The 60,948-nt window shown below is 42.9% G+C and overlaps 1 protein-coding gene across 1 annotated transcript; it reads right to left on the bottom strand.

Moving 5' to 3' along the window:
• Positions 1 to 31,150: 31,150 nt before the first annotated feature.
• Positions 31,151 to 55,142, bottom strand: LOC117255085 (uncharacterized; the record flags this gene model as incomplete). The annotated part of the gene is made up of 7 exons (XM_078166275.1): positions 31,151 to 31,693; positions 35,018 to 35,163; positions 35,261 to 35,325; positions 35,626 to 35,936; positions 36,030 to 36,181; positions 37,316 to 37,380; positions 55,131 to 55,142. Coding segments are annotated over 7 exons (852 nt in total), but the record flags the coding sequence as incomplete, so codon positions are not given.
• Between the last annotated feature and the right edge of the window lie 5,806 nt (positions 55,143 to 60,948).

Consider the following 60,948-nt stretch of genomic DNA (forward strand, 5'->3'; position numbering starts at 1 on the left):
GTTGTCTCTGTTGTTGCCAAGGTCTCAGTGACAGGTGCTGAAGTTGCAGTGCTTTGTGGTGAACTTGTGATTGTTGGCAAAGTTGAAGTGGCTGGTAATGAGCTTGACCCCACTGCTGAGGAAGTTTCTGAAAGTGGGAATGAAGTGGTGCTGACTGTTGGCAAACTTTCAGTAAGGGTTACCTGACTTGAAGAAAGTGGGGCTGAAGTTTGAGTTATTGGAGATGAAGTGACTGGTGATGAAGATGTCTTGAGTGACTCTGAAGTTGTCACCAGTGGTGTTGAAGATGATTTTACTTGTGTCACACTTGTGCTGCCAGGTGTCAAAGTTGCAAGCGTGGAAGTGGTTTGATGCGGAGACGAAGTCTCACTGACTAACGCTGATGTAGTCGGTTGCACTGAAGTTGTCTCTGTTGTTGCCAAGGTCTCAGTGACAGGTGCTGAAGTTGCAGTGCTTTGTGGTGAACTTGTGATTGTTGGCAAAGTTGAAGTGGCTGGTAATGAGCTTGACCCCACTGCTGAGGAAGTTTCTGAAAGTGGGAATGAAGTGGTGCTGACTGTTGGCAAACTTTCAGTAAGGGTTACCTGACTTGAAGAAAGTGGGGCTGAAGTTTGAGTTATTGGAGATGAAGTGACTGGTGATGAAGATGTCTTGAGTGACTCTGAAGTTGTCACCAGTGGTGTTGAAGATGATTTTACTTGTGTCACACTTGTGCTGCCAGGTGTCAAAGTTGCAAGCGTGGAAGTGGTTTGATGCGGAGACGAAGTCTCACTGACTAACGCTGATGTAGTCGGTTGCACTGAAGTTGTCTCTGTTGTTGCCAAGGTCTCAGTGACAGGTGCTGAAGTTGCAGTGCTTTGTGGTGAACTTGTGATTGTTGGCAAAGTTGAAGTGGCTGGTAATGAGCTTGACCCCACTGCTGAGGAAGTTTCTGAAAGTGGGAATGAAGTGGTGCTGACTGTTGGCAAACTTTCAGTAAGGGTTACCTGACTTGAAGAAAGTGGGGCTGAAGTTTGAGTTATTGGAGATGAAGTGACTGGTGATGAAGATGTCTTGAGTGACTCTGAAGTTGTCACCAGTGGTGTTGAAGATGATTTTACTTGTGTCACACTTGTGCTGCCAGGTGTCAAAGTTGCAAGCGTGGAAGTGGTTTGATGCGGAGACGAAGTCTCACTGACTAACGCTGATGTAGTCGGTTGCACTGAAGTTGTCTCTGTTGTTGCCAAGGTCTCAGTGACAGGTGCTGAAGTTGCAGTGCTTTGTGGTGAACTTGTGATTGTTGGCAAAGTTGAAGTGGCTGGTAATGAGCTTGACCCCACTGCTGAGGAAGTTTCTGAAAGTGGGAATGAAGTGGTGCTGACTGTTGGCAAACTTTCACTTTGGGTTACCTGACTTGAAGAAAGTGGGGCTGAAGTTTGAGTTATTGGAGATGAAGTGACTGGTGATGAAGATGTCTTGAGTGACTCTGAAGTTGTCACCAGTGGTGTTGAAGATGATTTTACTTGTGTCACACTTGTGCTGCCAGGTGTCAAAGTTGCAAGCGTGGAAGTGGTTTGATGCGGAGACGAAGTCTCACTGACTAACGCTGATGTAGTCGGTTGCACTGAAGTTGTCTCTGTTGTTGCCAAGGTCTCAGTGACAGGTGCTGAAGTTGCAGTGCTTTGTGGTGAACTTGTGATTGTTGGCAAAGTTGAAGTGGCTGGTAATGAGCTTGACCCCACTGCTGAGGAAGTTTCTGAAAGTGGGAATGAAGTGGTGCTGACTGTTGGCAAACTTTCAGTAAGGGTTACCTGACTTGAAGAAAGTGGGGTTGAAGTTTGAGTTATTGGAGATGAAGTGACTGGTGATGAAGATGTCTTGAGTGACTCTGAAGTTGCTACCAGTGGTGTTGAAGATGATTTTACTTGTGTCACACTTGTGCTGCCAGGTGTCAAAGTTGCAAGCGTGGAAGTGGTTTGATGCGGAGACGAAGTCTCACTGACTAACGCTGATGTAGTCGGTTGCACTGAAGTTGTCTCTGTTGTTGCCAAGGTCTCAGTGACAGATGCTGAAGTTGCAGTGCTTTGTGGTGAACTTGTGATTGTTGGCACAGTTGAAGTGGCTGGTAATGAGCTTGACCCCACTGCTGAGGAAGTTTCTGAAAGTGGGAATGAAGTGGTGCTGACTGTTGGCAAACTTTCACTTTGGGTTACCTGACTTGAAGAAAGTGGGGCTGAAGTTTGAGTTATTGGAGATGAAGTGACTGGTGATGAAGATGTCTTGAGTGACTCTGAAGTTGTCACCAGTGGTGTTGAAGATGATTTTACTTGTGTCACACTTGTGCTGCCAGGTGTCAAAGTTGCAAGCGTGGAAGTGGTTTGATGCGGAGACGAAGTCTCACTGACTAACGCTGATGTAGTCGGTTGCACTGAAGTTGTCTCTGTTGTTGCCAAGGTCTCAGTGACAGGTGCTGAAGTTGCAGTGCTTTGTGGTGAACTTGTGATTGTTGGCAAAGTTGAAGTGGCTGGTAATGAGCTTGACCCCACTGCTGAGGAAGTTTCTGAAAGTGGGAATGAAGTGGTGCTGACTGTTGGCAAACTTTCAGTAAGGGTTACCTGACTTGAAGAAAGTGGGGCTGAAGTTTGAGTTATTGGAGATGAAGTGACTGGTGATGAAGATTTCTTGAGTGACTCTGAAGTTGCTACCAGTGGTGTTGAAGATGATTTTACTTGTGTCACACTTGTGCTGCCAGGTGTCAAAGTTGCAAGCGTGGAAGTGGTTTGATGCGGAGACGAAGTCTCACTGACTAACGCTGATGTAGTCGGTTGCACTGAAGTTGTCTCTGTTGTTGCCAAGGTCTCAGTGACAGGTGCTGAAGTTGCAGTGCTTTGTGGTGAACTTGTGATTGTTGGCACAGTTGAAGTGGCTGGTAATGAGCTTGACCCCACTGCTGAGGAAGTTTCTGAAAGTGGGAATGAAGTGGTGCTGACTGTTGGCAAACTTTCACTTTGGGTTACCTGACTTGAAGAAAGTGGGGCTGAAGTTTGAGTTATTGGAGATGAAGTGACTGGTGACGAAGATGTCTTGAGTGACTCTGAAGTTGTCACCAGTGGTGTTGAAGATGATTTTACTTGTGTCACACTTGTGCTGTCAGGTGTCAAAGTTGCAAGCGTGGAAGTGGTTTGATGCGGAGTCTCACTGACTAACGCTGATGTAGTCGGTTGCACTGAAGTTGTCTCTGTTGTTGCCAAGGTCTCAGTGACAGGTGCTGAAGTTGCAGTGCTTTGTGGTGAACTTGTGATTGTTGGCAAAGTTGAAGTGGCTGGTAATGAGCTTGACCCCACTGCTGAGGAAGTTTCTGAAAGTGGGAATGAAGTGGTGCTGACTGTTGGCAAACTTTCACTTTGGGTCACCTGACTTGAAGAAAGTGGGGCTGAAGTTTGAGTTATTGGAGATGAAGTGACTGGTGACGAAGATGTCTTGAGTGACTCTGAAGTTGTCACCAGTGGTGTTGAAGATGATTTTACTTGTGTCACACTTGTGCTGTCAGGTGTCAAAGTTGCAAGCATGGAAGTGGTTTGATGCGGAGTCTCACTGACTAACGCTGATGTAGTCGGTTGCACTGAAGTTGTCTCTGTTGTTGCCAAGGTCTCAGTGACAGGTGCTGAAGTTGCAGTGCTTTGTGGTGAACTTGTGATTGTTGGCAAAGTTGAAGTGGCTGGTAATGAGCTTGACCCCACTGCTGAGGAAGTTTCTGAAAGTGGGAATGAAGTGGTGCTGACTGTTGGCAAACTTTCACTTTGGGTCACCTGACTTGAAGAAAATGGGGCTGAAGTTTGAGTTATTGGAGATGAAGTGACTGGTGATGAAGATGTCTTGAGTGACTCTGAAGTTGTCACCAGTGGTGTTGAAGATGATTTTACTTGTGTCACACTTGTGCTGCCAGGTGTCAAAGTTGCAAGCGTGGAAGTGGTTTGATGCGGAGACGAAGTCTCACTGACTAACGCTGATGTAGTCGGTTGCACTGAAGTTGTCTCTGTTGTTGCCAAGGTCTCAGTGACAGGTGCTGAAGTTGCAGTGCTTTGTGGTGAACTTGTGATTGTTGGCAAAGTTGAAGTGGCTGGTAATGAGCTTGACCCCACTGCTGAGGAAGTTTCTGAAAGTGGGAATGAAGTGGTGCTGACTGTTGGCAAACTTTCAGTAAGGGTTACCTGACTTGAAGAAAGTGGGGCTGAAGTTTGAGTTATTGGAGATGAAGTGACTGGTGATGAAGATGTCTTGAGTGACTCTGAAGTTGTCACCAGTGGTGTTGAAGATGATTTTACTTGTGTCACACTTGTGCTGCCAGGTGTCAAAGTTGCAAGCGTGGAAGTGGTTTGATGCGGAGACGAAGTCTCACTGACTAACGCTGATGTAGTCGGTTGCACTGAAGTTGTCTCTGTTGTTGCCAAGGTCTCAGTGACAGGTGCTGAAGTTGCAGTGCTTTGTGGTGAACTTGTGATTGTTGGCAAAGTTGAAGTGGCTGGTAATGAGCTTGACCCCACTGCTGAGGAAGTTTCTGAAAGTGGGAATGAAGTGGTGCTGACTGTTGGCAAACTTTCAGTAAGGGTTACCTGACTTGAAGAAAGTGGGGCTGAAGTTTGAGTTATTGGAGATGAAGTGACTGGTGATGAAGATGTCTTGAGTGACTCTGAAGTTGTCACCAGTGGTGTTGAAGATGATTTTACTTGTGTCACACTTGTGCTGCCAGGTGTCAAAGTTGCAAGCGTGGAAGTGGTTTGATGCGGAGACGAAGTCTCACTGACTAACGCTGATGTAGTCGGTTGCACTGAAGTTGTCTCTGTTGTTGCCAAGGTCTCAGTGACAGGTGCTGAAGTTGCAGTGCTTTGTGGTGAACTTGTGATTGTTGGCAAAGTTGAAGTGGCTGGTAATGAGCTTGACCCCACTGCTGAGGAAGTTTCTGAAAGTGGGAATGAAGTGGTGCTGACTGTTGGCAAACTTTCACTTTGGGTTACCTGACTTGAAGAAAGTGGGGCTGAAGTTTGAGTTATTGGAGATGAAGTGACTGGTGATGAAGATGTCTTGAGTGACTCTGAAGTTGTCACCAGTGGTGTTGAAGATGATTTTACTTGTGTCACACTTGTGCTGCCAGGTGTCAAAGTTGCAAGCGTGGAAGTGGTTTGATGCGGAGACGAAGTCTCACTGACTAACGCTGATGTAGTCGGTTGCACTGAAGTTGTCTCTGTTGTTGCCAAGGTCTCAGTGACAGGTGCTGAAGTTGCAGTGCTTTGTGGTGAACTTGTGATTGTTGGCAAAGTTGAAGTGGCTGGTAATGAGCTTGACCCCACTGCTGAGGAAGTTTCTGAAAGTGGGAATGAAGTGGTGCTGACTGTTGGCAAACTTTCAGTAAGGGTTACCTGACTTGAAGAAAGTGGGGTTGAAGTTTGAGTTATTGGAGATGAAGTGACTGGTGATGAAGATGTCTTGAGTGACTCTGAAGTTGCTACCAGTGGTGTTGAAGATGATTTTACTTGTGTCACACTTGTGCTGCCAGGTGTCAAAGTTGCAAGCGTGGAAGTGGTTTGATGCGGAGACGAAGTCTCACTGACTAACGCTGATGTAGTCGGTTGCACTGAAGTTGTCTCTGTTGTTGCCAAGGTCTCAGTGACAGGTGCTGAAGTTGCAGTGCTTTGTGGTGAACTTGTGATTGTTGGCACAGTTGAAGTGGCTGGTAATGAGCTTGACCCCACTGCTGAGGAAGTTTCTGAAAGTGGGAATGAAGTGGTGCTGACTGTTGGCAAACTTTCACTTTGGGTTACCTGACTTGAAGAAAGTGGGGCTGAAGTTTGAGTTATTGGAGATGAAGTGACTGGTGATGAAGATGTCTTGAGTGACTCTGAAGTTGTCACCAGTGGTGTTGAAGATGATTTCACTTGTGTCACACTTGTGCTGCCAGGTGTCAAAGTTGCAAGCGTGGAAGTGGTTTGATGCGGAGACGAAGTCTCACTGACTAACGCTGATGTAGTCGGTTGCACTGAAGTTGTCTCTGTTGTTGCCAAGGTCTCAGTGACAGGTGCTGAAGTTGCAGTGCTTTGTGGTGAACTTGTGATTGTTGGCAAAGTTGAAGTGGCTGGTAATGAGCTTGACCCCACTGCTGAGGAAGTTTCTGAAAGTGGGAATGAAGTGGTGCTGACTGTTGGCAAACTTTCACTTTGGGTTACCTGACTTGAAGAAAGTGGGGCTGAAGTTTGAGTTATTGGAGATGAAGTGACTGGTGATGAAGATGTCTTGAGTGACTCTGAAGTTGTCACCAGTGGTGTTGAAGATGATTTTACTTGTGTCACACTTGTGCTGCCAGGTGTCAAAGTTGCAAGCGTGGAAGTGGTTTGATGCGGAGACGAAGTCTCACTGACTAACGCTGATGTAGTCGGTTGCACTGAAGTTGTCTCTGTTGTTGCCAAGGTCTCAGTGACAGGTGCTGAAGTTGCAGTGCTTTGTGGTGAACTTGTGATTGTTGGCAAAGTTGAAGTGGCTGGTAATGAGCTTGACCCCACTGCTGAGGAAGTTTCTGAAAGTGGGAATGAAGTGGTGCTGACTGTTGGCAAACTTTCAGTAAGGGTTACCTGACTTGAAGAAAGTGGGGCTGAAGTTTGAGTTATTGGAGATGAAGTGACTGGTGATGAAGATGTCTTGAGTGACTCTGAAGTTGTCACCAGTGGTGTTGAAGATGATTTTACTTGTGTCACACTTGTGCTGCCAGGTGTCAAAGTTGCAAGCGTGGAAGTGGTTTGATGCGGAGACGAAGTCTCACTGACTAACGCTGATGTAGTCGGTTGCACTGAAGTTGTCTCTGTTGTTGCCAAGGTCTCAGTGACAGGTGCTGAAGTTGCAGTGCTTTGTGGTGAACTTGTGATTGTTGGCAAAGTTGAAGTGGCTGGTAATGAGCTTGACCCCACTGCTGAGGAAGTTTCTGAAAGTGGGAATGAAGTGGTGCTGACTGTTGGCAAACTTTCAGTAAGGGTTACCTGACTTGAAGAAAGTGGGGCTGAAGTTTGAGTTATTGGAGATGAAGTGACTGGTGATGAAGATGTCTTGAGTGACTCTGAAGTTGTCACCAGTGGTGTTGAAGATGATTTTACTTGTGTCACACTTGTGCTGCCAGGTGTCAAAGTTGCAAGCGTGGAAGTGGTTTGATGCGGAGACGAAGTCTCACTGACTAACGCTGATGTAGTCGGTTGCACTGAAGTTGTCTCTGTTGTTGCCAAGGTCTCAGTGACAGGTGCTGAAGTTGCAGTGCTTTGTGGTGAACTTGTGATTGTTGGCAAAGTTGAAGTGGCTGGTAATGAGCTTGACCCCACTGCTGAGGAAGTTTCTGAAAGTGGGAATGAAGTGGTGCTGACTGTTGGCAAACTTTCAGTAAGGGTTACCTGACTTGAAGAAAGTGGGGCTGAAGTTTGAGTTATTGGAGATGAAGTGACTGGTGATGAAGATGTCTTGAGTGACTCTGAAGTTGTCACCAGTGGTGTTGAAGATGATTTTACTTGTGTCACACTTGTGCTGCCAGGTGTCAAAGTTGCAAGCGTGGAAGTGGTTTGATGCGGAGACGAAGTCTCACTGACTAACGCTGATGTAGTCGGTTGCACTGAAGTTGTCTCTGTTGTTGCCAAGGTCTCAGTGACAGGTGCTGAAGTTGCAGTGCTTTGTGGTGAACTTGTGATTGTTGGCAAAGTTGAAGTGGCTGGTAATGAGCTTGACCCCACTGCTGAGGAAGTTTCTGAAAGTGGGAATGAAGTGGTGCTGACTGTTGGCAAACTTTCACTTTGGGTTACCTGACTTGAAGAAAGTGGGGCTGAAGTTTGAGTTATTGGAGATGAAGTGACTGGTGATGAAGATGTCTTGAGTGACTCTGAAGTTGTCACCAGTGGTGTTGAAGATGATTTTACTTGTGTCACACTTGTGCTGCCAGGTGTCAAAGTTGCAAGCGTGGAAGTGGTTTGATGCGGAGACGAAGTCTCACTGACTAACGCTGATGTAGTCGGTTGCACTGAAGTTGTCTCTGTTGTTGCCAAGGTCTCAGTGACAGGTGCTGAAGTTGCAGTGCTTTGTGGTGAACTTGTGATTGTTGGCACAGTTGAAGTGGCTGGTAATGAGCTTGACCCCACTGCTGAGGAAGTTTCTGAAAGTGGGAATGAAGTGGTGCTGACTGTTGGCAAACTTTCACTTTGGGTTACCTGACTTGAAGAAAGTGGGGCTGAAGTTTGAGTTATTGGAGATGAAGTGACTGGTGATGAAGATGTCTTGAGTGACTCTGAAGTTGTCACCAGTGGTGTTGAAGATGATTTCACTTGTGTCACACTTGTGCTGCCAGGTGTCAAAGTTGCAAGCGTGGAAGTGGTTTGATGCGGAGACGAAGTCTCACTGACTAACGCTGATGTAGTCGGTTGCACTGAAGTTGTCTCTGTTGTTGCCAAGGTCTCAGTGACAGGTGCTGAAGTTGCAGTGCTTTGTGGTGAACTTGTGATTGTTGGCACAGTTGAAGTGGCTGGTAATGAGCTTGACCCCACTGCTGAGGAAGTTTCTGAAAGTGGGAATGAAGTGGTGCTGACTGTTGGCAAACTTTCACTTTGGGTTACCTGACTTGAAGAAAGTGGGGCTGAAGTTTGAGTTATTGGAGATGAAGTGACTGGTGATGAAGATGTCTTGAGTGACTCTGAAGTTGTCACCAGTGGTGTTGAAGATGATTTCACTTGTGTCACACTTGTGCTGCCAGGTGTCAAAGTTGCAAGCGTGGAAGTGGTTTGATGCGGAGACGAAGTCTCACTGACTAACGCTGATGTAGTCGGTTGCACTGAAGTTGTCTCTGTTGTTGCCAAGGTCTCAGTGACAGGTGCTGAAGTTGCAGTGCTTTGTGGTGAACTTGTGATTGTTGGCAAAGTTGAAGTGGCTGGTAATGAGCTTGACCCCACTGCTGAGGAAGTTTCTGAAAGTGGGAATGAAGTGGTGCTGACTGTTGGCAAACTTTCACTTTGGGTTACCTGACTTGAAGAAAGTGGGGCTGAAGTTTGAGTTATTGGAGATGAAGTGACTGGTGATGAAGATGTCTTGAGTGACTCTGAAGTTGTCACCAGTGGTGTTGAAGATGATTTTACTTGTGTCACACTTGTGCTGCCAGGTGTCAAAGTTGCAAGCGTGGAAGTGGTTTGATGCGGAGACGAAGTCTCACTGACTAACGCTGATGTAGTCGGTTGCACTGAAGTTGTCTCTGTTGTTGCCAAGGTCTCAGTGACAGGTGCTGAAGTTGCAGTGCTTTGTGGTGAACTTGTGATTGTTGGCAAAGTTGAAGTGGCTGGTAATGAGCTTGACCCCACTGCTGAGGAAGTTTCTGAAAGTGGGAATGAAGTGGTGCTGACTGTTGGCAAACTTTCACTTTGGGTCACCTGACTTGAAGAAAGTGGGGCTGAAGTTTGAGTTATTGGAGATGAAGTGACTGGTGATGAAGATGTCTTGAGTGACTCTGAAGTTGCTACCAGTGGTGTTGAAGATGATTTTACTTGTGTCACACTTGTGCTGCCAGGTGTCAAAGTTGCAAGCGTGGAAGTGGTTTGATGCGGAGACGAAGTCTCACTGACTAACGCTGATGTAGTCGGTTGCACTGAAGTTGTCTCTGTTGTTGCCAAGGTCTCAGTGACAGGTGCTGAAGTTGCAGTGCTTTGTGGTGAACTTGTGATTGTTGGCAAAGTTGAAGTGGCTGGTAATGAGCTTGACCCCACTGCTGAGGAAGTTTCTGAAAGTGGGAATGAAGTGGTGCTGACTGTTGGCAAACTTTCACTTTGGGTCACCTGACTTGAAGAAAATGGGGCTGAAGTTTGAGTTATTGGAGATGAAGTGACTGGTGATGAAGATGTCTTGAGTGACTCTGAAGTTGTCACCAGTGGTGTTGAAGATGATTTTACTTGTGTCACACTTGTGCTGCCAGGTGTCAAAGTTGCAAGCGTGGAAGTGGTTTGATGCGGAGACGAAGTCTCACTGACTAACGCTGATGTAGTCGGTTGCACTGAAGTTGTCTCTGTTGTTGCCAAGGTCTCAGTGACAGGTGCTGAAGTTGCAGTGCTTTGTGGTGAACTTGTGATTGTTGGCAAAGTTGAAGTGGCTGGTAATGAGCTTGACCCCACTGCTGAGGAAGTTTCTGAAAGTGGGAATGAAGTGGTGCTGACTGTTGGCAAACTTTCAGTAAGGGTTACCTGACTTGAAGAAAGTGGGGCTGAAGTTTGAGTTATTGGAGATGAAGTGACTGGTGATGAAGATGTCTTGAGTGACTCTGAAGTTGTCACCAGTGGTGTTGAAGATGATTTTACTTGTGTCACACTTGTGCTGCCAGGTGTCAAAGTTGCAAGCGTGGAAGTGGTTTGATGCGGAGACGAAGTCTCACTGACTAACGCTGATGTAGTCGGTTGCACTGAAGTTGTCTCTGTTGTTGCCAAGGTCTCAGTGACAGGTGCTGAAGTTGCAGTGCTTTGTGGTGAACTTGTGATTGTTGGCAAAGTTGAAGTGGCTGGTAATGAGCTTGACCCCACTGCTGAGGAAGTTTCTGAAAGTGGGAATGAAGTGGTGCTGACTGTTGGCAAACTTTCACTTTGGGTTACCTGACTTGAAGAAAGTGGGGCTGAAGTTTGAGTTATTGGAGATGAAGTGACTGGTGATGAAGATGTCTTGAGTGACTCTGAAGTTGTCACCAGTGGTGTTGAAGATGATTTTACTTGTGTCACACTTGTGCTGCCAGGTGTCAAAGTTGCAAGCGTGGAAGTGGTTTGATGCGGAGACGAAGTCTCACTGACTAACGCTGATGTAGTCGGTTGCACTGAAGTTGTCTCTGTTGTTGCCAAGGTCTCAGTGACAGGTGCTGAAGTTGCAGTGCTTTGTGGTGAACTTGTGATTGTTGGCAAAGTTGAAGTGGCTGGTAATGAGCTTGACCCCACTGCTGAGGAAGTTTCTGAAAGTGGGAATGAAGTGGTGCTGACTGTTGGCAAACTTTCAGTAAGGGTTACCTGACTTGAAGAAAGTGGGGTTGAAGTTTGAGTTATTGGAGATGAAGTGACTGGTGATGAAGATGTCTTGAGTGACTCTGAAGTTGCTACCAGTGGTGTTGAAGATGATTTTACTTGTGTCACACTTGTGCTGCCAGGTGTCAAAGTTGCAAGCGTGGAAGTGGTTTGATGCGGAGACGAAGTCTCACTGACTAACGCTGATGTAGTCGGTTGCACTGAAGTTGTCTCTGTTGTTGCCAAGGTCTCAGTGACAGGTGCTGAAGTTGCAGTGCTTTGTGGTGAACTTGTGATTGTTGGCACAGTTGAAGTGGCTGGTAATGAGCTTGACCCCACTGCTGAGGAAGTTTCTGAAAGTGGGAATGAAGTGGTGCTGACTGTTGGCAAACTTTCACTTTGGGTTACCTGACTTGAAGAAAGTGGGGCTGAAGTTTGAGTTATTGGAGATGAAGTGACTGGTGATGAAGATGTCTTGAGTGACTCTGAAGTTGTCACCAGTGGTGTTGAAGATGACTTTACTTGTGTCACACTTGTGCTGCCAGGTGTCAAAGTTGCAAGCGTGGAAGTGGTTTGATGCGGAGACGAAGTCTCACTGACTAACGCTGATGTAGTCGGTTGCACTGAAGTTGTCTCTGTTGTTGCCAAGGTCTCAGTGACAGGTGCTGAAGTTGCAGTGCTTTGTGGTGAACTTGTGATTGTTGGCAAAGTTGAAGTGGCTGGTAATGAGCTTGACCCCACTGCTGAGGAAGTTTCTGAAAGTGGGAATGAAGTGGTGCTGACTGTTGGCAAACTTTCACTTTGGGTCACCTGACTTGAAGAAAATGGGGCTGAAGTTTGAGTTATTGGAGATGAAGTGACTGGTGATGAAGATGTCTTGAGTGACTCTGAAGTTGTCACCAGTGGTGTTGAAGATGATTTCACTTGTGTCACACTTGTGCTGCCAGGTGTCAAAGTTGCAAGCGTGGAAGTGGTTTGATGCGGAGACGAAGTCTCACTGACTAACGCTGATGTAGTCGGTTGCACTGAAGTTGTCTCTGTTGTTGCCAAGGTCTCAGTGACAGGTGCTGAAGTTGCAGTGCTTTGTGGTGAACTTGTGATTGTTGGCAAAGTTGAAGTGGCTGGTAATGAGCTTGACCCCACTGCTGAGGAAGTTTCTGAAAGTGGGAATGAAGTGGTGCTGACTGTTGGCAAACTTTCACTTTGGGTTACCTGACTTGAAGAAAGTGGGGCTGAAGTTTGAGTTATTGGAGATGAAGTGACTGGTGATGAAGATGTCTTGAGTGACTTTGAAGTTGTCACCAGTGGTGTTGAAGATGATTTTACTTGTGTCACACTTGTGCTGCCAGGTGTCAAAGTTGCAAGCGTGGAAGTGGTTTGATGCGGAGACGAAGTCTCACTGACTAACGCTGATGTAGTCGGTTGCACTGAAGTTGTCTCTGTTGTTGCCAAGGTCTCAGTGACAGGTGCTGAAGTTGCAGTGCTTTGTGGTGAACTTGTGATTGTTGGCAAAGTTGAAGTGGCTGGTAATGAGCTTGACCCCACTGCTGAGGAAGTTTCTGAAAGTGGGAATGAAGTGGTGCTGACTGTTGGCAAACTTTCAGTAAGGGTTACCTGACTTGAAGAAAGTGGGGCTGAAGTTTGAGTTATTGGAGATGAAGTGACTGGTGATGAAGATGTCTTGAGTGACTCTGAAGTTGCTACCAGTGGTGTTGAAGATGATTTTACTTGTGTCACACTTGTGCTGCCAGGTGTCAAAGTTGCAAGCGTGGAAGTGGTTTGATGCGGAGACGAAGTCTCACTGACTAACGCTGATGTAGTCGGTTGCACTGAAGTTGTCTCTGTTGTTGCCAAGGTCTCAGTGACAGGTGCTGAAGTTGCAGTGCTTTGTGGTGAACTTGTGATTGTTGGCAAAGTTGAAGTGGCTGGTAATGAGCTTGACCCCACTGCTGAGGAAGTTTCTGAAAGTGGGAATGAAGTGGTGCTGACTGTTGGCAAACTTTCACTTTGGGTCACCTGACTTGAAGAAAATGGGGCTGAAGTTTGAGTAATTGGAGATGAAGTGACTGGTGATGAAGATGTCTTGAGTGACTCTGAAGTTGTCACCAGTGGTGTTGAAGATGATTTTACTTGTGTCACACTTGTGCTGCCAGGTGTCAAAGTTGCAAGCGTGGAAGTGGTTTGATGCGGAGTCTCACTGACTAACGCTGATGTAGTCGGTTGCACTGAAGTTGTCTCTGTTGTTGCCAAGGTCTCAGTGACAGGTGCTGAAGTTGCAGTGCTTTGTGGTGAACTTGTGATTGTTGGCAAAGTTGAAGTGGCTGGTAATGAGCTTGACCCCACTGCTGAGGAAGTTTCTGAAAGTGGGAATGAAGTGGTGCTGACTGTTGGCAAACTTTCACTTTGGGTCACCTGACTTGAAGAAAGTGGGGCTGAAGTTTGAGTTATTGGAGATGAAGTGACTGGTGATGAAGATGTCTTGAGTGACTCTGAAGTTGTCACCAGTGGTGTTGAAGATGATTTTACTTGTGTCACACTTGTGCTGCCAGGTGTCAAAGTTGCAAGCGTGGAAGTGGTTTGATGCGGAGACGAAGTCTCACTGACTAACGCTGATGTAGTCGGTTGCACTGAAGTTGTCTCTGTTGTTGCCAAGGTCTCAGTGACAGGTGCTGAAGTTGCAGTGCTTTGTGGTGAACTTGTGATTGTTGGCACAGTTGAAGTGGCTGGTAATGAGCTTGACCCCACTGCTGAGGAAGTTTCTGAAAGTGGGAATGAAGTGGTGCTGACTGTTGGCAAACTTTCACTTTGGGTTACCTGACTTGAAGAAAGTGGGGCTGAAGTTTGAGTTATTGGAGATGAAGTGACTGGTGATGAAGATGTCTTGAGTGACTCTGAAGTTGTCACCAGTGGTGTTGAAGATGATTTTACTTGTGTCACACTTGTGCTGCCAGGTGTCAAAGTTGCAAGCGTGGAAGTGGTTTGATGCGGAGACGAAGTCTCACTGACTAACGCTGATGTAGTCGGTTGCACTGAAGTTGTCTCTGTTGTTGCCAAGGTCTCAGTGACAGGTGCTGAAGTTGCAGTGCTTTGTGGTGAACTTGTGATTGTTGGCAAAGTTGAAGTGGCTGGTAATGAGCTTGACCCCACTGCTGAGGAAGTTTCTGAAAGTGGGAATGAAGTGGTGCTGACTGTTGGCAAACTTTCAGTAAGGGTTACCTGACTTGAAGAAAGTGGGGCTGAAGTTTGAGTTATTGGAGATGAAGTGACTGGTGATGAAGATGTCTTGAGTGACTCTGAAGTTGTCACCAGTGGTGTTGAAGATGATTTTACTTGTGTCACACTTGTGCTGCCAGGTGTCAAAGTTGCAAGCGTGGAAGTGGTTTGATGCGGAGACGAAGTCTCACTGACTAACGCTGATGTAGTCGGTTGCACTGAAGTTGTCTCTGTTGTTGCCAAGGTCTCAGTGACAGGTGCTGAAGTTGCAGTGCTTTGTGGTGAACTTGTGATTGTTGGCAAAGTTGAAGTGGCTGGTAATGAGCTTGACCCCACTGCTGAGGAAGTTTCTGAAAGTGGGAATGAAGTGGTGCTGACTGTTGGCAAACTTTCAGTAAGGGTTACCTGACTTGAAGAAAGTGGGGTTGAAGTTTGAGTTATTGGAGATGAAGTGACTGGTGATGAAGATGTCTTGAGTGACTCTGAAGTTGCTACCAGTGGTGTTGAAGATGATTTTACTTGTGTCACACTTGTGCTGCCAGGTGTCAAAGTTGCAAGCGTGGAAGTGGTTTGATGCGGAGACGAAGTCTCACTGACTAACGCTGATGTAGTCGGTTGCACTGAAGTTGTCTCTGTTGTTGCCAAGGTCTCAGTGACAGGTGCTGAAGTTGCAGTGCTTTGTGGTGAACTTGTGATTGTTGGCACAGTTGAAGTGGCTGGTAATGAGCTTGACCCCACTGCTGAGGAAGTTTCTGAAAGTGGGAATGAAGTGGTGCTGACTGTTGGCAAACTTTCACTTTGGGTTACCTGACTTGAAGAAAGTGGGGCTGAAGTTTGAGTTATTGGAGATGAAGTGACTGGTGATGAAGATGTCTTGAGTGACTCTGAAGTTGCTACCAGTGGTGTTGAAGATGATTTTACTTGTGTCACACTTGTGCTGCCAGGTGTCAAAGTTGCAAGCGTGGAAGTGGTTTGATGCGGAGACGAAGTCTCACTGACTAACGCTGATGTAGTCGGTTGCACTGAAGTTGTCTCTGTTGTTGCCAAGGTCTCAGTGACAGGTGCTGAAGTTGCAGTGCTTTGTGGTGAACTTGTGATTGTTGGCAAAGTTGAAGTGGCTGGTAATGAGCTTGACCCCACTGCTGAGGAAGTTTCTGAAAGTGGGAATGAAGTGGTGCTGACTGTTGGCAAACTTTCACTTTGGGTCACCTGACTTGAAGAAAATGGGGCTGAAGTTTGAGTAATTGGAGATGAAGTGACTGGTGATGAAGATGTCTTGAGTGACTCTGAAGTTGTCACCAGTGGTGTTGAAGATGATTTTACTTGTGTCACACTTGTGCTGCCAGGTGTCAAAGTTGCAAGCGTGGAAGTGGTTTGATGCGGAGTCTCACTGACTAACGCTGATGTAGTCGGTTGCACTGAAGTTGTCTCTGTTGTTGCCAAGGTCTCAGTGACAGGTGCTGAAGTTGCAGTGCTTTGTGGTGAACTTGTGATTGTTGGCAAAGTTGAAGTGGCTGGTAATGAGCTTGACCCCACTGCTGAGGAAGTTTCTGAAAGTGGGAATGAAGTGGTGCTGACTGTTGGCAAACTTTCACTTTGGGTCACCTGACTTGAAGAAAATGGGGCTGAAGTTTGAGTTATTGGAGATGAAGTGACTGGTGATGAAGATGTCTTGAGTGACTCTGAAGTTGTCACCAGTGGTGTTGAAGATGATTTTACTTGTGTCACACTTGTGCTGCCAGGTGTCAAAGTTGCAAGCGTGGAAGTGGTTTGATGCGGAGACGAAGTCTCACTGACTAACGCTGATGTAGTCGGTTGCACTGAAGTTGTCTCTGTTGTTGCCAAGGTCTCAGTGACAGGTGCTGAAGTTGCAGTGCTTTGTGGTGAACTTGTGATTGTTGGCACAGTTGAAGTGGCTGGTAATGAGCTTGACCCCACTGCTGAGGAAGTTTCTGAAAGTGGGAATGAAGTGGTGCTGACTGTTGGCAAACTTTCACTTTGGGTCACCTGACTTGAAGAAAATGGGGCTGAAGTTTGAGTAATTGGAGATGAAGTGACTGGTGATGAAGATGTCTTGAGTGACTCTGAAGTTGTCACCAGTGGTGTTGAAGATGATTTTACTTGTGTCACACTTGTGCTGCCAGGTGTCAAAGTTGCAAGCGTGGAAGTGGTTTGATGCGGAGTCTCACTGACTAACGCTGATGTAGTCGGTTGCACTGAAGTTGTCTCTGTTGTTGCCAAGGTCTCAGTGACAGGTGCTGAAGTTGCAGTGCTTTGTGGTGAACTTGTGATTGTTGGCAAAGTTGAAGTGGCTGGTAATGAGCTTGACCCCACTGCTGAGGAAGTTTCTGAAAGTGGGAATGAAGTGGTGCTGACTGTTGGCAAACTTTCACTTTGGGTCACCTGACTTGAAGAAAATGGGGCTGAAGTTTGAGTTATTGGAGATGAAGTGACTGGTGATGAAGATGTCTTGAGTGACTCTGAAGTTGTCACCAGTGGTGTTGAAGATGATTTTACTTGTGTCACACTTGTGCTGCCAGGTGTCAAAGTTGCAAGCGTGGAAGTGGTTTGATGCGGAGACGAAGTCTCACTGACTAACGCTGATGTAGTCGGTTGCACTGAAGTTGTCTCTGTTGTTGCCAAGGTCTCAGTGACAGGTGCTGAAGTTGCAGTGCTTTGTGGTGAACTTGTGATTGTTGGCACAGTTGAAGTGGCTGGTAATGAGCTTGACCCCACTGCTGAGGAAGTTTCTGAAAGTGGGAATGAAGTGGTGCTGACTGTTGGCAAACTTTCACTTTGGGTTACCTGACTTGAAGAAAGTGGGGCTGAAGTTTGAGTTATTGGAGATGAAGTGACTGGTGATGAAGATGTCTTGAGTGACTCTGAAGTTGTCACCAGTGGTGTTGAAGATGATTTTACTTGTGTCACACTTGTGCTGCCAGGTGTCAAAGTTGCAAGCGTGGAAGTGGTTTGATGCGGAGACGAAGTCTCACTGACTAACGCTGATGTAGTCGGTTGCACTGAAGTTGTCTCTGTTGTTGCCAAGGTCTCAGTGACAGGTGCTGAAGTTGCAGTGCTTTGTGGTGAACTTGTGATTGTTGGCAAAGTTGAAGTGGCTGGTAATGAGCTTGACCCCACTGCTGAGGAAGTTTCTGAAAGTGGGAATGAAGTGGTGCTGACTGTTGGCAAACTTTCACTTTGGGTTACCTGACTTGAAGAAAGTGGGGCTGAAGTTTGAGTTATTGGAGATGAAGTGACTGGTGATGAAGATGTCTTGAGTGACTCTGAAGTTGTCACCAGTGGTGTTGAAGATGATTTTACTTGTGTCACACTTGTGCTGCCAGGTGTCAAAGTTGCAAGCGTGGAAGTGGTTTGATGCGGAGACGAAGTCTCACTGACTAACGCTGATGTAGTCGGTTGCACTGAAGTTGTCTCTGTTGTTGCCAAGGTCTCAGTGACAGGTGCTGAAGTTGCAGTGCTTTGTGGTGAACTTGTGATTGTTGGCAAAGTTGAAGTGGCTGGTAATGAGCTTGACCCCACTGCTGAGGAAGTTTCTGAAAGTGGGAATGAAGTGGTGCTGACTGTTGGCAAACTTTCAGTAAGGGTTACCTGACTTGAAGAAAGTGGGGTTGAAGTTTGAGTTATTGGAGATGAAGTGACTGGTGATGAAGATGTCTTGAGTGACTCTGAAGTTGCTACCAGTGGTGTTGAAGATGATTTTACTTGTGTCACACTTGTGCTGCCAGGTGTCAAAGTTGCAAGCGTGGAAGTGGTTTGATGCGGAGACGAAGTCTCACTGACTAACGCTGATGTAGTCGGTTGCACTGAAGTTGTCTCTGTTGTTGCCAAGGTCTCAGTGACAGGTGCTGAAGTTGCAGTGCTTTGTGGTGAACTTGTGATTGTTGGCAAAGTTGAAGTGGCTGGTAATGAGCTTGACCCCACTGCTGAGGAAGTTTCTGAAAGTGGGAATGAAGTGGTGCTGACTGTTGGCAAACTTTCACTTTGGGTTACCTGACTTGAAGAAAGTGGGGCTGAAGTTTGAGTTATTGGAGATGAAGTGACTGGTGATGAAGATGTCTTGAGTGACTCTGAAGTTGTCACCAGTGGTGTTGAAGATGATTTTACTTGTGTCACACTTGTGCTGCCAGGTGTCAAAGTTGCAAGCGTGGAAGTGGTTTGATGCGGAGTCTCACTGACTAACGCTGATGTAGTCGGTTGCACTGAAGTTGTCTCTGTTGTTGCCAAGGTCTCAGTGACAGGTGCTGAAGTTGCAGTGCTTTGTGGTGAACTTGTGATTGTTGGCAAAGTTGAAGTGGCTGGTAATGAGCTTGACCCCACTGCTGAGGAAGTTTCTGAAAGTGGGAATGAAGTGGTGCTGACTGTTGGCAAACTTTCACTTTGGGTCACCTGACTTGAAGAAAATGGGGCTGAAGTTTGAGTTATTGGAGATGAAGTGACTGGTGATGAAGATGTCTTGAGTGACTCTGAAGTTGTCACCAGTGGTGTTGAAGATGATTTTACTTGTGTCACACTTGTGCTGCCAGGTGTCAAAGTTGCAAGCGTGGAAGTGGTTTGATGCGGAGACGAAGTCTCACTGACTAACGCTGATGTAGTCGGTTGCACTGAAGTTGTCTCTGTTGTTGCCAAGGTCTCAGTGACAGGTGCTGAAGTTGCAGTGCTTTGTGGTGAACTTGTGATTGTTGGCACAGTTGAAGTGGCTGGTAATGAGCTTGACCCCACTGCTGAGGAAGTTTCTGAAAGTGGGAATGAAGTGGTGCTGACTGTTGGCAAACTTTCACTTTGGGTTACCTGACTTGAAGAAAGTGGGGCTGAAGTTTGAGTTATTGGAGATGAAGTGACTGGTGATGAAGATGTCTTGAGTGACTCTGAAGTTGTCACCAGTGGTGTTGAAGATGATTTTACTTGTGTCACACTTGTGCTGCCAGGTGTCAAAGTTGCAAGCGTGGAAGTGGTTTGATGCGGAGACGAAGTCTCACTGACTAACGCTGATGTAGTCGGTTGCACTGAAGTTGTCTCTGTTGTTGCCAAGGTCTCAGTGACAGGTGCTGAAGTTGCAGTGCTTTGTGGTGAACTTGTGATTGTTGGCAAAGTTGAAGTGGCTGGTAATGAGCTTGACCCCACTGCTGAGGAAGTTTCTGAAAGTGGGAATGAAGTGGTGCTGACTGTTGGCAAACTTTCACTTTGGGTTACCTGACTTGAAGAAAGTGGGGCTGAAGTTTGAGTTATTGGAGATGAAGTGACTGGTGATGAAGATGTCTTGAGTGACTCTGAAGTTGTCACCAGTGGTGTTGAAGATGATTTTACTTGTGTCACACTTGTGCTGCCAGGTGTCAAAGTTGCAAGCGTGGAAGTGGTTTGATGCGGAGACGAAGTCTCACTGACTAACGCTGATGTAGTCGGTTGCACTGAAGTTGTCTCTGTTGTTGCCAAGGTCTCAGTGACAGGTGCTGAAGTTGCAGTGCTTTGTGGTGAACTTGTGATTGTTGGCAAAGTTGAAGTGGCTGGTAATGAGCTTGACCCCACTGCTGAGGAAGTTTCTGAAAGTGGGAATGAAGTGGTGCTGACTGTTGGCAAACTTTCAGTAAGGGTTACCTGACTTGAAGAAAGTGGGGTTGAAGTTTGAGTTATTGGAGATGAAGTGACTGGTGATGAAGATGTCTTGAGTGACTCTGAAGTTGCTACCAGTGGTGTTGAAGATGATTTTACTTGTGTCACACTTGTGCTGCCAGGTGTCAAAGTTGCAAGCGTGGAAGTGGTTTGATGCGGAGACGAAGTCTCACTGACTAACGCTGATGTAGTCGGTTGCACTGAAGTTGTCTCTGTTGTTGCCAAGGTCTCAGTGACAGGTGCTGAAGTTGCAGTGCTTTGTGGTGAACTTGTGATTGTTGGCAAAGTTGAAGTGGCTGGTAATGAGCTTGACCCCACTGCTGAGGAAGTTTCTGAAAGTGGGAATGAAGTGGTGCTGACTGTTGGCAAACTTTCACTTTGGGTTACCTGACTTGAAGAAAGTGGGGCTGAAGTTTGAGTTATTGGAGATGAAGTGACTGGTGATGAAGATGTCTTGAGTGACTCTGAAGTTGTCACCAGTGGTGTTGAAGATGATTTTACTTGTGTCACACTTGTGCTGCCAGGTGTCAAAGTTGCAAGCGTGGAAGTGGTTTGATGCGGAGACGAAGTCTCACTGACTAACGCTGATGTAGTCGGTTGCACTGAAGTTGTCTCTGTTGTTGCCAAGGTCTCAGTGACAGGTGCTGAAGTTGCAGTGCTTTGTGGTGAACTTGTGATTGTTGGCACAGTTGAAGTGGCTGGTAATGAGCTTGACCCCACTGCTGAGGAAGTTTCTGAAAGTGGGAATGAAGTGGTGCTGACTGTTGGCAAACTTTCACTTTGGGTTACCTGACTTGAAGAAAGTGGGGCTGAAGTTTGAGTTATTGGAGATGAAGTGACTGGTGATGAAGATGTCTTGAGTGACTCTGAAGTTGTCACCAGTGGTGTTGAAGATGATTTTACTTGTGTCACACTTGTGCTGCCAGGTGTCAAAGTTGCAAGCGTGGAAGTGGTTTGATGCGGAGACGAAGTCTCACTGACTAACGCTGATGTAGTCGGTTGCACTGAAGTTGTCTCTGTTGTTGCCAAGGTCTCAGTGACAGGTGCTGAAGTTGCAGTGCTTTGTGGTGAACTTGTGATTGTTGGCAAAGTTGAAGTGGCTGGTAATGAGCTTGACCCCACTGCTGAGGAAGTTTCTGAAAGTGGGAATGAAGTGGTGCTGACTGTTGGCAAACTTTCACTTTGGGTTACCTGACTTGAAGAAAGTGGGGCTGAAGTTTGAGTTATTGGAGATGAAGTGACTGGTGATGAAGATGTCTTGAGTGACTCTGAAGTTGTCACCAGTGGTGTTGAAGATGATTTTACTTGTGTCACACTTGTGCTGCCAGGTGTCAAAGTTGCAAGCGTGGAAGTGGTTTGATGCGGAGACGAAGTCTCACTGACTAACGCTGATGTAGTCGGTTGCACTGAAGTTGTCTCTGTTGTTGCCAAGGTCTCAGTGACAGGTGCTGAAGTTGCAGTGCTTTGTGGTGAACTTGTGATTGTTGGCAAAGTTGAAGTGGCTGGTAATGAGCTTGACCCCACTGCTGAGGAAGTTTCTGAAAGTGGGAATGAAGTGGTGCTGACTGTTGGCAAACTTTCACTTTGGGTTACCTGACTTGAAGAAAGTGGGGCTGAAGTTTGAGTTATTGGAGATGAAGTGACTGGTGATGAAGATGTCTTGAGTGACTCTGAAGTTGTCACCAGTGGTGTTGAAGATGACTTTACTTGTGTCACACTTGTGCTGCCAGGTGTCAAAGTTGCAAGCGTGGAAGTGGTTTGATGCGGAGACGAAGTCTCACTGACTAACGCTGATGTAGTCGGTTGCACTGAAGTTGTCTCTGTTGTTGCCAAGGTCTCAGTGACAGGTGCTGAAGTTGCAGTGCTTTGTGGTGAACTTGTGATTGTTGGCAAAGTTGAAGTGGCTGGTAATGAGCTTGACCCCACTGCTGAGGAAGTTTCTGAAAGTGGGAATGAAGTGGTGCTGACTGTTGGCAAACTTTCAGTAAGGGTTACCTGACTTGAAGAAAGTGGGGTTGAAGTTTGAGTTATTGGAGATGAAGTGACTGGTGATGAAGATGTCTTGAGTGACTCTGAAGTTGCTACCAGTGGTGTTGAAGATGATTTTACTTGTGTCACACTTGTGCTGCCAGGTGTCAAAGTTGCAAGCGTGGAAGTGGTTTGATGTGGAGACGAAGTCTCACTGACTAACGCTGATGTAGTCGGTTGCACTGAAGTTGTCTCTGTTGTTGCCAAGGTCTCAGTACTTACTGGTGACAAATCTGCAGTTAGGGTTACCTGACTTGAAGAAAGTGGAGATGAAGTTTGAGTTACTCCCTTTTGAGAGCCAGGCAGTTGCAATGAAGTTGAGGTTCCAAATGACTTTGGTGATTGGGTAGATGTTGTAGGTGATGAAACCCCTATTGTTGTGATGTTTGATTGTGATGATTTTCCATTTGGTGGTGCAGAGGTTATATTATCTGATGAAGATGATTCAGAATATTGGTTAAAGGGGTTGTATTGGATATTGAGGTTGTATGTGTTAGCAGTACTGCATAGTTATGACATGACAGTTACTTTTTGAATTATTGTTTCTTTCAGTGCAAAAGTCGTTACCTGAAAGTGATGGTGTGTCATCATGTGGCTTTTTTTGAGGTTGTACTGACTCAAGTTGAGTTTGATTGAAGTTTTAAAGATTTTATTGATCCCTGAAAGACTACTGGAAAACCTTGAAAACTCTGATGTAGCTACTCCTTTGTATGGTGTATTAACAACTTCATAATGCCCCAGCAACTTGTCAGCATACTATGTAATCAACATTAAAATTTGTCATTACAACCTGGCAACTGCCTAGCAAACCTAGAAAACCACTGACATCACAGAGTCACTTACTTATTTTACATCACTGAATCTTCCTAACAACCACAACATCACCTCCCATCACATTATCTCCATCCTACAATCATTGCACCAACTACTCTATGCAGATACACATTGAAGAAAACTATTGCTTCGCACCTGTTTGTCCTGCTTTCCTCAGGCAGACGTTGCAAGTCCATCAGAACCAGGACAAACAAGCTCAGAGACAGCTTCTTTCCACAAGCTATCACTACACTGAACACACACACACACTAACACATGAATGTTTCCTATTTAACTCATAACTATTTTTTAATCTACCAAACACAGGAAATGCAATTTCTATGATTAAAATAAGTAATTAAAACCATTAAATTATCTGTCATATACTGTCATATTGCCCTGTGGTGTTACTATATATGATATATGTTTGTCACTACATATCTTATCAACAACAATATTAACCAAACAACAGTTATCTGTAAAATTACGGAATATCATGTCCTGAAACTAAAATAATTTTAGATCTTGCCTGTTAGGGCTTCAGTATTTATTACCTGTTGTTGTGCTAGTTGTGTTTTGTGCTGTAACTGATGTTGACTCCAACAGTCCTGCAAAATACCAAAAAGTTATTTTTGTAAGTACTGAATATTACAGTTCTACACCTTCTCCCTCCTTCTCCTCTCTCCTCAACACCCTCAAAAGCATACACTTAAACAAATACCTGCAAACAGGAGAATGAATATCAGAGGTTCCATGTCCTCTGTATCTTTTCCCTGTGAAAGAACAGTACATAAGGAAGTCATTATATGTTATTATAAATTAGTTAAAAAACTGATTTCATCTCAAGATCAATCTACTGGAAACAATCACACGCTACAGTGTTACCTCATAGCAGCTCCAAGGTAATATCTCAACAGGAATGAATTGGACCTGCTGTCCCCATTGCCCCAGTTTTCCTTGTTTTCCAGTACAATCATTTAATAGAGATGCCATTCACTAATGATACAGTAAGTACCAACATGAATTCAGAACCATCCCAAAACTATATATGTGTTGCTTAAGTGGCACATAGGCCTATAATGCAAAACAGTACAGGTCAGTACAAATTTGATTTACTGACTGATATTAACAACTTCATATTAAAAATCAGAAATGCCCTGTGAAAAAAACAAAAATTATTACCAAGTTTATTACAAGTGGCACAGCTTAGGAAATAAAGGACCTTTCATGAAGCATCACAACATTTTCAACTGACCAATGAAGTCATCCTTAAGCTGCTGAGTAGACCATGTGGTTCAAACTTAAGGACAGTTTTAACCCTCACCACTGTATAAAAGATATGTCTTAAATCCTACTCCCCTTACTCATGGTGCTTATAAATCCTATAGAAATGAATATATTAATTTTATTAGATCTGCAAAAAGAAATATTTTAGTGATGAATTAAACAGTTGTTCAAACAACATTAAATCCACATGGAAAGTATTAACACAAACAAACTGAGCTCTGTTAGAAACATATTTTGTCAACCATTTTGAGTAACATCCTGAAAACCATATTTATATAACTTCGCCAATAAGATATTGTGATTTACAGTATCAAATGCTTTAGAGAAGCCTAAGAAAATACAACAAACAAATTCATTGTTTTCGAGAGCAGATGTAACCTTGTCAATCAGGTGAAGCAGAGCCATATCAGTGGAATAATTTTTTTGAAAACCATACTGATGATTGTAAAGAATTGTATTGAAATCTAAATGAAGAAGAATCCTGTTGTAGATAATTTTTTCTAGTACTTTTGAAAAACATGGCAAAATAGATAAGGGCCTATAATTGTTAAAACAATATGGATCGTCCACTTTAAACAAGGGAATAACTTTGGCAATATTTAAATCCTCTGGCACAACTCCTGTTTTTAAAGACAGGGAAAAGATGTAAGAAAGTGGTCGCAAGATTAATTGTTTCACCTGCTTGACAAGAGATACTGGAATATTGTCATAGCCAGCTGCAGATGTTTTCAATTGATCAATTATGTCACTTATTTCCTGGAAATCGGGGAGCTTGAAGGAAGACATAACAGGAAATGTCCCTTGAGTAAAATCCAATGGGTTTACATGACAAGTAGGAATTTTATTTGCTAATTTGTTACCAATATTAACAAAGAAATCATTAAACTGTTCAGCTATATCAAATGGGTTACTTAAAGAATCTTCCCCATTCAGAAAGACAGAAGGTAATTCTGAGGTGTTTTTTTCTCTTTGAAGCAGCTGGTTTAAGGGATGCTATTCTAACAGAGCTAAACTACACTGTGGGGTTCCACAGGGATCCATTCTTGGACCACTATTATTTCTTATTTATATAAATGATTTAGCAAATGTTTCAAATCTCTTCTCTTCTATCATGTTTACAGATGACACAACCCTTTTTCTCTCACACTCAGACTTTAGTTCATTGATTGAAAATGCAAATGTTGGTTTAGGTGCGTATGTTGCATGGTTTAAAATAAATAAATTATCTCTAAACATTAAAATATCGAATTTTATTATTTTTAGCGGCAGAAAATCCTATAATTTGGATTTATCTCATATTACAATTGAGTCCATTGAGATGCCCCAGGTATCAACAACAAGATTCCTGGGAATTATCATTGATGAGGGTCTGAGCTGGAGAGAACAAATTGATTGTGTTTGTAGAAAAATAAATAAATCTATTGGTATAATAAGGAAGGTTAGCCATCTTATCACTTGAAATTGTCTTCTTACTCTCTATTACAGTTTGATTTATCCACATCGTTCATATTGCAATTTAGTTTGGGGGAGTACATAGCCCACTACTCTCCAAAAGATTTTAACCCTTCAGAAAGGCTTTGTTAGAATTGCATCCTGATCTGAGCCATGTACTCCTTCTGCCCCTTTATTTCAGAATCTTCAGATCCTTACAATTTATGACATTAATGTTTTTCAAATATGTGTTTTGATTATAAGATTCTCTACTCAACTGAAGAAAATATATCCCAGAACAGTTTAGGACTTACTTCCTAGCAAATTCAGTTGTTCATTCATATACTACACGTCAGTCATCAGCTCTCCATCCTCCAAAATGTCTCACTTGCAGAAGCCAATTTTCTATTAGATTTAGAGGCACAGAATTATGGAATAGTGTTTCCCACATTGCAAGTAATTGTTCATCAGCAACATGACAACAAGACATCTAAGAGAACATTTAATTAAAGCTTTGTAGCAAAACATGTAGCCCACTTGAAAGCTTTCTGTATCTCATTTCCAGTTTTTTGTATCTTTATTGTAATTTTTATATTATATTGTATATTATTTATGTATCCTTTATGACACTGTCATTTTAATTGTATTCGGTGGAGGCTTCAAATAAGCCAATCGGCTTTTTGCCAATTCCTGCACTGTATTTTCTATAGTATATTTAATTTTTATGTTGTATTTTATATTTTTTTTCATAACTAACCTGTTTGTAGCCCCTATCCTGTTTTCTCTATTGTTTCCTCACTTTATATGTGCTATCCAACCAGACCAAACAGATATGTGACCATCATGTTTAATCATGTTAAAGTGAGCAACATGCAATTAATAACAGCGCAAAGCACTGTCTGTCTGTTTGTTGGGGAACCATCTCAGGACGTGGTCTAGCTTGTTTACCCGGGATGTGCCGGTGACAAGCCAAGCTTGTCCTTGTACACATACATACAACTTGTATGTAACTCAGTGTACTTGTACATACATAAATACATCTATGTATGCTAATTTAAGTGCAATAATACCTGCACACACATTTGTATGTGCTATAGGGCATTGTGCAATATAAACTAGCACTTCATAAACCTGCTCAATCGGGCGGTGTGCAATTCAGTTAGCACTTTAACATGGGCAATGTGCAATAATATTAACCCTTAGAAACCATTGCACCTTAGCACTTGAGCACTTAGCACATTGCACTTTAATTTAGCACTCAAGCACTTTTGCACTTTAAACTGGTCCCCCAGTTCTTGGTCTATCGTGTCTGTATTACTGTTCGCTATACGTTTGTTTATTTGTCATTGTTTTGTTTTTGTTTTTTGTTTTGTTTTGTTTTTTGTTTTTTTTATGATTAGTTAAACATCAACCTGTCAAGGGACTGAGGATGGAAATTAGCCATTGGCTACAATCCTACATATTTACATTTAATGTTCATCAATATGTACTGTCCCTGTTTATTTTATTTTTTTCCCTGTCCCTGTTTAAATAAATAAAAAAAAATAAATAAATAAATAAAGCTTCCTAGTACAACGAGTTGCTCCGAGTTACAAACTTCCAAGAATTCTTTTCAGAAAAATGACTTTTTCTAAGAAGTTCCCCTGACATTACCAGTAAAAAATATTCATAAAGCCCTAAGGTGGTCTTAAGGTAAGGCTATCATAGGAGAGGGAGAATGGCTCCCAAGAGGTTTAAGAGTTTCTTAAGCAGAGGAGAAAATGGCAGAAAAGACAAAGAGGTAGGAAGAATAATACTATATGACAGTGAGTTAAAGAAATGCAATAGATTAGGTTCTGCAAGGGTAATAGTCTTGGTCAATCTCATTATAGAAGCTTACATGTCCTATCCAATGCAAAAACACTATAACATCACAAGTGAAAGTGATCCCAGCACTAAACTATTTGGCAGTCGGAAAAATGTACAGTGCAGCAGTAATGATTTGGCTTTATCTCAATCTTTCATTAGCAAAGTAGCCATACTAACAATCACAACACTTTCACAGTCTCATATTATGACAGGTAATTTCATTTCCACTGGATGTCCACACCTTGTAGGCTAATAAAAGGGCATCTCCTGACTAAAGTGAAAGTTGATGTCCTTAAATTACTCAAAGGTTTAACCTAGACCTAAGATAGGACTCCATTCTGGATCTATCTTAGGTTTTCTTGGACTATCACATGTCAGTGTTAACACTCATCTTCCACTTCAAGTCATCCCTCCAATCATATCTTCTACTTATTATATATCTTATTAAATCCCAGCTGACAGAGGATTATGGTCCTGTCATTTTACTCTCTCAAGGAAAAACTACAAAGTTTTATAAAGGTAACAAAAATAAAAGGACCAGCCGCACATGGTTCACGTTGTGAACCAAGGATCGATTCACAAGTTTATTTGTTGCTGTCTGCAGAAGACAATGCATAGCTTTTTTTACTGTTTTTCTTGTATAAGATATGTTGAAATATTTACCAACACATGGTATAATGTGGCAACTTGAGAAATAAAGTAAACACAGCATTAAAGAGCAATGTCATGAAATGTCATGCTGAATATTTACATTTTCTTACCTCAGTGGAGTAAAAATCCAAGTCTGCGGCAAAATTGAAAAACTCCCATCAATTGTGTGTTATTTAATGGATTTTACAAGTTGACAAAGCTGCACAGGCAACTGTCCTTCTTCAGAAACAAGCAACAAGTGAAAAGATTATTGTGAGAGAGCCTAAGTTTGGATTTTTGTTAACTGGCAGGACTTGTTTTGCTTCATTACGGTGTCCAAAAATATCAGACCAAAATGTCACAAATTCAGATGCACCCATCCCTGAGGCTGACTGTACATTGTGAAGAGCACTTAAAGAGATGCTTTAAACACTATTGTATGAGTAATGGAAATGCCCTTGGGCCTTTTTCAAGTATTTGGATTTTATAAAATATTGCCCTGTTGATGGAACAAGGAGACACAAATGTAAATTTTCTTGGTATTCAAAATGATTCTGCGATTTTGACTAACATGCCTTTTCAGTGTCGCGTGGAGGTCAGGTACGATGCCTGCTGAGTAGCAGACCAGGATGGTGGTCCCCATTTTCAAAAAAGGGGACTGGAGGATGTGTTCCAATTATCGGGATACCACACTGTTCAGCTTCCCCGCAAAACTTTTTTTTTTTTTTTTTTTTTGTTAAAGATAATTTTTTGGGGCTTTTTGCCTTTAATGGACAGGACAGATTGAAATGGGGTGAGAGAGAGAGAGAGTGGGGGTTGACATGCAGCAAAGGGTTGCAAGCTAGAGTCAAACCTGCGACTGCTGCAGCAAGGCATCGCCTCTGTACATGGGGCACTGGCACTATCCACTACGCTACCGACGCCCCATCCCTACAAAACTTTTACTCCAGGGTGCTGGAGAGGACTCTCTGACCGACTGTTGATCCTCAGATTTAGGAGAAGCAATGCAGATTCTGTCCTGGCCAGGGAACAGCGGACCAGCTCTTTCCCTTTGCAAGGCTGCTGGAGGGTCTGTGGGAGTTTGCCCATCCAGTTTACATGTGTTTTGTGGACTTGGAGAAGGCTCACGATCACATCCCTTGTAGAGTCTTGTGGAGGGTACTGCGGGATTACGGGACCGGGGTCACTGCTACAAGCCATCCGGTCCCTGTATGACCAAAGTGAGAGTTGCATCTGCATACTCGGCGTAAAGTCTAACACATTCTTGGTGAGTGTTGGCCTCTGCCAGGGTTGTCCGTTGTCACCGATCTTGTTTGTGATATTCATGGAGAGTATCTCGAGGCGCAGCCGGGGGGAGGAAGGGGTCCGGTTTTGGGACCTCTGCAACTCTGCTTTTTGCAGATGATGAGGTCCTGTTGGCTTCATCACACTGTGACCTCCAGCATGCACTGGGGAGGTTTGCGAGTGTGAAGTGGCTGGGATGAGAGTAAGCACCTCCAAATCTGAGGCCATGGTTCTCTGCTAGAAACTGGTGGATTGCCCCCTCTAGGTTGGGAGAGGGTTACTGCCTCAAATGAGGGAGTGAGGGTAGAATGGAGCATGGGATGAATCTGCGGTTGGGTGAGGCTTCTGCGGTGATGTGGGCTCTGCACTGGACAGTTGTGGTGAAGAGGGAGCTGAGCTGGGAGGCGAACATTTTGATTAACTGGTCCATCTACATCCCAACACACACCTATGGTCATGAGCTCAGGGTAGTAACCCAAAGAATGAGATCCCAGATACAACCAACCAAAATGAGTTTTCTTCTTGGGGTGGGTGGGTTCAACCTTAGAGATAGGGTATGGAGCTTGGACATCCGCTGCTCCTTCGCGTTGAAGGAGGTCAGTTGAGGTGCTTCGGGCAACTGATCAGGATGCCTCCTGGGTGCTTCCTGTTAAAGGTATTTCAGGAACATCCCACTGGTAAGCTCCAGGCTGACCCAGAACATGCTGGAGGGATTACATATCTCATCTGGTCTGGGAATGCCTCGGGGTCCCCCAGGAGGACCTGGAAAGCATTGCTTTTACATTATCTGATTTAGTCACTGTGTAAACTTCTAATATGCATTTGTTCAGTCTTGCTTTGACATAAAACTAAAATCAAAATTAAGGTAAAATAAATAAATGAAGATATATATACATGCATATATGTGTATATATATATATATATATATATATATATATATACATATATGTGTGTGTGTGTGTGTGTGCGTAGAGAGAGAGAGAGAGCAGAGTGAAATGTGGACAGTGTGTATTCTACACACTGATATGAACAGCTAGATGGACCCAGTTCCCTCATCTCATGAAACAAGAGAAAATCACAGATTATCCAAGTAACCGCTACACAACAATGATGGTGACTAGCTTTAAAAAGATGACAAAGTTTTAACTTTGTTGTCACAACCATGGGCGGATTATGAGACAATGTGCCCCTGGGCACAGATATGAAGGAGGCCCCACCACCTCTCCTACATAGGCACAAGACACACAAACCTAATTTTAGTTTGGCCTATTTTTGTTGCATCTGTTTGTAGTAGCTATACACGCATCTCTCTGTGATTTTGTGTCTGTCAGCACTGCCTACTTCCTCCTTTTTATTATAAAAAAAGTCCCTTTGCCCAGACAGCAGCAATTGGCAGCAGAGCCATCCCAGTGATGACAATCAAATCAAAAACTTCACTCAAAGTCACAGGGGCCATAATTATGGTAAATTTAAGTAACAGTAATAGTATGTATAAATGTAGGAATGGCAGGAAAATTACATCATCAGCTGTCCATATCTGAGGCCTTCAAAACTGAACCTCACATAATCAGTTCTGGACCCACAACCCAAATTTCAGCACACAACCCCACATCCTGCCTCACTTATCCACCTATTCCTACATTCTTATAGCTAACTTGCTGCCCGTGTTCAAGAGGAGTAACAGTGCTTCCATCTTTTCGGGGTCAAGACATATCAACATACTACAACACATGCCCCCAGTGACCCAAGAGGTCAGGCAGCTGTATCTTCTATAGTTTCATGCCACAAACTCATTGGCTGAATGATTGTTGCTATAGCAACTTATGTTGTCCATGACAGGACCTGATTTCTGTTAAACATTGTGTTGTATCAGCAGGAAATTTCATTAAAAGACACATTTTTGAATTAAGTATTTATCTTTATTGATTTTTTTAAACAAAACAACAAAAACAAACAAACAACAGAGACAATTAAAAATTAAATTACAACATGTCCTTTACAATACTAAATGGATGTGTTGCAGTTGTTTAAGACCATAAATATTTTGCATTGAATTAACAAATTCCATACAGAATGTAAGACAAAACAATGTCATTACATTAACTTTGTTAAAGTATGTCTTCGTGCTGTGTAGCAAAATACTTTTAAAAATACAGGGCAAAAATTAAGTACATTTTAAGTACAATTCAATTCACAGTTAAATAAAATGGCAAGACAATATTATTTGAAAAGGTATCTAGACATTAAATGTCAATGAAAAAAAGGAAATGCGATAAAAGTTCTCAAGTGCATATGTTTTTTATTTTTAACATATTATCTGTCAATTGCTTTTGCAAGTGTGTGTCTTGTCTTGCTCCACTTAATCACACTGCAAAAGCTATTTATCCAGTCATCGACGATCTTTGAATCCCGCTATGAATCCGTCAGCATCTGTGCAATAATCAGTAGCGCAGGTGACAAGACTGCCAGAGAGAGCACTGTAGGATGAGGAGGACTACTTGATGTTGATGTACCTGAAATATTAGTAAAACAATTGCATTAGCAGGTGAAATCCTCTGTACTTATAACAGATTTACACTTATTATAGGAACATGAAACTTTCCACTGCAGAGAAATTTCACTCCATCTACAGTCTGTTCTCGGCAGCCGAGAAAGTCGGGAAAGATCTAATTTTTAAAGTTACATTACAATCAGTGCATGGGGAAAAAAAAGAAAAAAAAAGGGAAGCGTTTTATTTTAGGTCCTTGTAATAAGCGTTAGTTAATATGTAATAAGGTGCTTATAACTTCTTATAAGATGCTTATTAACATTATGCTCAAGGTTGATAAAAATGTGAAGAAACAATTGCATAACAATCTAATGTTTCAGCGGTGAAACACAAAAACACACTTTAAAGGGCCAGTGTGTAAAATGGGTTGAAAACCGTTGGAAACAGTGACATCAGTGGTCAAATTCTAGATTGCAGGGCTCACTCGCTCACCCCTCCCGTTGGGTAAATGACGGTGGCCTTGTAGGGACAAAAAGCCTTGCGCACAAGTTTTTCAGGAGTAGGTCTATCTAGCGACGAGGTGAATGTTTATTTAGAAATCTAAACCATGTTATGATATTGTAATGAATCCCTCACGAGCAGGAGACCAGAGGAGCGTTCGGGAAAAAGGCCCGTTTATTTGAGCACTCCAGAAACTCCGGTAACACTCCAGGGGGTAAAAGACTCCGTCCCAAACTCTGACTCTTCTGGCGTAACACACACACTCCATAACTTTACACACATACTCATTTGCCATACTAAGTGGGGACCCCCTCCCCTCTCTGCTCTGCCAATCTCCAGCCCGCACACTGACTGACAGCGTAGCCGGTAAACAGTGCTCAGCTGTTTATTTAGCCTAGTAATATCTCCGGACTATAGTAGCTGCAATGGACGACTTTGAACGCGATTTTGAAGAGTTTCTTGTAGCGGACACAGACCCAGAGCCATACCTGTTTGAGCCGGAGCACACAGATGAGGAACTCCGTGTGTTTGATGCTGAGCGGGTGAGAAGAGAGGCTGAATGCACAGAATGGGATTCGGTGCTACTGCTGCCATTGTTGGGGAGATATCATCAGGAGGAAAAGCACCGCAGAGAGTGCATCACAAGGAGTGAAGTTGCGTCTTCTTTTCCTCGCAGATGACGGTTCGGGTTCATTCTCTCCTGTTGCGTGGTAAGTGTGGTCCATTCGCAAACTTTATAACTAAAAAAACTTTTCACTACTCTCTATCGACGAACTACTAACACTCTCTGCTGTTTCCTCCTCCTTCTTCCTTCCTTCCGCTGTCTTCGTTGGTTCATTTATACACGCGAAATGCGTTCTCTGGCTGGCTGGATTGTCTGCTCGGTCTGCCGTACATACATGGCGGCGCAAGATGGCGATCTCTCTAAAGCAAGGCCCTTGCTATATATATATAAAAGCATAATTATAAGGCTACGAAAACCAAACGAATTTTATTTTATAGCGATCATACACTTGTATAAACATATTAATGGGTAGAATATTCAGATTAAGATTCAGATTGACAATAAACCATGCCAAATATTATACACTGGCCCTTTAACACAGCTGTTTTGAAAATTTGGGTTTTTTTAGTTATCATTTATGCATGAATGGCAGCTACAAAGAGAACATTTTATAAAACATTGCCTAAAACAGGCCGTTGAAAATAAAAATACAAAAGTACAATCATTAATACTTTCAACATTGAGGTACATTATATATTGTAAGACACATTCTGAAAATGTGATTTAAAACATCAGTAATCACATCCACAAAAAAGTGCAACTGTAACATAAAAACTGAGGTAGGTTTTAATAATAAAAAAAAAACAATAATAAAAGAAAAAAAAGGACTATTTTGGACTCACTGCCAGTCTGTAGGTATTTGCCAGGCTACTTAACCTATATAGCATGCTGCCCCACATTGATTCCAGTGTGCATTCATGAAAGACTGGATTGCATTTATTTAAAATAATAAAGAAAGAAAAATAACACAAAACAATTACACAAGTACGCCTTTCTAGCATAGACTGTAAAAAGTGGACGTAACTACCATGACATCACCCATTGGTTTGTGGACTCCCGTTTTGAAGCCACGAGTTTGGTGATTTGGCTGCCGCCATCTTGGATTTTTGGAGCCAGAAGTGACCCGCTCCTATTCTGACCTGGGGTTGCAATATGTAATGTACGTCACCCTGGTGTCACCCATTACTGATGTTTTGAATCACATTTTCAGAATGTGTTTTACAATATATAATGTACTAATATACATATAATGTTGAAAGTAGCAGTGATTGTACTTTTATATTTTTATTTTCAACGGCCTGTTTTAGGCAATGTTTTATAAAATGTTCTCTTTGTGGCTGCCATTCATGCATAAAAGATGACAACTAAAAAAAACTAATTTTCAAAAGAGCTGTGTTAAAGTGTGTTTTTGTGTTTCACTGCTGAAACATTATATTGTTATGCAATTGTTTCTTCACATTTTATCAACCTTGACCACATGTAGTGCTCATTCTAGAATGGGGAGCTGCGAAGAATAGTTAACTGTTAATAAGTGCATAATAAAGGATTTATTAAGCTTAATAAGGCACTGTTCTCGCTTTAGATCTGGTAGCTGCAAAAAAGCATAGTTGACTGTTAATAAGTGCATAGTTAACTGTTAACAAGTGCATAATAAAAGATTTATCAAGCTTAATAAGGCACTGTTCTCGCTTTAGATCCGGTAGCTGCCAAAAAAAAAAAAACATAGTTAACTGTTAATAAGTCCATAGTTAACTATTAATAAATGCATAATAAAGTATGTTTTAATCTTAATAAAGCAACAAAAAAATCTTAGTAAAGGTTTAACAATGACATATGTAAGTTAGTTAAACTCAATAAATGTGTTTGTAATGCTATTATAAACAATTGTAAGAAACTCATAAGGCTTTTATTAACGTTCTTAAGCAGTCTATAAACCGTTAACAAGTTTCTTGTGCTTATAAATGTCTTATAATCTAACAATTAACATTTTTATAATGCTATTATTAACACTTAAATAGTCTTTTTAAACATTTAATAATGTTAATAAGCATCTTATAAGGAGTTATAAGCACCTTATTACATATTAACTAACGCTTATTACAAGAACCTTAAAATAAAGCGCTTCCAAAAAAAGTTAATACATGTTAAAAGTTACATCTTTACCGTTAACGACCTAACACCATATATTAACATATCATTTAATTTCAACAGATTCATTAACATTACTTAAGGCAGTTGTATAGTTCATACTACATCTAGAATAGAATTATATGAACCACTTACAGACAATGACGCTGCCTGGTACAATATTAAGAGATGTGGAGCTGCAGGTAAGTCCAGCACTGAGTTGTGACGTCGCGCTGATGACTGTTGGGAGTGAGGACTTATCTTTGAAGACAAGAGTCATGTCAACAACCACTGATCCCCTCCTACAATGACAGGGAGAAAAAGCAGCACTCTGAAATAGGAACTTAAGAAAAGTCAATATCCCAGCAAAAACTAATCAAGTTAGAAGTTTTGCCTTACGTGAACGTGTTGAAAATTGAGCGATTGAAGGTTGATGGATAGACCTTCTGACAAACTCTGTTGACCTAAAAGAGAATTTAGCTGTTAGTTAAATGTAATTATTGTTATAAGCAGCAATGAGGCAACTTGGCCAAATGGCAAAGCCCAGAGACTTATCCATCTGTTCATGTTAGGTTCAAGCATGGACACCTTTGAGTTTAATGAGTTTAATTTTTAATTTTTTAGTGCTTGTGGATAGGTAAAGACATTGCTGCAACTGTTTGTTTTGTTGTATTGACATGATGGGTGACACTTTTAATATCAGAGATGAGTATGCTTCTTTTTGCTTGAAGATGTCTCCTATATACAAATCATTGCCTTCTTACCTCTGAGACAGCTGTCGCAGACAAATTCTTATATGCTGTGGAGGAGGAGTTGGAGAGATCTGCTGTAAATGTTTGGTTGAGAATAAACTGAAGACACAGGGTTCCCTCACTGGATGAAGGTGGGTTTGTTGATGCAGTGGTTGTAGTCTCTGCAGCTGAAGTGACTGTAACATCAGTGGAAGCAGCTGCTATACTGGGAGCAGGTGCAGCAGTGGGAGCAACTGCAGTAGAGGCAGCTGCAGAACGGGGAGCAGTGGTCAGAACAGCTGTAGTAGGAAGGGTTGTGGTTGATGTTGTCAGGGTGCTAACACCTGTAATGATAAAAGACAGTGATAAAGTACAATAAGACTGTTGCAGCAGTTGGGTCACAATGGATTCCATGTAACTAGGAAAACAACTCTTACTTGTTGCAACAATGGTTGATGTATTCAGTGGAAGAGAGAAGTTAGTATTGTTGTTATACTCCTGTATCAGAGCTGCTTCCACAGAACTTGTTGTTGGCACTGAGCTGGCATTATTGAATATCAGTTCAGCATCTACCACAATGGAGCCTCGACTGCAAGAGGAAATATTGTTTTAGTAATTGTTGTCATTTCTATATTTTTTTTTAATTGTTAATTTTGATAATATGTAACCAAAATTATATCAAACAAATGGAATGCAATTTGCTTTAAAACCGAGGGTCATTTCAAGGATAGTCTAAATTTTCCAAACTATTTTAGTACATTACTCATGTGCCCATATGTACAGTGAAAAAGTCATTGTTTGCTATAAGTATTCCTCCTCCTCACAATACAGAGTACATTATAAAACAAATATTTCCCGTTCTCAATTATGGTTGACTGAGCCACATTCAGAGCAATTTTAAATTTCTCTTTAAACACACAGTTGTGACCGCATCACAAATTCAGTGACAACAGGATAAGTGAGAATAAAAATTGCCAGTGGTAGATAAATATGTGGTTCCAACAGACTGCAAAATAGTGAAAACTTTTTCTTTCTTTCTCTGTACTTTAGGTATACTACAGCCCATGGGGGTAAAGTTCTCTGGCCCCATGATGCCACAGCTTTGTAAAGCAGCCAGCACTTTGAACTGCGTCTGTGTGTTGCTTGGCAAGAATTCTGAAAAATATCACAAAAGAAAACTGCTTGGTGGAAGAATGTTTTTTTTTATCAATAACTTATTGCATTTTTGTTGCTGTGTGTTTATTTTATAAAAGATTGCCAGGTATATGTTTTAACCATTTTATTACTCTGCCACTTCGCTGATCTAGAATCACTGTAAACCACGGGTTATTGGTCAATTTTGGTACTGGACACAACAACTGTGAGTAACCCTTCAAATGACTAATGAACAATGCTGAAGCCTTGGCTGAACTTGGTCAGTAAGAAAATTGGATTTTGGCTGGCATCTCTGAATCAGTGAGGGGGTAAGAAGGGATCACTTCAAAACTAGTATGCAAAGGAGTGAAATAAAATACTTTGAATATGCACATGGGCATGTGAACATTGTACTGAAATAAAATTTTAACGTACTCTATAACTGCAGTAGAAAGCAAAGATTAAAACGTAAAAACAAACAGAGGCACGCCATGATAACAGGCTTTCGCGGAGCTTTTCAGAATAGTATCTCAGAGTACTTCTGAAATATGCTTTTGAAAGTGTAAAAAAAAAGAGCAACACTGTGTACCTCAAAGATTTCACAACAGATCGATTGAAGAGTGCACCATATTCCTTTGTATAGAGTTCATCCAGCTGTGAATGAAAAAAAAAAAGTTACCACAAAAAAGATAGTTTCAAAGTGATCCTGGAAAATAGGAAACTTAATATGTTCAGAACAATGTTAAACGTATGAATTAATTCCTGGTGTGGTCACCCTAGGTGAGAAATTAAACTGTGATCTTAAGTCAAATTTCTTAAATGACACAACACTCAGTATACTTACAGCTGTAGTTACTCTGTTGGAGAAACTCTTGAATTGTGGTGAGGATTTGTTTAGAAGTTCTTCTGTAAAATTTTCAAAAACTTTGAATCCCAACTTCAACTTTGGCTTCTGTAGTGTCGCACCTGTTGTAATAGTTTCCAAAGCAGAACTTTTAGTTGTTCGTGCAGCAGATGTTCCAGGCACAGGAGGAGATGATGGAACATCAGTGGAAGCAATGGATGATAAAGTCTCACTGACAGATAGTGTTGCATTCATTGGGAGTAAAGTTGTCATTATTGCCATTGGAGATGTCTGGAGTGATTCTGAAGTTGCTACCAGTGGTGTTGAAGATGATTTTACTTGTGTCACACTTGTGCTGACAGGTGTCAAAGTTGCAAGCGTGGAAGTGGTTTGATGCAGAGACGAAGTCTCACTGACTAACGCTGATGTAGTCGGTTGCACTGAAGTTGTCTCTGTTGTTGCCAAGGTCTCAGTGACAGGTGCCGAAGTTGCAGTGCTTTGTGGTGAACTTGTGATTACTGTCACAGTTGAAGTGGCTGGTAATGAGCTTGACCCCACTGCTGAGGAAGTTTCTGAAAGTGGGAATGAAGTGGTGCTGACTGTTGGCAAACTTTCACTTTGGGTTACCTGACTTGAAGAAAGTGGGGCTGAAGTTTGAGTTATTGGAGATGAAGTGACTGGTGTTGAAGATGATTTTATTTGTGTCACACTTGTGCTGACAGGTGTCAAAGTTGCAAGCGTGGAAGTGGTTTGATGCGGAGACGAAGTCTCACTTACTAAAGCTGATGTAGTTGGTTGCACTGAAGTTGTCTCTGTTGTTGCCAAGGTCTCAGTGACAGGTGCTGAAGTTGCAGTGCTTTGTGGTGAACTTGTGATTGCTGTCACAGTTGAAGTGGCTGGTAATGAGCTTGACCCCACTGCTGAGGAAGTTTCTGAAAGTGGGAATGAAGTGGTGCTGACTGTTGGCAAACTTTCACTTTGGGTTACCTGACTTGAAGAAAGTGGGGCTGAAGTTTGAGTTATTGGAGATGAAGTGACTGGTGATGAAGATGTCTTGAGTGACTCTGAAGTTGTCACCAGTGGTGTTGAAGATGATTTTACTTGTGTCACACTTGTGCTGCCAGGTGTCAAAGTTGCAAGCGTGGAAGTGGTTTGATGCGGAGACGAAGTCTCACTGACTAACGCTGATGTAGTCGGTTGCACTGAAGTTGTCTCTGTTGTTGCCAAGGTCTCAGTGACAGGTGCTGAAGTTGCAGTGCTTTGTGGTGAACTTGTGATTGTTGGCAAAGTTGAAGTGGCTGGTAATGAGCTTGACCCCACTGCTGAGGAAGTTTCTGAAAGTGGGAATGAAGTGGTGCTGACTGTTGGCAAACTTTCACTTTGAGTTACCTGACTTGAAGAAAGTGGGGCTGAAGTTTGAGTTATTGGAGATGAAGTGACTGGTGATGAAGATGTCTTAAGTGACTCTGAAGTTGCTACCAGTGGTGTTGAAGATGATTTTACTTGTGTCACACTTGTGCTGACAGGTGTCAAAGTTGCAAGCGTGGAAGTGGTTTGATGCGGAGACGAAGTCTCACTGACTAACGCTGATGTAGTTGGTTGCACTGAAGTTGTCTCTGTTGTTGCCAAGGTCTCAGTGACAGGTGCTGAAGTTGCAGTGCTTTGTGGTGAACTTGTGATTGTTGGCAAAGTTGAAGTGGCTGGTAATGAGCTTGACCCCACTGCTGAGGAAGTTTCTGAAAGTGGGAATGAAGTGGTGCTGACTGTTGGCAAACTTTCACTTTGGGTTACCAGACTTGAAGAAAGTGGGGCAGAAGTTTGAGTTAATGGAGATGAAGTGACTGGTGATGAAGATGATTTTACTTGTGTCACACTTGTGCTGACAGGTGTCAAAGTTGCAAGTGTGGAAGTGGTTTGATACGGAGAGAAGGTCTCACTGACTAACGCTGATGTAGTCGGTTGCACTGAAGTTGTCTCTGTTGTTGCCAAGGTCTCAGTGACAGGTGCTAAAGTTGCAGTGCTTTGTGGTGAACTTGTGATTGTTGGCAAAGTTGAAGTGGCTGGTAATGAGCTTGACCCCACTGCTGAGGAAGTTTCTGAAAGTGGGAATGAAGTGGTGCTGACTGTTGGCAAACTTTCACTTTGAGTTACCTGACTTGAAGAAAGTGGGGCTGAAGTTTGAGTTATTGGAGATGAAGTGACTGGTGATGAAGATGTCTTGAGTGACTCTGAAGTTGCTACCAGTGGTGTTGAAGATGATTTTACTTGTGTCACACTTGTGCTGACAGGTGTCAAAGATGCAAGCGTGGAAGTGGTTTGATGCGGAGACGAAGTCTCACTGACTAACGCTGATGTAGTCGGTTGCACTGAAGTTGTCTCTGTTGTTGCCAAGGTCTCAGTGACAGGTGCTGAAGTTGCAGTGCTTTGTGGTGAACTTGTGATTGTTGGCAAAGTTGAAGTGGCTGGTAATGAGCTTGACCCCACTGCCGAGGAAGTTTCTGAAAGTGGGAATGAAGTGGTGCTGACTGTTGGCAAACTTACACTTTGGGTTACCTGACTTGAAGAAAGTGGAGCTGAAGTTTGAGTTATTGGAGATGAAGTGACTGGTGATGAAGATGTCTTGAGTGACTCTGAAGTTGCTGCCAGTGGTGTTGAAGATGATTTTACTTGTGTCACACTTGTGCTGCCAGGTGTCAAAGTTGCAAGCGTGGAAGTGGTTTGATGCGGAGACGAAGTCTCACTGAGTAACGCTGATGTAGTCGGTTGCACTGAAGTTGTCTCTGTTGTTGCCAAGGTCTCAGTGACAGGTGCTGAAGTTGCAGTGCTTTGTGGTGAACTTGTGATTGTTGGCAAAGTTGAAGTGGCTGGTAATGAGCTTGACCCCACTGCTGAGGAAGTTTCTGAAAGTGGGAATGAAGTGGTGCTGACTGTTGGCAAACTTTCAGTAAGGGATACCTGACTTGAAGAAAGTGGGGTTGAAGTTTGAGTTAATGGAGATGAAGTGACTGGTGATGAAGATGTCCTGAGTGGCTCTGAAGTTGCTACCAGTGGTGTCGAAGATGATTTTACTTGTGTCACACTTGTGCTGACAGGTGTCAAAGTTGCAAGCATGGAAGTGGTTTGATGCAGACACGAAGTCTCACTGACTAACGCTGTTGTAGTCGGTTGCACTGAAGTTGTCTCTGTTGTTGCCAAGGTCTCAGTGACAGGTGCTGAAGTTGCAGTGCTTTGTGGTGAACTTGTGATTGTTGGCAAAGTTGAAGTGGCTGGTAATGAGCTTGACCCCACTGCCGAGGAAGTTTCTGAAAGTGGGAATGAAGTGGTGCTGACTGTTGGCAAACTTTCAGTAAGGGTTACCTGACTTGAAGAAAGTGGAGCTGAAGTTTGAGTTATTGGAGATGAAGTGACTGGTGATGAAGATGTCTTGAGTGACTCTGAAGTTGCTACCAGTGGTGTTGAAGATGATTTTACTTGTGTCACACTTGTGCTGACAGGTGTCAAAGTTGCAAGCATGGAAGTGGTTTGATGCAGACACGAAGTCTCACTGACTAACGCTGATGTAGTTGGTTGCACTGAAGTTGTCTCTGTTGTTGCCAAGGTCTCAGTGACAGGTTCTGAAGTTGCAGTGCTTTGTGGTGAACTTGTGATTACTGGCACAGTTGAAGTGGCTGGTAATGAGCTTGACCCCACTGCTGAGGAAGTTTCTGAAAGTGGGAATGAAGTGGTGCTGACTGTTGGCAAACTTTCACTTTGGGTTTCCTGACTTGAAGAAAGTGGGGCTGAAGTTTGAGTTATTGGAGATGAAGTGACTGGTGATGAAGATGTCTTGAGTGACTCTGAAGTTGCTACCAGTGGTGTTGAAGATGATTTTACTTGTGTCACACTTGTGCTGACAGGTGTCAAAGTTGCAAGCGTGGAAGTGGTTTGATGCGAAGACGAAGTCTCACTGACTAACGCTGATGTAGTCGGTTGCACTGAAGTTGTCTCTGTTGTTGCCAAGGTCTCAGTGACAGGTGCTGAAGTTGCACTGTGTTGTGGTGAACTTGTGATTGTTGGCACAGTTGAAGTGGCTGGTAATGAGCTTGACCCCACTGCTGAGGAAGTTTCTGAAAGTGGGAATGAAGTGGTGCTGACTGTTGGCAAACTTTCACTTTGGGTTACCAGACTTGAAGAAAGTGGGGCAGAAGTTTGAGTTCATGGAGATGAAGTGACTGGTGATGAAGATGATTTTACTTGTGTCACACTTGTACTGACAGGTGTCAAAGTTGCAAGTGTGGAAGTGGTTTGATGCGGAGACGAAGTCTCACTTACTAATACTGATGTAGTTGGTTGCACTGAAGTTGTCTCTGTTGTTGCCAAGGTCTCAGTGACAGGTGCTGAAGTTGCAGTGCTTTGTGGTGAACTTGTGATTACTGGCACAGTTGAAGTGGCTGGTAATGAGCTTGACCCCACTGCTGAGGAAGTTTCTGAAAGTGGGAATGAAGTGGTGCTGACTGTTGGCAAACTTTCAGTAAGGGTTACCTGACTTGAAGAAAGTGGGGCTGAAGTTTGAGTTATTGGAGATGAAGTGACTGGTGATGAAGATGTCTTGAGTGACTCTGAAGTTGCTACCAGTGGTGTTGAAGATGATTTTACTTGTGTCACACTTGTGCTGCCAGGTGTCAAAGTTGCAAGCGTGGAAGTGGTTTGATGCGGAGACGAAGTCTCACTGACTAACGCTGATGTAGTCGGTTGCACTGAAGTTGTCTCTGTTGTTGCCAAGGTCTCAGTGACAGGTGCTGAAGTTGCAGTGCTTTGTGGTGAACTTGTGATTGTTGGCAAAGTTGAAGTGGCTGGTAATGAGCTTGACCCCACTGCTGAGGAAGTTCCTGAAAGTGGGAATGAAGTGGTGCTGACTGTTGGCAAACTTTCACTTTGGGTTACCTGACTTGAAGAAAGTGGGGCTGAATTTTGAGTTATTGGAGATGAAGTGACTGGTGATGAAGATGTCTTAAGTGACTCTGAAGTTGCTACCAGTGGTGTTGAAGATGATTTTACTTGTGTCACACTTGTGCTGACAGGTGTCAAAGTTGCAAGCGTGGAAGTGGTTTGATGCGGAGACGAAGTCTCACTGACTAACGCTGTTGTAATCGGTTGCACTGAAGTTGTCTCTGTTGTTGGCAGAGTCTCAGTGACAGGTGCTGAAGTTGCAGTGCTTTGTGGTGAACTTGTGATTGTTGGCACAGTTGAAGTGGCTGGTAATGAGCTTGACCCCACTGCTGAGGAAGTTTCTGAAAGTGGGAATGAAGTGGTGCTGACTGTTGGCAAACTTTCAGTAAGGGTTACCAGACTTGAAGAAAGTGGGGCTGAAGTTTGAGTTATTGGAGATGAAGTGACTGGTGATGAAGATGTCTTGAGTGACTCTGAAGTTGCTACCAGTGGTGTTGAAGATGATTTTACTTGTGTCACACTTGTGCTGCCAGGTGTCAAAGTTGCAAGCGTGGAAGTGGTTTGATGCGGAGACGAAGTCTCACTTACTAATACTGATGTAGTTGGTTGCACTGAAGTTGTCTCTGTTGTTGCCAAGGTCTCAGTGACAGGTGCTGAAGTTGCAGTGCTTTGTGGTGAACTTGTGATTGTTGGCACAGTTGAAGTGGCTGGTAATGAGCTTGACCCCACTGCTGAGGAAGTTTCTGAAAGTGGGAATGAAGTGGTGCTGACTGTTGGCAAACTTTCAGTAAGGGTTACCTGACTTGAAGAAAGTGGGGCTGAAGTTTGAGTAATTGGAGATGAAGTGACTGGTGATGAAGATGTCTTGAGTGACTCTGAAGTTGCTACCAGTGGTGTTGAAGATGATTTTACTTGTGTCACACTTGTGCTGCCAGGTGTCAAAGTTGCAAGCGTGGAAGTGGTTTGATGCAGAGACGAAGTCTCACTGACTAACGCTGTTGTAGTCGGTTGCACTGAAGTTGTCTCTGTTGTTGCCAAGGTCTCAGTGACAGGTGCTGAAGTTGCAGTGCTTTGTGGTGAACTTGTGATTGTTGGCAAAGTTGAAGTGGCTGGTAATGAGCTTGACCCCACTGCTGAGGAAGTTTCTGAAAGTGGGAATGAAGTGGTGCTGACTGTTGGCAAACTTTCACTTTGGGTTACCTGACTTGAAGAAAGTGGGGCTGAAGTTCGAGTTATTGGAGATGAAGTGACTGGTGATGAAGATGTCTTAAGTGACTCTGAAGTTGCTACCAGTGGTGTTGAAGATGATTTTACTTGTGTCACACTTGTGCTGACAGGTGTCAAAGTTGCAAGCGTGGAAGTGGTTTGATGCGGAGACGAAGTCTCACTGACTAACACTGTTGTAGTCGGTTGCACTGAAGTTGTCTCTGTTGTTGCCAAGGTCTCAGTGACAGGTTCTGAAGTTGCAGTGCTTTGTGGTGAACTTGTGATTACTGGCACAGTTGAAGTGGCTGGTAATGAGCTTGACCCCACTGCTGAGGAAGTTTCTGAAAGTGGGAATGAAGTGGTGCTGACTGTTGGCAAACTTTCAGTAAGGGTTACCTGACTTGAAGAAAGTGGGGCTGAAGTTTGAGTTATTGGAGATGAAGTGACTGGTGATGAAGATGTCTTGAGTGACTCTGAAGTTGCTACCAGTGGTGTTGAAGATGATTTTACTTGTGTCACACTTGTGCTGCCAGGTGTCAAAGTTGCAAGCGTGGAAGTGGTTTGATGCGGAGACGAAGTCTCACTGACTAACGCTGATGTAGTCGGTTGCACTGAAGTTGTCTCTGTTGTTGCCAAGGTCTCAGTGACAGGTGCTGAAGTTGCAGTGCTTTGTGGTGAACTTGTGATTGTTGGCAAAGTTGAAGTGGCTGGTAATGAGCTTGACCCCACTGCTGAGGAAGTTTCTGAAAGTGGGAATGAAGTGGTGCTGACTGTTGGCAAACTTTCACTTTGGGTCACCTGACTTGAAGAAAATGGGGCTGAAGTTTGAGTAATTGGAGATGAAGTGACTGGTGATGAAGATGTCTTGAGTGACTCTGAAGTTGTCACCAGTGGTGTTGAAGATGATTTTACTTGTGTCACACTTGTGCTGACAGGTGTCAAAGTTGCAAGCGTGGAAGTGGTTTGATGCAGAGACGAAGTCTCACTGACTAACGCTGTTGTAGTCGGTTGCACTGAAGTTGTCTCTGTTGTTGGCAGAGTCTCAGTGACAGGTGCTGAAGTTGCAGTGCTTTGTGGTGAACTTGTGATTGTTGGCACAGTTGAAGTGGCTGGTAATGAGCTTGACCCCACTGCTGAGGAAGTTTCTGAAAGTGGGAATGAAGTGGTGCTGACTGTTGGCAAACTTTCAGTAAGGGTTACCTGACTTGAAGAAAGTGGGGCTGAAGTTTGAGTTATTGGAGATGAAGTGACTGGTGATGAAGATGTCTTGAGTGACTCTGAAGTTGCTACCAGTGGTGTTGAAGATGATTTTACTTGTGTCACACTTGTGCTGCCAGGTGTCAAAGTTGCAAGCGTGGAAGTGGTTTGATGCGGAGACGAAGTCTCACTTACTAATACTGATGTAGTTGGTTGCACTGAAGTTGTCTCTGTTGTTGCCAAGGTCTCAGTGACAGGTGCTGAAGTTGCAGTGCTTTGTGGTGAACTTGTGATTGTTGGCACAGTTGAAGTGGCTGGTAATGAGCTTGACCCCACTGCTGAGGAAGTTTCTGAAAGTGGGAATGAAGTGGTGCTGACTGTTGGCAAACTTTCAGTAAGGGTTACCTGACTTGAAGAAAGTGGGGCTGAAGTTTGAGTAATTGGAGATGAAGTGACTGGTGATGAAGATGTCTTGAGTGACTCTGAAGTTGTCACCAGTGGTGTTGAAGATGATTTTACTTGTGTCACACTTGTGCTGCCAGGTGTCAAAGTTGCAAGCGTGGAAGTGGTTTGATGCAGAGACGAAGTCTCACTGACTAACGCTGTTGTAGTCGGTTGCACTGAAGTTGTCTCTGTTGTTGCCAAGGTCTCAGTGACAGGTGCTGAAGTTGCAGTGCTTTGTGGTGAACTTGTGATTGTTGGCAAAGTTGAAGTGGCTGGTAATGAGCTTGACCCCACTGCTGAGGAAGTTTCTGAAAGTGGGAATGAAGTGGTGCTGACTGTTGGCAAACTTTCACTTTGGGTTACCTGACTTGAAGAAAGTGGGGCTGAAGTTCGAGTTATTGGAGATGAAGTGACTGGTGATGAAGATGTCTTAAGTGACTCTGAAGTTGCTACCAGTGGTGTTGAAGATGATTTTACTTGTGTCACACTTGTGCTGACAGGTGTCAAAGTTGCAAGCGTGGAAGTGGTTTGATGCGGAGACGAAGTCTCACTGACTAACGCTGTTGTAGTCGGTTGCACTGAAGTTGTCTCTGTTGTTGGCAGAGTCTCAGTGACAGGTGCTGAAGTTGCAGTGCTTTGTGGTGAACTTGTGATTGTTGGCAAAGTTGAAGTGGCTGGTAATGAGCTTGACCCCACTGCTGAGGAAGTTTCTGAAAGTGGGAATGAAGTGGTGCTGACTGTTGGCAAACTTTCACTTTGGGTTACCTGACTTGAAGAAAGTGGGGCTGAAGTTTGAGTTATTGGAGATGAAGTGACTGGTGATGAAGATGTCTTAAGTGACTCTGAAGTTGCTGCCAGTGGTGTTGAAGATGATTTTACTTGTGTCACACTTGTGCTGCCAGGTGTCAAAGTTGCAAGTGTGGAAGTGGTTTGATGCGGAGACGAAGTCTCACTGACTAACGCTGATGTAGTTGGTTGCACTGAAGTTGTCTCTGTTGTTGCCAAGGTCTCAGTGACAGGTTCTGAAGTTGCAGTGCTTTGTGGTGAACTTGTGATTACTGGCACAGTTGAAGTGGCTGGTAATGAGCTTGACCCCACTGCTGAGGAAGTTTCTGAAAGTGGGAATGAAGTGGTGATGACTGTTGGCAAACTTTCAGTAAGGGTTACCTGACTTGAAGAAAGTGGGGCTGAAGTTTGAGTTATTGGAGATGAAGTGACTGGTGATGAAGATGTCTTGAGTGACTCTGAAGTTGCTACCAGTGGTGTTGAAGATGATTTTACTTGTGTCACACTTGTGCTGACAGGTGTCAAAGTTGCAAGCGTGGAAGTGGTTTGATGCGGAGACGAAGTCTCACTGACTAACGCTGTTGTAGTCGGTTGCACTGAAGTTGTCTCTGTTGTTGGCAGAGTCTCAGTGACAGGTGCTGAAGTTGCAGTGCTTTGTGGTGAACTTGTGATTGTTGGCAAAGTTGAAGTGGCTGGTAATGAGCTTGACCCCACTGCTGAGGAAGTTTCTGAAAGTGGGAATGAAGTGGTGCTGACTGTTGGCAAACTTTCACTTTGGGTTACCTGACTTGAAGAAAGTGGGGCTGAAGTTTGAGTTATTGGAGATGAAGTGACTGGTGATGAAGATGTCTTAAGTGACTCTGAAGTTGCTACCAGTGGTGTTGAAGATGATTTTACTTGTGTCACACTTGTGCTGACAGGTGTCAAAGTTGCAAGTGTGGAAGTGGTTTGATGCGGAGACGAAGTCTCACTGACTAACGCTGATGTAGTTGGTTGCACTGAAGTTGTCTCTGTTGTTGCCAAGGTCTCAGTGACAGGTGCTGAAGTTGCAGTGCTTTGTGGTGAACTTGTGATTACTGGCACAGTTGAAGTGGCTGGTAATGAGCTTGACCCCACTGCTGAGGAAGTTTCTGAAAGTGGGAATGAAGTGGTGCTGACTGTTGGCAAACTTTCAGTAAGGGTTACCTGACTTGAAGAAAGTGGGGCTGAAGTTTGAGTTATTGGAGATGAAGTGACTGGTGATGAAGATGTCTTGAGTGACTCTGAAGTTGTCACCAGTGGTGTTGAAGATGATTTTACTTGTGTCACACTTGTGCTGACAGGTGTCAAAGTTGCAAGCGTGGAAGTGGTTTGATGCGGAGACGAAGTCTCACTGACTAACGCTGATGTAGTTGGTTGCACTGAAGTTGTCTCTGTTGTTGCCAAGGTCTCAGTGACAGGTGCTGAAGTTGCAGTGCTTTGTGGTGAACTTGTGATTGTTGGCAAAGTTGAAGTGGCTGGTAATGAGCTTGACCCCACTGCTGAGGAAGTTTCTGAAAGTGGGAATGAAGTGGTGCTGACTGTTGGCAAACTTTCACTTTGAGTTACCTGACTTGAAGAAAGTGGGGCTGAAGTTTGAGTTATTGGAGATGAAGTGACTGGTGGTGAAGATGTCTTGAGTGACTCTGAAGTTGCTACCAGTGGTGTTGAAGATGATTTTACTTGTGTCACACTTGTGCTGACAGGTGTCAAAGATGCAAGCGTGGAAGTGGTTTGATGCAGAGACGAAGTCTCACTTACTAATACTGATGTAGTTGGTTGCACTGAAGTGGTCTCTGTTGTTGCCAAGGTCTCAGTGACAGGTGCTGAAGTTACAGTGCTTTGTGGTGAACTTGTGATTGTTGGCACAGTTGAAGTGGCTGGTAATGAGCTTGACCCCACTGCTGAGGAAGTTTCTGAAAGTGGGAATGAAGTGGTGCTGATTGTTGGCAAACTTTCAGTAAGGGATACCTGACTTGAAGAAAGTGGGGTTGAAGTTTGAGTTAATGGAGATGAAGTGACTGGTGATGAAGATGTCTTGAGTGACTCTGAAGTTGCTACCAGTGGTGTCGAAGATGATTTTACTTGTGTCACACTTGTGCTGACAGGTGTCAAAGTTGCAAGCGTGGAAGTGGTTTGATGCGGAGACGAAGTCTCACTGACTAACGCTGATGTAGTTGGTTGCACTGAAGTTGTCTCTGTTGTTGCCAAGGTCTCAGTGACAGGTGCTGAAGTTGCAGTGCTTTGTGGTGAACTTGTGATTGTTGGCAAAGTTGAAGTGGCTGGTAATGAGCTTGACCCCACTGCTGAGGAAGTTTCTGAAAGTGGGAATGAAGTGGTGCTGACTGTTGGCAAACTTTCACTTTGAGTTACCTGACTTGAAGAAAGTGGGGCTGAAGTTTGAGTTATTGGAGATGAAGTGACTGGTGGTGAAGATGTCTTGAGTGACTCTGAAGTTGCTACCAGTGGTGTTGAAGATGATTTTACTTGTGTCACACTTGTGCTGACAGGTGTCAAAGATGCAAGCGTGGAAGTGGTTTGATGCGGAGACGAAGTCTCACTGACTAACGCTGATGTAGTCGGTTGCACTGAAGTTGTCTCTGTTGTTGCCAAGGTCTCAGTGACAGGTGCTGAAGTTGCAGTGCTTTGTGGTGAACTTGTGATTGTTGGCAAAGTTGAAGTGGCTGGTAATGAGCTTGACCCCACTGCCGAGGAAGTTTCTGAAAGTGGGAATGAAGTGGTGCTGACTGTTGGCAAACTTTCAGTAAGGGTTACCTGACTTGAAGAAAGTGGAGCTGAAGTTTGAGTTATTGGAGATGAAGTGACTGGTGATGAAGATGTCTTGAGTGACTCTGAAGTTTCTGCCAGTGGTGTTGAAGATGATGTCACTTGTGTCACACTTGTGCTGCCAGGTGTCAAAGTTGCAAGTGTGGAAGTGGTTTGATGCGGAGACGAAGTCTCACTGACTAATGCTGTTGTAGTCGGTTGCACTGAAGTTGTCTCTGTTGTTGCCAAGGTCTCAGTGACAGGTGCTGAAGTTGCAGTGCTTTGTGGTGAACTTGTGATTGTTGGCAAAGTTGAAGTGGCTGGTAATGAGCTTGACCCCACTGCCGAGGAAGTTTCTGAAAGTGGGAATGAAGTGGTGCTGACTGTTGGCAAACTTTCAGTAAGGGTTACCTGACTTGAAGAAAGTGGAGCTGAAGTTTGAGTTATTGGAGATGAAGTGACTGGTGATGAAGATGTCTTGAGTGACTCTGAAGTTGCTGCCAGTGGTGATGAAGATGATTTTACTTGTGTCACACTTGTGCTGACAGGTGTCAAAGTTGCAAGTGTGGAAGTGGTTTGATGCGAAGACGAAGTCTCACTGACTAACGCTGATGTAGTCGGTTGCACTGAAGTTGCCTCTGTTGTTGCCAAGGTCTCAGTGACAGGTGCTAAAGTTGCAGTGGTTTGTGGTGAACTTGTGATTGTTGGCAAAGTTGAAGTGGCTGGTAATGAGCTTGACCCCACTGCTGAGGAAGTTTCTGAAAGTGGGAATGAAGTGGTGCTGACTGTTGGTAAACTTTCACTTTGAGTTACCTGACTTGAAGAAAGTGGGGCTGAAGTTTGAGTTATTGGAGATGAAGTGACTGGTGATGAAGATGTCTTGAGTGACTCTGAAGTTGCTACCAGTGGTGTTGAAGATGATTTTACTTGTGTCACACTTGTGCTGCCAGGTGTCAAAGTTGCAAGCGTGGAAGTGGTTTGATGCGGAGACGAAGTCTCACTGACTAACGCTGATGTAGTCGGTTGCACTGAAGTGGTCTCTGTTGTTGCCAAGGTCTCAGTGACAGGTGCTAAAGTTGCAGTGGTTTGTGGTGAACTTGTGATTGTTGGCAAAGTTGAAGTGGCTGGTAATGAGCTTGACCCCACTGCTGAGGAAGTTTCTGAAAGTGGGAATGAAGTGGTGCTGACTGTTGGTAAACTTTCACTTTGAGTTACCTGACTTGAAGAAAGTGGGGCTGAAGTTTGAGTTATTGGAGATGAAGTGACTGGTGATGAAGATGTCTTGAGTGACTCTGAAGTTGCTACCAGTGGTGTTGAAGATGATTTTACTTGTGTCACACTTGTGCTGACAGGTGTCAAAGATGCAAGCGTGGAAGTGGTTTGATGCGGAGACGAAGTCTCACTGACTAACGCTGATGTAGTCGGTTGCACTGAAGTTGTCTCTGTTGTTGCCAAGGTCTCAGTGACAGGTGCTAAAGTTGCAGTGCTTTGTGGTGAACTTGTGATTGTTGGCACAGTTGAAGTGGCTGGTAATGAGCTTGACTCCACTGCTGAGGAAGTTTCTGAAAGTGGGAATGAAGTGGTGCTGACTGTTGGCAAACTTTCACTTTGGGTTACCAGACTTGAAGAAAGTGGGGCAGAAGTTTGAGTTAATGGAGATGAAGTGACTGGTGATGAAGATGATTTTACTTGTGTCACACTTGTGCTGACAGGTGTCAAAGTTGCAAGTGTGGAAGTGGTTTGATGCGGAGACGAAGTCTCACTGACTAACGCTGATGTAGTCGGTTGCACTGAAGTTGTCTCTGTTGTTGCCAAGGTCTCAGTGACAGGTGCTAAAGTTGCAGTGGTTTGTGGTGAACTTGTGATTGTTGGCAAAGTTGAAGTGGCTGGTAATGAGCTTGACCCCACTGCTGAGGAAGTTTCTGAAAGTGGGAATGAAGTGGTGCTGACTGTTGGTAAACTTTCACTTTGAGTTACCTGACTTGAAGAAAGTGGGGCTGAAGTTTGAGTTATTGGAGATGAAGTGACTGGTGATGAAGATGTCTTGAGTGACTCTGAAGTTGCTACCAGTGGTGTTGAAGATGATTTTACTTGTGTCACACTTGTGCTGACAGGTGTCAAAGATGCAAGCGTGGAAGTGGTTTGATGCGGAGACGAAGTCTCACTGACTAACGCTGATGTAGTCGGTTGCACTGAAGTTGTCTCTGTTGTTGCCAAGGTCTCAGTGACAGGTGCTAAAGTTGCAGTGCTTTGTGGTGAACTTGTGATTGTTGGCACAGTTGAAGTGGCTGGTAATGAGCTTGACTCCACTGCTGAGGAAGTTTCTGAAAGTGGGAATGAAGTGGTGCTGACTGTTGGCAAACTTTCACTTTGGGTTACCAGACTTGAAGAAAGTGGGGCAGAAGTTTGAGTTAATGGAGATGAAGTGACTGGTGATGAAGATGATTTTACTTGTGTCACACTTGTGCTGACAGGTGTCAAAGTTGCAAGTGTGGAAGTGGTTTGATGCGGAGACGAAGTCTCACTGACTAACGCTGATGTAGTCGGTTGCACTGAAGTTGTCTCTGTTGTTGCCAAGGTCTCAGTGACAGGTGCTGAAGTTGCAGTGCTTTGTGGTGAACTTGTGATTGTTGGCAAAGTTGAAGTGGCTGGTAATGAGCTTGACCCCACTGCTGAGGAAGTTTCTGAAAGTGGGAATGAAGTGGTGCTGACTGTTGGCAAACTTTCACTTTGAGTTACCTGACTTGAAGAAAGTGGGGCTGAAGTTTGAGTTATTGGAGATGAAGTGACTGGTGATGAAGATGATTTTACTTGTGTCACACTTGTGCTGCCAGGTGTCAAAGTTGCAAGCGTGGAAGTGGTTTGATGCGGAGACGAAGTCTCACTTACTAACGCTGATGTAGTCGGTTGCACTGAAGTTGTCTCTGTTGTTGCCAAGGTCTCAGTGACAGGTGCTAAAGTTGCAGTGCTTTGTGGTGAACTTGTGATTACTGTCACAGTTGAAGTGGCTGGTAATGAGCTTGACCCCACTGCTGAGGAAGTTTCTGAAAGTGGGAATGAAGTGGTGCTGACTGTTGGCAAACTTTCAGTAAGGGTTACCTGACTTGAAGAAAGTGGGGCTGAAGTTTAAGTTATTGGAGATGAAGTGACTGGTGATGAAGATGTCTTGAGTGACTCTGAAGTTGCTACCAGTGGTGTTGAAGATGATTTTACTTGTGTCACACTTGTGCTGACAGGTGTCAAAGTTGCAAGCGTGGAAGTGGTTTGATGCGGAGACGAAGTCTCACTGACTAACGCTGTTGTAGTCGGTTGCACTGAAGTTGTCTCTGTTGTTGCCAAGGTCTCAGTGACAGGTGCTAAAGTTGCAGTGCTTTGTGGTGAACTTGTGATTACTGGCACAGTTGAAGTGGCTGGTAATGAGCTTGACCCCACTGCTGAGGACGTTTCTGAAAGTGGGAATGAAGTGGTGCTGACTGTTGGCAAACTTTCACTTTGAGTTACCTGACTTGAAGAAAGTGGGGCTGAAGTTTGAGTTATTGGAGATGAAGTGACTGGTGATGAAGATGTCTTGAGTGACTCTGAAGTTGCTACCAGTGGTGTTGAAGATGATTTTACTTGTGTCACACTTGTGCTGACAGGTGTCAAAGTTGCAAGCGTGGAAGTGGTTTGATGCGGAGACGAAGTCTCATTGACTAACGCTGATGTAGTCGGTTCCACTGAAGTCGTGTGGACTTTTAGGAAAGTTGTATCGAATGGTGCCGGACTTGAAGAAAGGGGAGATGAAGTTTCAGTTACTACAGTTGAAGAGCCAGTGAGTTGCGATGAAGTTGTAATGCCTATTGACTTAGATGATGGGCCAGATGTTGTAGCTGGTGAAACCCCCCTTGTTGTGATGTTTGGTTGTGATGATCTTCCATTTGGTGGAGCAGAGGTTGCATTATCCGATGAAGATGATTCAGAATATTGGTCAAAGGTAAAGTATTGTGTATTGAAGCTCTCTGTTAATGTTCCCACAGCACTGTATAATAATGACATTACTGTCAGTTTTCGCACAACCAATGATGTTAAATCATGCAGTAATCTGTTGAAGTTGTACTGACTCAAACTGAGTTGGTTTAAAGTTTTAAAGATTTTTATTGTTTCCCGCAGGACTACTGGAAATCCTTGAATAGTTTAGCAACAACCTAGGAAAACCCCAGTCACTGGTCAGGATATTCTTAGCATTACAGTTTGTCATTATAGACTGGGCCCAGTTGTGTCAAAAATGTAGTCTAGATCAGCTAATCCATCTCACTTTTGTTTTGGTTTTTCAAAGCAACATTGGATTGGATCACGCTGGTCGAGATACAAACTTTTCAACATTTCCAAATGCAGATAACCATGCAACTACATATCACAAAGTCAGCAGTCTGCCAGCACACTTTACAATTACCATTTATCACCACAGATGCCGCCAAAAGCCTAATTTCCACCAAGCAGTACGGTATGGTACAGTTTAGTTTGCTTTTTTTACATTTCCATTGAGAAAAGTTGTGGATGGTACCAATGGAACCGTTCCGCACTGCCCCCATTTTTGGTCATCCCTCTGTTGGGGTACCTAGCACACAGATCTTGTCCTAAAGGTTTCTTGATTGGTCAACAGTGGACAGTCACTATGCTCAGGGTTGAGTTGTGGCTGGTTTTGATGCTTATGTGATCACTGTTCATATTGTGGAGAGTTTTACATATATTAGCAAACTGTAACTATAAAATGAAAGGATATTTTGCTGGCTCTTGCAGCAGCTGTAGTGTTTGAAAAATAATTCACTGGGCCAAATGCCAGCAACTTTTAAGGAATGCTTACTTGTTATGTTGCTCAATGTATGAGTTAATGACATGAATACATCAGCACACCTTAAATTTCAATGTGACAACTTTGACCATTACTTTAGTTTTTATCGTCTCTCTTAGATGACACACACTTTTAGTAATGAGTGGATCTTCAAGTGTTTGAAAAAATAAATATTAATTTTGACCGGATTATGTGAACTGCATATATCCAAATCCTCACTCGAAGAAACAAAAGCATTGTGGAGCATTGTTCCTGTGGGCTCCTGCGGGCTCCTACAACACTAAACCCCTGCACTTGCCTGAGAAGGACTAAATGCACAAACTAAACTAAACTGCACTATTTTTAAATGTCCGATGGAGAGAGACTCTGACTGCAGCCTGTTCTATTTTGTTCTGAAAATGTCGGTGTGCAACCTCATTCTGTGGATGATCAACAAAGTGCGGAGTGATAAAGGAGGAAATACAGTGAGTGCTGGATGGAGCAGTGAATGACTACAACCCCCCCGGGGCTAAAGAGAATGCAACAGATCATAAATTTAAATACTTTTTCTTTAATTTTGACAGCTATACAGGGGAATATATAATGGGGACAACATCGTTTTGATTTTTTTTTTCTTTACTTTACTGTACTGAAAAGCTTTGTAGGTAGGCTAATGTCTACTTTATCTACCACAGTGACTGCTAAAAAAAAGTGCAAAATGTAAATAAAATACATATACATATATACATAATGTGAATATATTTTACCAATTTAAAAGCTTTATTACATTTTGTTCGTAAAATCCACTGTGAATCTACCCTTCTGCTGGGATCAGAATAATCCTGATTTTTTGGATCAAAGATTTCCCAATTCTATTAAAACGTTTTGACCAACACATACTGCAGGTTTGATATAGATCAAAGATTGATCTAGATTGGTCTAGAAAAAAAACAAGACTGGATAACATGATCTAATCTGATTTCAGAATCCTTTTTTCCTTTTGAACATCCCATTTTCAGAATTTGATCCTATACCATAGTCGAAATCCAGTTAGATTACTTCTGAACAACTGGGCCCTGGCACCTCAGCAACCACCTTCTGTTCATATAACATGCCTAGAAAACCACTGACATCATAAAGTCACTTACACTTACACCACTGAAAACTTCCTAACAACCACAATATCAACTACCAGCAACTTAGCACATTAAAAACATGAAATTACACTAAATACTGCTGTGTTGCCCTGTGTTGTAACTGCATTGTAATAAGGTATATGTTTGTGGCTTTACTGAATGTATTATTAACTAAATAACAGTTACATGTACAATTAAGACACAAAAACAAAAAAGCAACATTCAAAGAATTTTAGATCTTGCGTGTTAGGGCTTCAGTATTTATTACCTGTTGTTGTGTTAGTCATGTTTTGTGCTGTTACTGATGTTGACCCCAACAGTCCTGCAAATTAACAAAAAAGTTGTTTATGTAAGTACTGAATATTACAGTTCTACACCTTCTCCCTCCTTCTCCTCTCTCCTCCACACCCTCAAAAGTACTACTACAACAAATACCTGCAAACAGGAGAAGGAATATCAGAGGTTCCATATGCTGTGTTTCTTATCCCTGTGAAAGAACAGTACATAAAGAAGTCATTATAAATTAGTTTTCACTTGGGAAAAAATGTGTATACTGATTCATCTGATTTCATTTTAAAATCAATATATTGTTTCCAATCACAGGCTAAAGAGTTACCTTATATCAGGTCCAAGGTAATATCTGAGCAGGAATAAATTAGAATTGCTGACCCCATTGCCCCAGTTATCAAATGTCTTACAGTACATTCATTTAATCCCATTCACATAAAATACACTACAGTAAGTACAAACATGAAGGCAATGGGGATGCTCAGGGGCACACAGGCCTGTGAGTTGAAAACGCAAAACAATACAGAAATGTTGATGAAGGGATCAAACACAAGCTATATAAATGTTCTCTGCAACATAGGCTGCGTTCAGACTGCAGGCGAATCTGATTCAAATCTGATTCCTTCTCAAATCAGATTTTTGACTGCTGACTGTCCACACTGTTTTTAGCAAGTGTCCAAATCGGATTTGGCTCTGTTCAGACTGGGCCACATTATTGACCAATCTGACAGGTTGCTATGGCAACGACATCGGAGTGGAGGTGTCATCTAGCGTGTATTGTGTGAAGTCATATAAGGAGCTGTTCAGACTCAGACACATCTGTCCAAATGCGATTAGAAACTACCAAAGGTCGTTTCGATCTGGTTTGCAAAAATCAGATTTCATGTCATTTATGACTGTTCAGACTTCATAAGAGCCATCTGGTTCCAATCTAGATTGGCTAAAAATCGGATTTTGGCTGGCAGTCTGAACAAGGCCATACTGTACAGGCATGGGATAATAAACTGAATAATCTCCGCTCCTGCTTCAGTTTCCAGCAGGATATCTGGATATCAGGATCTCTGCAAAGACCTGAACTGCTCACAGACTGGTAATCCTGACGCTGTGCTCATTGTTGCTGTCCCTTCCCCAGCTTGGCAAGAGTGACTGTGTGGCTATCCTGCTGAGATTAAAGTAAACAAACTATGGTGCGTGCTCTTAGTGATGTCAACGGTCAGGAAATGATCAGGCAAATCAGAGGCTGCCCTGCAGTCTTCACTGAATGATGCAGTCTGGAGCAAGTTCCAGGACAACACCGTCAATTTGACTGATGACATAAATTAACTCTGAATTTTTGGTGGATTTAATCTACCTATAAAATGACAGAAGCAACTGTACCAAGCATCCTGACGGGGAACATCACTGCCTGATACAGAAACAGCACCAAACATGAATGCAAAGAACCGCAAAGCGTGGTTCATTCAGCTGAACACAAAATAGGCGCTGCTCCACCCTGCATAAAGGATATTTAAACCAGACGCTGCAAAAATAAGGCTGGTAGAATTGTTTAAGATCTCAGCTACCCGTATAACTGCCTTTTCACTTTGCTGAGGTCGTAAAGAAGACACCGGTTACACCACGCAAGCACTGAGAGGCCACAAGAATCGTAAATTAAGACCCTGCTCAAATCTACACGATGGCATTTATTATTACTATACTATTTTAAATAGACAATTGATGGAACTGATGACTGCATTTCACTGAAGTCATATTTTATGACTTCATGTGACTAATGATTGATTGATTGACCTTCAAAAATGTTTTATGATTTATCTTGATATTTTCAACCAACCACTGAATGCATTCTTAAGCTACTGAGACAATTCATTTCCTCCAATTGTATCTCCTACTCAGTATCTATCTTATTAAATCCCAGCTGACAGATCATTATAGTCCTGTTATTTTACTCCCTAAAGAAAACATTAAGAACTACAATGTTTCATGAAGGTGAAGGGGGAAAAAGGTTTACAATATGACCAGGCACACCATGACGAACCAGGGAGACATGGCAACATGAGCAAAAGCTTTTTCTTGTTAAATGAATGGCAGGAAAGTAACAGTCAATATAATGCACATTCCGGGCAGTTCAGCAAAGCAAAAGAAAATTGTGCATTGTAGAGTTTTGATATATTGCAGTGTGTTTCAATTGTTTATGCTGCTTTAAATGAGGTGGACAAAACATTAGAAACACATTTGAATACAATACAGTGCAGTACAGCCTAAAAATGTAGGCTACCAAACATTTTTTGAGGCAACACAAAAACCTCAAGTCTCAAAAAATATGACATTTTTAGTAAAATGCTATTAATTGCAAAGATATTGTGTTGCTTTGTATTTTCCTTTTTCTTGTCTTTCTTTCTTTATTTATTTTTTTGGTCACTTAGTTTGATAATGCTCTGAATGAAAAACACAAATTGAAGTGATACTGGTGGCAAGTTAATGACGATGCTCTCAGAGTTATCCTGGTGAGCATTTGAAATTTTAAAATAAAATGTGGTAAGTTGAACACAGCATTAAAAAGCAATGCTAGTATGTGCTGAATATTTTCTTACCTTAGTAGAGTAAAAATCCAACTCTGCAGCAATGCTGAAAGAAAATGACATCAATTTTCTGCTTTTCAATGGATGTGACAAGTTGGGAAAACCACACACAGGAACCACATCTTCTTCAGTAAAAATCAACAAATGAAATGGCTCACTGACAGAGAGGGACTAAACATGGATTTTTGTTAACTGGCAGGACTTGTTTTGCTTTACTGTTGTGTCTAAAAATATCAGAAGACCAAAATGTCACAAATTCAAATTCACCCATCCCTGAGGCTGACAGTACAACCTTGGCTCACTCAGAGAGATGTTTAACACACTGTTGTGTTTAGCAATGGAATGGAATGGAAAAGTCCTCAGGCCATCTATTTCAAATATTTGGATATTATGAACGATCAAACAATCAGTTGATCAGAAAAAGACATTTCTGTGGGTGTGTGTCTGATAATAAAGATAGTATGCTAACTCAGAGTTTAATCGTAACAGACAGCATACAGTAGTTTGGTTGAAAGGCGTATCTGTGCTGAAATAAATAGGATGATGGGACGAGGAAACAAATGTAAATTCTGTGCTATGTGCTTTACAGACGCCAGAGACAGAATCAATGTCAAAAGTTTGATAGGACTCGGTATAGATATCAAATTGTGATTGGACTGGGGTTAAAACAGTGATAGCCACCTTCCAGCTATCTCATTCGAATACACTGTGAGGACTAAATATATAGTTATTATTAATATAAGCTCATAGGTTGAGAAAATGGTAGAGAAAGAACAGGATTTTTTTTACAGTGCATCCAACGGGAATCCAATTATTTTATTATTTATTTTATTGAAGTATGATTGTGTTCTCACATCTATTCAATATAACTGAGGCAGCTGTGGCACGGAGGTAGAGTGGGATGTCCACCATTTGGAAGATCAGCGGTTTGATCCCTGGCTCCTTGGGGTTGGGTTTTAAATGCAGTTGCTATTTGTTGAATTACTGTTTTTAGCTTTTTTTGTCCCCAGTTATCTAAATGAGTCACTGTGTTTAGCTTCTAATATGCATTTGTTGTTCTAACCTTTTATAGATAGATAATGAAGGTGGATAATATCTGTTAAAGTTAAATCTCAGTAATTGAAGGTTTTCTGCACACGATGTCCAATTACAGGTGGCATGTATATGAGTCAGGTGTTTGAAAGACAGTTTGTGGTTGCTTGTCAGCAGAGCACAGTGAAATGTGGACAGTGTGTATTCTACAGTCTGATATGAACAACTAGATGGACAAAGTTCCCTCAACTCATCTTGTGAAATGTGAGAAAAACACAGATAACCTAAGTGACCGCCATACAACAACGATGGCGAAAATACAAAGTTGTTACTTTGCTGTCACAACTATGGATGGATCGTGAGACAATGGGCCCCGGGGTACAGACATGAAAGAAGGCCCCATCACCTCTCCTACCTTGGAGCAAGACACACAGACTGTACCGTTGCTTGGTCTCTTTTTCTTGTTCTGTGTCTCTTTGTAGTCATCACGCATTTCACTGTGCTCTTGTCTTTTAGGCCATTCTGAGTCTCTATTATGTCTTTAGTTGTTTTGCCCCATCATGTAGTCGTACTGTGTCTCTTTGTCGTCAAACTGTGTCCTCTTGTGGTCGTTTTGCATCCCTTTGTTGTTGCTTTGCGTCTCTTGGTAGTCTCTTTAGGTCCTTTATTGTCTTGGTGGTTGTTAATCCCCTTTTCTTAGTCGTCGTGAGTCTCTTTGTCTCTTTTTGCAGCTGTTCAGGATCTCTTCATAGTTGTATCGTGTCTGTCTGTGGTTGTTGTGCATCTCTCTGTAGCTGTTTTGTGCCTTTTTGTGTCTCTTTGCGGTCATTTTCAGTCTCTTCCTGGCCAGTTCATCTCTCTTTGAGTGACATTTTGCAGGTGAAGGCCAGCTGGAGCCACTGACACTGACAGGCCTCTGGGCCCATTCAGTAATCCATCAATGGTCACAGTACTTTATACACACATCTTACAGTACGAGGCTCATTATGTCTGATGACATAATGAGCATAATGATGACATGCTTATTGTAAATGGTGTAAATGGACCTACATTTGTATAGCGCCTTTCTAGTCATCTAGTGACCACTCAAAGTGCTTTTTACACTACGAGTCACGTTCACCCATTCACACACACATTCATACACTGGTGGCCGAGGCTACTGTACAAGGTGCCACCTGCTACTCGGTTTTAACACACTCACACACCGATGGAACAGCTATCGGGAGCAATTTCGGGTTCAGTATCTTGCTCAAGGATACTTCAACATGCTTCACATGGACTGGAGGAGCCCGGGATCAAACCGCTGATCTTTCAATTGGTGGATAACCCGCTCTCCCTCTGAGCCACAGCCGCCCCTGAAATTGTGACTGCGTCCTTGTCTCTGTACACACCCTTGCAAAGTTTATTTGCACTGAATTGTATTGTGCTGACATAACCCCACACTATCCATTTGTATGAGACTATACATAAAAAATACATATAAAATATATATGAATTGAAGATGCCTTATTTATATATGAATGATTAGAAATAAAAATCCATGTCAGAGATCACAATCTAATGTTACTGTATGCTGTCAAATTGTCAAAGACAATGGAACCAGCTGTGTTTGACCAGAATAAAGAGACTAAAACAATGCTCCAATACAAACTGCAGAACTTGAGACATTTCATAGACTACTTCTACTATTAAGCAATCTTTTTTCTTATAATTTTTAGTTGTAAACCTAATTTAACATTAGGTTTGGTCCATGCAGTATGAGGTGTGACCTATAATAAAAGCACTTAGCTGATTAAAAAACTCCAAAACACAGAGAAATATTGTCATAACAGAAGAAACAGATTTTTCATGCACTGGTCAGATTTGAGTATTTGGGCAATTTTGCTTACGAAAACAACCAAAATACACATTTTAATTGTGTTTATTGTCGTCCAGATTTCTGTCCTGGAGCTGTATGAAAAAAGCACATATTTAATAAAATAATGTTATTTGCATATTTAAACCTAAAATATCAGAAAACTTGTTATATAAAAAAATAATTGTCTTAATGTAAGGTATCAGTTGGGGAAGTATCATGGTTACATCTATCAATAAAAATTTTCACCTGATTCATCTGTACTCTTATTCTTTCTCCAAAAATGTTAAGATCTTTGCGATACATATTTTTGAGGCCATTTTCTCAAAATA

The sequence above is a fragment of the Epinephelus lanceolatus genome, chromosome 3 (assembly GCF_041903045.1).
Source record: "Epinephelus lanceolatus isolate andai-2023 chromosome 3, ASM4190304v1, whole genome shotgun sequence".
Classification (NCBI taxonomy): Eukaryota; Metazoa; Chordata; class Actinopteri; order Perciformes; family Serranidae; genus Epinephelus; species Epinephelus lanceolatus.